Source organism: Muntiacus reevesi, chromosome 1, assembly GCF_963930625.1.
Source record: "Muntiacus reevesi chromosome 1, mMunRee1.1, whole genome shotgun sequence".
Lineage (NCBI taxonomy): Eukaryota > Metazoa > Chordata > Mammalia > Artiodactyla > Cervidae > Muntiacus > Muntiacus reevesi.
The window spans coordinates 27,782,782-27,851,564 of record NC_089249.1 but is presented as its reverse complement, the minus strand read 5'-3'; the positions used below and the strand labels follow the sequence as shown (position 1 = coordinate 27,851,564).

The 68,783-nt window shown below is 40.3% G+C and overlaps 1 protein-coding gene and 1 non-coding gene across 2 annotated transcripts; one reads left to right on the top strand and one right to left on the bottom strand.

Moving 5' to 3' along the window:
• Positions 1–30,028: 30,028 nt before the first annotated feature.
• Positions 30,029–68,029, top strand: SMCO2 (single-pass membrane protein with coiled-coil domains 2). The gene is made up of 9 exons (XM_065931308.1): positions 30,029–30,094; positions 37,377–37,514; positions 39,982–40,096; positions 47,095–47,225; positions 47,885–48,034; positions 55,119–55,209; positions 61,341–61,397; positions 62,360–62,532; positions 67,831–68,029. Exons 2-9 carry the CDS (start codon positions 37,387–37,389, stop codon positions 68,027–68,029), a joined length of 1,044 nt encoding a protein of 347 aa, XP_065787380.1. The 5' UTR covers positions 30,029–30,094; positions 37,377–37,386.
• Positions 41,430–41,532, bottom strand: LOC136156767 (U6 spliceosomal RNA). The gene has a single exon (XR_010661248.1). It is a non-coding gene; the product is annotated as a U6 spliceosomal RNA (small nuclear RNA).
• Positions 68,030–68,783: the final 754 nt, after the last annotated feature.

Below are 68,783 nucleotides of genomic sequence, written 5' to 3'. Positions count from 1 at the left end.
ATATCTCTTCTAGATCCTGCTTTTAATTCTTTTGGTCATATACTCAGAAGTGGAATAGCTGGATCATATGTGGTAGTTCTATGTTTAGTTTTTTGAAGAACTGCTGTGCTGTTTTCTGTAGTGGCTGTATTAATTTACATCCCTACCAGCAATACAAATTCTGATTTCTCCACATCCAAATAACACTCGTTATTTTGTTCTGTTTTTCTTGTAGTACTCATCCTAATGGGTGTGAGATGATAGCTCGTTCTTTTTTTTTTTAATTATTAGAATATAGTTGATGTATCACTCTGGTTTTGATTTGCATTTCCTTAATTATTTGTGTTATTGTGCATCTTTTTATATGCTTGTTGGCCATTTGTAAATTTGCTTTGAAGAAATGTCAAGTCCATTGCTCACTTTTCAATCAGGATATTTTTTGCTATTGAGAGTTGTAGGAATTCTTTATATTTTGGATACTAACCCTTTACCAGATACATGATTTGTAAGTATTTCCTTTCATTCTATAGGTTGCCATGTCACTGTTAATTGTTTCTTTTGAGGCACTGAAGGTTTTAAGTTTATGCAGTTTCCTTTATCTATTTTAACTTTTGCTGTCTATGTTTTTGGTGCCTATTTACATCTCAGTTGCTGAAGGATATATCCAATCTATTTGGGAAAGAAATATATTACAAATTTTAAAGACCATAGGGACACGAACTTCCCTATGAAAGTTTAGGGAATGAAAACTTTAGGAAATTTCTTGAAATAGATAGTAAGGAAATTATAGTTACAAATCATTACCTAGCAAATATGAGGAGCTAACTTACACAATTATATAGGAAGAAATGGGACAAAGAAGAACCATACAGATGGTTTTTGCCTTTTTACTGAGTCAGCCACTTTATGTCTTTTGATTGGAGCATTTAGTCCACTGACATTTAAAGCAGTTATTGATAAATATGTACTTATTGTCATTTGTTACTTTATACTTGTTTTCTGGTTGGATTTGTCATTTTCTGTTCTTTCTGTTTCTTTCTTGTGGCTTAGTAATTTTCTTTAATGATATCCTTTCTTTCTAGTTTTTGATTTGTGATACCATGGGGTTCATAGATATTGAACTATATTCTTACCTGTTTTAAACTGGTAGTCATTTCAGCTCAAACATTCTAAAGGATCTACATTTTTCACTCCCCTCCCCTATGTTTTGTGTTTTTGATGTTGTATTTTACATCTTTCTGTTTATCCCTTCACTGTTTATTGCATTTATAGTTGATTTTACAATTTTTTTCTTTTAATTTTTTTGTCTTTTAATCTTTTTACTAGTTTATTTAAGTGGTTGACCCACAGTTTTTACTACATGTTTGCCTTTACTACTGGGATTTTCCCTTTCCTATAGAGTCTTACTTCTTGTTATAGTTTTTTCTTTTCCACTTAGAGAAGCTCCTTTATCATTCCTTTTGGGGTACATTTAGTACTGATGGACTCTTAGTTTTTGCTTATCTGAGTTTTTTTTTTTAATCTCTTCTTCAATTCTGAAAGACAATCTTGACAGGCAGAGTATCCTAGGCTGTAGATTTCTCCTGTTTAGGACTTTAAATATATCATACAACTCCCTTCTGGCCTGCAAAATTTCTGCAGAAAAGTAAGCTGATAGCCTTATGGGCAGTCCCTTGCATATAACTTTGTTTTTTCTCTTGTTGGTCTTAGTATTCTCTTTAGTTTTACCATTTTAGTTATTATGTGTCTTGGTGTGGGTCTGCTTGTGTTCATCTTATTTGGGATTCTTTGTGCTTTCTGTGCTTCCTATACCTGTATATCTGTTTCCTTCCACAGGTTTAGAAGTTTTCACCCATAATTTCATCAAATACATTTTGACCCCTTTCTCTCTTCTTCTTCTGGGACCCCTATAATGTGAATGTTGGTATCCTTGATGTTCTCACAGAGTTCCCTTAAAATGTTCTTTTTTTTTTTTTAATAGAAAAGGATTTTATTGCAAATACAGTGACTTCATATTACAGTAGTTCATTCTGATAAACCAAATGACCATAATTTATGTATATCTTGGATATAAAACTATACTTTTTTCGTTTCTTTTTTAAACATATAATACACTTTCCAGTGTGATGACATTTCAGTGAGGAAAAGATTGCATTCACAATGGATACCATCCTCCCTGAGTCCACAGCTCTAAAACACCAGCACTGTCTAGACCTCCCTTGTGGTTGAAAAGCGAAAAGCGACTCTTTGCGACCCCGTGAACTGTAGCCCACCAGGCTCCTCCATCCATGGAATTCTCCAGGCAAGAGTACTGGAGTGGGTTGCCATTTCCTTCTCCAGGGGAAATGTTCTGTTTTTATGACCCAATCAAAAAATGGGCCAAAGAACTAAACAGACATCTCTCCAAAGAAGACATGCAGATGGCTAACAAACACATGAAAAGATGCCCAACATCACTCATTATCAGAGAAATGCAAATCAAAACCACATTGAGATACCATCTCTCTCCAGTCAGAATGGCTGCTATCAAAAAGTCTACAAACAATAAATGCTGGAGAGGGTGTGGAGAAAAGGGAACCCTCTTACACTGTTGGTGGGAATGCAAACTAGTACAGCCACTATGGAGAACAGTGTGGAGATTCCTTAAAAAACTGGAAATAGAACTGCCATATGACCCGGTAATCCCACTCCTGGGCATACACACCAAGGAAACCAGAATTGAAAGAGACACATGTACCCCAATGTTCATCGCAGCACTGTTTACAATAGCCAGGACATGGAAGCAACCTAGATGTCCAATAGCAGATGAATGGATAAGAAAGCTGTGGTACATATACACAATGGAATATTACTCAGGTATTAAAAAGAATGCATTTGAATCAGTTCTAATGAGGTGGATGAAACTGGAGCCTATTATACAGAGTGAAGTGAGTCAGAAAGAAAAACACCAATACAGTATATTAACACATATATATATGGAATTTAGAAAGATGGTAATGATGACCTTATATATGAGATAGCAAAAGAGACACAGATGTAAAGAACAGACTTTCGGACTCTGTGGGAGAAGGCGAGGGTGGAATGATTTGAGAGAATAGCTTTGAAACCTATATATCATCATATGTGAATCAGATCGCCAGTCCAGGTTCGATGCATGAGACAGGGTGCTCAGGGCTGGTGCACTGGGATGACCCTGAGGGATGGGATGGGGAGGGAAGTGGGAGGGGGTTTCAGGATGGGGAACACATGTACACCCATGGCTGATTCATGTCAATGTATGACAAAAGCCACTACAATATTGTAAAGTAATTGGCCTCCAATTAAAATAAATAAATTAATTAAAAAAATAAAAATATAACTCAGCCCAAAAAATAAATAAATAAAATTCTTCTATATCAAAAAATAAAACAAAATGTTCTGTTTTTTAAATTTATGGTTTTTTTTTTGCTGTTCCCATTGGGTGATTTCCATTATTCCATCTTCCAGATCACTTGTGTTCTTCTGTATCACCTACTCTGCTTTTAATTCCTTCTAGTGTGTTTTCCATTTCAGTCATTATATTCTTCAGTTTGTTTTTATATATATATATTTTTTCTAGTTCCTCATTAAAATTCACTGTGCTCATCTCTTTTCCCTAGTTCAGTTAGCATTCTTATTACTAATGCTTTAAACTCTGAAATTATTTATATTTTTGATTAATTAATTTCAGTTTTTTTCTTATTCTTTCATCTTACCAATTCCTCTGTCTTCTCATTTTGCTTAGCTTTCTCTTATTCTGTGAAATTAGGAAAAACAGTTACCTATCCTGGTCTCGATGGAGAAGGAAATGGCAACCCACTCCAGTATTCTTGCCTAGAGAATCCCGTGGACAAAGGAGCCTGCTGTCCATGGGGTCGCACAGAGTCAGATACGACTGAAGCGACTTAGAAAAAAAAAATCCTGGTCTTGAAGGGGTATCTTTGTGTGGGAGTGTCTCTATACAGTCTGTGTCAGCCCAGCGACTTTGGTGAAGAGCTGGATCTGAAGTGAGTTTGAGCCATGTCTTCCCCCAGGGTGTGCTGGTAGCAATTACCTTGTATGATGGTGGGGCCGGAGATGAAGGGGCCAGAGCCAGAGTCAGGCATGAGCCAGGGCTTCTTCTCTGATTAGTCACCAATACCATCCTATTAAGGGCAAGATGGGTCCCACGTTTCTGGAGAAGTCCTGAAGATCAAGTCCGAGCTGGCTGTCTTCCCTCTGAGCGTGTGGTCTTTCCTCTCTCAGCACCAGCACTTTTGCCCCAGAGGGGAGCAGCGCTGGAGCAAGGGGGGCTGGAGCGGGCACCCAGTGTGAACCCACCCACACGGGGGTGGTTCTGGCACGCCAGTTCAAAGTTGCTCCTAATCTGCTGCCTCCACATGTGCCAGGATTGGTTGCTTTCACCTGGTTCAGACTCTGCAGGACTGAGCTAGCGTCATCTTGCACAGCTGTGCCCCCTGCTTCGGCCCAGCTGCCTTCACCCTGGTGTTGAGCAGTGCCATGGGGCACAGGGGGGCTAGAATGGGTGCTTGGCTGGGGCTGGGTCGTCACAGGAAACTTCCAATCCGCTTCCTCTGCCTTGTTTTGGGAGTAAGCCAGAGCGTGTGTGCTCTTCACGAATGAACTCTAGGTTTCTTACAGCCTCACTGTCAGTTCTACTGGTTTTCAAACCACCTAAGGAGATGCATCCTCCCAGTGTTGGACCCCAGGGTTGAGTGCCCAATAAAGTGGTTTGAACCGCTTGCTCCCCAGGGAAGATTTCTGAACCTGTGTGATCCTCCTACTCTTTTGTGACCCCTCCTAAGGACACAAGGTCCTAATGTGACCGCTTCTCTTACCTTCCTATTCCACTGCACATCGATGTTTCTCACAGTCTTCATTGTAGAAGGGTCTTTCTGCCAGTTTCCCTTTAGTTTTCAGTGAGACTTGCTCCATATGTAGATGTAGTTTTTGAAGGGTTTGGGGGGGGACAGTGAGCTCTGGTTCCTCCTACTCTGCCATCCCAGAATATTGGAAATAAAAGCAAAAATAAACAAATGGGACCTAATGAAACTTAAAAGCTTTTGCACAACAAAGGAAACTATAAGCAAGGTGAAAAGACAGCCCTCAGATTGGGAGAAAATAATAGCAAACGAAGCAACAGACAAAGGATTAATCTCAAAAATATACAAGCAACTCCTGCAGCTCAATTCCAGAAAAATAAATGACCCAATCAAAAAATGGGCCAAAGAACTAAACACACATTTCTCCAAAGAAGACATACAGATGGCTAACAAACACATGAAAAGATGCTCAACGTCACTCATTATCAGAGAAATGCAAATCAAAACCACAATGAGGTACCATTACACGCTAGTCAGGATGGCTGCTATCCAAAAGTCTACAAGCAATAAATGCTGGAGAGGGTGTGGAGAAAAGGGAACCCTCTTACACTGTTGGTGGGAATCCTATTTAATTTTAATGACCAAGAAACCAAGAATTTTTAAAAAAGAGTATCATATCTCAAACTAGGAATGAAAATTTCAAAAATGGGAGGGGGGAAAACTTAAAATACTGTCCTACTTTTAGTGATTGTCATAAACCAAAATGATGAAGAAGATTGAGTAAATAAATAAAAGGGGTATTATCATTATTAATAAGATATCTACCTGATATTTTATAACAAATGAGAAACATGGCCATTCAAGCCCCTACCTAGAGTCTGACTCTCATTTTAACTCTAGATTTTTGTGTTCACGTAGATACAGTTCCGGAGAAGGCAATGGCACCCCACTCCAGTACTCTTGCCTGGAAAATCCCATGGACGGAGGAGCCCGGTAGGCTGCAGTCCATGGGGTCGCGAAGAGTCCAATATGACTGAGCGACTTCACTTTCACTTTTATACTTTGGAGAAGGAAATGGCAACCCACTCCAGTGTTCTTGCCTGGAGAATCCCAGGGATGGAGTCGCACAGAGTCAGACAAGACTGAAGTGACTTAGCAGCAGATACAGTTCTGGTGATTTTATTAAATTTAGTAAGTTGGACATTATCAAGGATTATAGAAAACAAATTGATCCTTAAAAATCATAGCAGCAGTTGCTGTGAAAATGCAGGTTTGCAAAACATCTTAAGGCTTAATGTTTTTCACTTTCAGATATATCTATGCACAGGATTATCTGTTAAAAGAACTAAATCCAGCCTTTTTCTAACAGAGAAACATACACTCTGTATGCAAAATGTTATAAAGAACTGACTTTTAAAACATAATTTAACATGGAAATAGAATTCATCAAAACAAACGTAAAACTCCACAATGGTTCTAAATATTTGGTACTAGGTAACATCAGCATCACCTGGGAGCTTATCAGAATGCAAACTCAGGGGCCTACCCCAGGCCTGCTAGTTTAGAAACTGATTTAGGAATGTGGCCAGGCAATCTATGCTCTACCAGACTTTCCAGGTGATTCTGATACATGCAAAGAGTCAAGAACTATTACTCTATTTCACATGTGCTATTAGTTTGATCTATCTTACCTAGACTCTTGAGTTTCCCAGGTAGCACCGTGGTAAAGAATCTGCCTGCCAATGTAGGAGACATGGATTCGATCCCTGGCTTGAGAATATCCCCAGGAGAAGAAAATGGCAACTGACTTCAGTATTCTTGCCTGGGAGATCCCACAGACAGGGTTTGGTGGGCTGTAGTCCATGGGCTCATAAAAGAGTCAGACACGACTGAGCAACTGAACAACAACCTAGACTATTTGAGGCACCTCATTCTGTTTGATCTTGATAATCATGGAATTTCCCCACATTTGAGCAAAATATAGAGGCTGTTTTCCAAATATAACATCTAATGAGCAATCAGAAATGATCCACCCTCTGTAGCAAAAGAAAGTATAGAGGTTGTCACTGTATTTTTAGAGGACAAAAAGACTTGCTAGTATTTTCAGGGAAACAAGCTAGATATAAAAGATCCATTCTATTACCCTTAGATTTTGATGATTAGTTTATAAATAACAAATCAAAGGGAAAAATTACAGGATAAGAGTATAGTATAGCTATGAAATTCACTAATTATCTGAGCCAGCCTGAGAAGAAAATAGTGTAGCTATTACCCAGCTATGAAAGCAATCCAAACTTGTATAAATAGAAAGAGGACATTTTAAATAGCGGAGGCTGCCTCCAAGCCTTATAAATAAGAGGGCATCTTTGCTCTAGAGATTAAAGGGACATCCCACCCCCGGGGCAGACTCAGTGGCTGAGCCTCTGTAGGAGGCTCTCTGCTATATAGAGCTTGCATCTGGTACCAGGGCCAGGGTAGGTAGCTTAAAGGCCCTAGTCACAGCCACAACCTTCTGAGGGGTTTCTAAAATCTAACCCCCTTTCATAGACCTTCACATTCACCCTCAAAGTAGTGGGAATGGGACTGAAAAATTGAATTCCATAACCAGGCATTTTAAACAAAATCCTGGATAGTGTTTCCATCTAGGGAGACACTTCATAGTTTGACATTCTCTCTAGGGTAGAGTTTCTGTATCTTATCACTGTTGACATTTTACGGGGGGCTATTTTTTGCTGTGGAAGGGTGTAGGGTGCTCGGTAGCACCTCTGGCCTATACCCACTAGATAACAATAGCAACACCTCTGCGTGAGTTCTAAGTCACTTCAATCATATCCAACTCTTTATGACCCCATGGACTATAGCCTGCCAGACTCCTCTCTCCTTGGGGTTCTCCAGGTAAGAATACTGAAATGGGTTGCCATTTCCTCCTCCAAGGGACCTTCCCAAGCCAGGGATCGAACCCAAGCCTCTTACACCTCCTGCATTGGCAGGAGGGTTCTTTGCTTCTAGTGCCACCTGGGAAGCCCAGCAACCCTTACGGTGATAACCAAAAGATGTCTCTAGACATTGCAAATTGTCCCTTGGAGGAAGGAGCACAAAATCCCTCCTCTTCCTCCCAAGTTGAGGACCACTGCTCTAGAGAGATCATTTCCCCTTTTATGTTAAAAGTGGGTAGGAAAAAAATTACCCTTCCTGTTCTTTATCTTCATTCAAACCACCACTCCTTTGATTCCTCTTCTTCTTTATTTATCCTCACCCCTCATGCATCCTCCGCTCTTCCTCAAAACACACCAAGTGTTTACTTCCTTCCAAATCTGGACTAGTTCTCAACGTTATCATTTCACGTACTCTTAATCAGTGGTCAATGCCCTTGCCCGATGGTCCCCAGCTCTGGATCAGTTCAGCTCTCTGTTGACCCCATGTCTACCCTAGGGCTAACAAATACCACTTAAGAAAATTGTTGGTCTGCGTAAATTCATGGTCTCCCACTCGTGAGCTCAGTGAGGCAGCCTCGGGTTCTTATTTCTCTTCACCCATCTCCATCTACCTCGTCTATCCTCACCTTGAGTGGGAATTTCATACACACATTGGAAAGCTGTTCAAAATGAACAATCACAAAAAGGTTGTTTGGGTTTGGTCTTATTAATACTGCAGATTGAAGAATGGAACATGTTGAGGGGTGGTCAAGGGTGTTGTATTAGGGTAAGGAGTGATCCACTGAATGGAACCACATTCACCCAACACAACAAGCCAGCAACAGTCCTTTCTCAGCCCTGAGCCTGAGGGGCACATTCAGGATGGATCTAACAGGAGAAGAGAGGGATAGGGAAAAAATAAGATAGGGCTAGAGAAAGAAGCCAGAGAGAGAATGAGCTACTGGGTGAGCCTCAGGCTGACTCTGTGAAAGTTTGTGACCAGACAGGCCAAATAAAGTTTTACTCCATCTATTTCACAATGTATACCTAAATCAAAATATCACATTGTATACTTTAAATATATACAGCTTTCATCAATCATATGTCAAGAAAACGAGAAAGAATTATTATAAACACTAAGATAAAAACAAATAGAAAATCACATTTAGAATGCTACATGTATAACAACCATTTTGCTTTAACATAAAAAGTGTGCCTCTATTTGTTAATATCCTGAGTCAGGATCAAGGAATTTTTAATGGGGTTTACCTGAAGTTCTGCAGAAACTATGCCTATGACTTACTATTTGTGTTTTCCAATTTGAATTTGTTTAGGAGAAGTAATCTCAGTGGAAAAATTCGACTGGATTTTTTTTCTTTTCTTTTTTTTTTTTTTTTTTTTGGCCCAAATATTTAAAGTTGCCTTACCCACACCTACTTTAATCAAAAAAAAAAAAAAAAAAAAAAGAGAGAGAGAGAGAGAAAAGAGAAACACATTTTAATATTTTTTCCCAAAGCCTAGCTTTCATAAAAAGAACCATTTTAATCTCCTTCTATCACTTCACATCATCCAGTTCAGTGAGTACAACTGACATGAACAGGTCGCAGAGGCAAGACATCCTTTGGCAGACAGTCTGTGTACAGGGCTTCTGCCACACTCTACATCTTTCCATGGGACCCACCTATTCATGCACATGCATGGCAATCCCTCCCTATCTAAACAGAGAAGGGCTTCTCCTCTTGGTCCAGATGGCCCCTCTCCTGGACTCCACATCTAGTCTCCTAACACCTCAGGAACCTCAGTCTGTCTCCTCTTTTGTTTTTAACATCCTCCTCTTTTCTACCTCTTCCTTTAGGCATTTAAACCTACTCTATTGACTCTTGTTAACAAAACAGTCATCCTTAGGCCCGTGTCATCTGCCCAACTCTCCATGGCTTTCCTGGAGTCCATGCTACCTGCCTTCACTTGCTTACCTCCAAAGTACTTCTTGTCTCACACACCTTGCTGAATTTTTCATCAAGGTGACCAGCAACCTCCTTGCTGTCTCTAGCATTCCTTTCTTTTGTAATATTTGTCACCAAAGACCCTGCCCTCCCCTTTTTGAATCTGCCTTCCTCAGCTTCTGTGACACCTTACTCCTGGTTTCCCTCTCAGCTCTCTGGCCATTCAAACGTTGGAATTCCTTCAAGCTACAGTCATGAAATTAAAAGATGCTTGCTCCTTGGAAGAAAAGCTATGAAACTGAGGAAGGCAGTCACCATCTGCAGTGATTTTGGAGCCCCCCAAAATAAAGCCTCTCACTGTTTCCATTGTTTCCCCATCTATTTACCATGAAGTGATTGGACCAGATGCCATGATCTTAGTTTTCTGAATGTAGAGCTTTAAGTCATTTTTTTCACTCTCCTCTTTCACTTTCATGAAGAGGCTCTTTAGTTCTTCTTCGCTTTCTGCAATAAGGCTAGTGTCATTTGGTAGCTGAGGTTATTGATATTTCGAATCCCAGCAATCTTGATTCCAGCTTGTGCTTCCTCCAGCCCGGCATTTCACATGATGTATTCTGCATAGAAGTTAAATAACAGGGTGACAATATACAGTCTTGATGCAAAGAAGTAGAGGAAAACAATAGAGTGGGAAAGACTAGAAATCTCTTCAAGAAAATTAGAGATACCAAGGGAACATTTCATGGACAAATATGGCATGGACCTAACAGAAGTAGAAGATACTTAGAAGAGGTGACAAGGATACACAGAAGAACTATACAAAAAAGATCCTCATGACCCAGATAACCACAATGGTGTGATCACTCACCTAGAGCCAGACATCCTGGAATGCAAAGTAAGTGAGCCTCAGGAAGCATCACTTTGAACAAAACTAGGAGATGTGATGGAATTCCAGTTGAGTTAGTTCAAATCCTAAAAGATGATGCTGTGAAAGTGCTGCACGCAATATGCCAACAAATTTGGAAAATGCAGCAGTGGCCACAGGACTGGAAAAAGTCAGTTTTCATTCCAACCCCAAAGAAAGGCAATGTCAAAGAATGTTCAAACTACCACACAATTGTATTCATCTCACATGCCAGCAAAGTAATGCTCAAAATTCTCCAAGCCAGTCTTCAACATTATGTGAACCATGACCTTCCAGATGTTTAAACTGGCTTTAGAAAGGCAGAGGAACCAGAGACCAAATTCCAACATCCATTGGGTCATCAAAAAAGTGGGAGAGTTTCAGAAAAACATCTACTTCTGCTTTACTGACTACACCAAAGCCTTTGACTGTGTGGATCACAACAAACTGTGGAAAATTCTTCAAGAGACGGGAATACCAGACCACCTTACCTGCCTCCTGAGAATTCTGTATGCGGGTCAAGAAGCAACAGTTAGAACTGTACATGGAACAACAAACTGGTTCCAACATGGGAAAGGAGTACATCAAGACTGTATATTGTCACCCTGTTATTAACTTCAATGCAGAATGCATCATGTGAAATGCCAGACTGGAGGAAGCACAAGCTGGAATCAAGAGTGCAGGGAGAAATATCAATAACCTCAGATATGCAGATGACACCAGCCTTATGACAGAAAGCAAAGAAGAACTAAAGAGCCTCTTGATGAAAATGAATGAGGAGAGTGAAAAAGTTGGCTTAAAACTCAACATTCAGAAAACAAAAATCATGGCATCTAATTCGATCACTTCATGGCAAATAGATGGGGAAACAATGGAAACAGTGAGAGACTTTATTTTGGGGGGCTCCAAAATCACTGCAGATGGTGACTGCAGCCATGAAATTAAAAGATGCTTGCTCCTTGGAAGAAAAGCTATGACCAACCTAGAGAGCATATTAAAAAGCAGAGACATTACTTTGCCAACGGAGGTCCATCTGGTCAAAGCTATGGTTTTTCCAGTAGTCATGTATGGATGTGAGAGTTGGACTATAAAGACAGCTAAGTGCTGAAGAATTGATGCTATTGAACTGTGGTGTTGGAGAAGACTCTTGAGAGTCCCTTGGACTGCAAGGAGATCCAACCAGTCCATCCTAAAAGAGATCAATCCTGAATATTCATTGGAAGGGCTGATGCTGAAGCTGAAACTCCAATATTTTGGCCACCTGATGTTAAGAACTGACTCACTGGACAAGACCCTGATACTGGGAAAGATTGAAGGTGGGAGGAGAAGGGGATGACAGAGGATGAGATGGTTGAATGGCATCACGGACTCGATGAACATGAGTTTGACCAAGCTCTGGGAATTGGTGATGAACAGGGAAGCCTGGCATGCTGCAGTTCATGGGGTTGCAAAGAGTCAGACATGACTGAGCAGCTGAACTGAACTGATATATTCCAGAAAGACCTCATTAATTCCAACAAGTGCAAAATGTAATTCATCCCTTTGCCCTTCCTCTTCAATCAGCTTTTCCTCCACTGCCCCTTATTTTCCTATAGTCACAAGACTTACCCAGTTTCCAAACAAGACAGCTGAGGGCATCATTGACTCTTTGTGCCCCTCACTTGATACATCTGATCAACCACATCATCTATCTGATAAATATTCATCTATCTATATTAATTCTATACAGGTTAGAGTTTCCAGTTTAGCAAACAAAAATACAGGACATTAATTAAATTTTAATTTTAGACAAGCAATGAATAATATTTTAATATAACCCATATGCTGTTTTGGACATACTTACAGTAAAAAATTATTTGCTGTTTATCTGAAATTCAAATATAATCAAGCATCTTATATTAATCTTAGTTCAATTTCAATGACTTATCAGTTCAGTTCAGTCGCTCAGTCGTGTCCAACTCTTTGCGACCCCATGAATCGCAGCACACCAGGCCTCCCTGTCCATCACCAACTCCTGGAGTTTACTCAAACTCATGTCCATCAAGTCAGTGATACCATCCAGCCATCTGATCCTCTGTCGTCCCCTTCTCCTCCTGCTCCCAATCCCTCCCAGCATCAGGGTCTTTTCCAATGAGTCAACTCTTTGCATGAGGTGGCCAAAAAATTCCTTATTTTAGAATACTAAAAAGTGAAAGAGAAGCCACAATCGCAAAACTGATAACTTGGCAATACAAGCTATCAAGGTTCAATTTGCTACAGCAAAAACTTGTTCAGACCCACATGTTCAGAGATAAGAGCACAAAGTGTTTTAACAGTAACTCTACAGGAACTATAGTGTTCCAACAAGACTGCTTACTGTTCCAAAGTGTCTTAGCACCAGCTGTCATAGCAAGTCTATAAACTAGGTGGCTTGAAAAACAGAAATTTGTTTAATTTACCATTCTGAAGGCTGGGAAATCCAAGGCGGAGGTGCCAACATGGTTTGTTTCTGGTGAGAGCTCCCTTCTGACTTGTAGACAACTGCCTTCTCACTATATCCACATATGTAGTGGGAAAAGAAAGAGAGCACATGAGCTCCCTGGCATCTTTTCTTCAGTTCAGTTCAGTTCAGATGTTCAGGCGTGTCTGACTCTTTGGGACTCCATGGACTGCAGCATGCCAGGCCTCCCTGTCCATCACCAACTCCCAGAGCCTACTCAAACTCATGTCCTTCGAGTCCTTGATATCATCCAGCCTTCTCATCCTCTGGTCATTCCCTTCTCCTCCCACCTTAAATCTTTCCCAGCATCAGGGTCTTTTCCAATGAGTCAGTTCTTCACATCAGGTGGCCAAAGTACTGGAGTTTCAGCTTCAACATCAGACCTACCAATGAACACCCAGGACTGATCTCCTTTAGGATAGACTTGTTGGATCTCCTTGCAGTCCAAGGGACTCTCAAGAGTCTTCTCCAACACCACAGTTCAAAAGCATCAATTCTTCAGCACACAGCTTTATTTATAGTCCAACTCTCACATCTATACATGACTACTGGAAAAACCATAGCCTTAACTAGACAGACCTTTGTTGGCAAAGTAATGTCTTTGCTTCTTAATATGCTTTTCTTACACCTGTGCTAATACTATTATGAGGGACCCACCCTCATGACCTCATCTGAACCTAATTACTTCCCAAAACCCTATCTCCAAATATTATCACATTGGGAGTTGAGGCTTCAACTTTTAGACTTGCGGGGGGAGGGGGGGGGGACAGAATTCAGTCAACAACACAGAAGCTTACCTAGTTTGTAACTTGGACAAATCTGCCCAAATGTCACTTACAAATATCCACCCAGTATCTACCCCATGACTAGCCACCATCCTAACCCCCCTGCCTTAAGACCCTACTGGGACTCTGTCAAGATGATGCTCTCCATTGCTCAACGAGGTTAATAAAACTGATGTGGGGATCAACAGCACCATCATCTCTCTGCTTCCTAATTGGAAAAGGAGATGCCTTCTGTTTCACCCTCCCTTTCCTGCTTTCTTTCCCTACTTTTCTCTCTCTAAACCTGTTGGTTCTCAAACATTAACTGCCTCAGAATCACCTGGGGCAGTGGGTTTGTTAAAGCTCAAACTTCTGGGCCCACCCTCAGAGTTTCTGATTCTGTGAGTCTAGAATGGAGCCTGGGAATCTGCAATTCTGACAGGGTCCTTGGTGCTGCTGCTGCTAGTCCAAGGACCACCCTTTGAGAAGTTCTGCGTAGAGATATCCTTTAATTGTCCAGTGTGAGGACTGAGCAATGGTACTATTCAAAGCTCCCCAGGTGACTCTAATATGCAATTGGGTTGCTAACACTGTTTTTATTTTGATTTTCTGAGAACAGTGCTCTATTGCATCTTCCACACCACAGGCAGTTTACTTTTTGGAAAGCCCAAATCCAAGAAAGAAACTCATCAGTGAAAAACAATGGCATCTCACTGTCCTCAGAATTAGACATGGCTCTTTATGATCTTCCAGGGTTTCCAGTTGACTCCTTTGCTGTCACCTCCAACCTCATGGCAGGCTACTACACACTTGACGCTCACGATCCAGGCTTATTGGATCAACAGCAGTTCCCTGCAGCTGATCTTGTTCTTTTTCTCCCTGAGTCTTTGCACACTCTGCATCTTTACTGGGAAAGTTCTCACCTGGCAAACACTTACCTGCCTTTTAGAACCTTACCACTAAGAAGTGGGATCTATGGACTAGCCACTTCAGACTCTCCTGGGTGCTTCTTAAAAATGCAGAATCTCAGGCCTCACGCCAGTCCTGTTGAGTCAGAATCTATACTTTAACAAGATCCTAGAATGATTTGTATTTACATTCAAATTCGAGAAGCACTTTTTAAAGCTCCTATAGATATATTTTCTCTGGATCGATGCTTCTGAGCCCCAAAGCCAGTCAGGTGCCTCTCCTCCGTGGCCACATGATAATCTTCACCTAACACAGTGCATCTGTGTGCACCAGCTCCCAAGGCCTGTGAGCTCTGTGGGGATAGGATTGTATATTTATTCATTCTTATATTCTCCATGGTACCTGGCACAGTACCTGGTACATGTCAGATGCTCAAGAAATAAACACTTTTGGAAACAAGAAGGGAAAGCATTAGCTTTCCAGTTTAAAGAGATTTAGGCTTAAACTCCTGCTTTGCCACACACTAGAGAAGGACCTTGAGCAAGTCATTTATCTCTCAGAACATGTTCAGTTCAGTTCAGTTCAGTCACTCAGTCATGTCCGACTCTTTGTGACCCCATGAATCGCAGCATGCCAGGCCTCCCTGTCCATCGCCAACTCCTGGAGTTTACTCAAACTCATGCCCATCGAGTTGGTGATGCCATCCAGCCATCTCATCCTCTGTCGTCCCCTTCTCCTCCTGCCCCCAATCTCTCCCAGCATCAGGGTCTTTTCCAACGAGTCAGCTCTTCACATGAGGTGGCCAAATTATTGGAGTTTCAGCTTCAGCATCAGTCCTTCCAATGAATATTCAGGACTAATCGCCTTTAGGATGGACTGGTTGGATCTCCTTGCAATCCAAGGAACTCTCAAGAGTCTTCTCCAACACCATAGTTCAAACATGTTACTCACTGGTAAAATGAGAAAACATCAACTACCCTATAAAGTTGTCAGAATTAATGGTTACATAGATATAAATCAAGAACACAAGGCCCCCTGGGTCTGTTGCACAATGAATAATAAGTTAAGTCTTCTCCCTTTGTTCTCCCAAGTTGGCAGACTCAGTTTAGTAGAATACTACTCCTTGGTATGGAAAGGATGGCCATACTGAACTTCATACCATTTTTCTTTCTGTTTTTCTCTCCATTGTATAAAAGCAAAAACAAATCAGTAAAAACAAGAATTGACCTGAAATCAGTGTTTTTCTCTGCTTTGTGTCAGAATGACAAAACTCAAATGTGGGCCACAAGACAAGTTGGTTTTAAGGACCTAGGCTAGGGTTCTCAGCCAGGCTCTGGGACCCCTGTGATTAAATTGTTTTAATCCTCTCTCCCCATTTTTATTCCCCAAGTCCTAAATTAAAGTAAATAAGGGAACTGTTCATAATGTTTTAATAATTCAAGGTGGGGTAGTGAAGAAATGATCTTTAAGCAGAATAATCTGGAAGCAAAAACTTGCACTGAGAAAGGTCTTTTTGATAATTCACCCTGAGGTCATGCTAACATCCTCCACCCTCCAACCACTGGATGCAAATCCTTTCAATCTCCTCCTCCCTAGCTTCATCTAACAGTTGTGCTAATAAGGAGAGAAGAGTAAAGTTATCAACATCAGATTCAAAGGGTTGAAAGGACTAAGGGGATTTGAAAGAGGAGAGAGAAGCAAGGTGGGGGGATTTTCTGTCTACTGCAGACTTGACTATATGCTGGCTGTAAGGTTATCCCAATCCCGGCCACTCTATGGGTTTTGCATGGGTCAGAAAACTCTATTACTTGACCTAAAGCCACTTTCTCTTGAAGTCTATTTTGAGCCTGGATAACCTGAAGACCATTTTGTTACAGATCACATCACCTCCACCCCCCTTCCATGATCAAGAGCAGAGTATAACGCTTGAGTTACTAGAAATACCACGAATGTCATTTTTTAAAGATTTTTTTTGATGTGGATCATTTTTTAAAGTCTTCATTGAATTTGTTACAACATTGCTTCTGTTTTATGCTTTGGTTTTTTGGCTGCGAAGCATGTGGGATCTTAGCTCCCTCAACAGGGATAGAACCCACACCCTCCCCATTGGAAAGCTTCCCTGGTGGCACAGATGGTAAAGTGTCTGCCTGCAATGTGGAAGACCCAGGTTTGATCCCTGGGTTGGGAAAATCCCCTGGAGAAGGAAACAGCAACCCACTTTAGTACCCTTGCCTGGAAAATCCCATGGACAGAGGAGCCTGGTAGGCTATACAGTCCATGAGGTTGCAAAGAGTCAGACATGATTGAGTGACTTCACTTCTTTCTGCATTGGAAGGCAAAGTTTTAACCACTGGACTGTCAGGGAAGTCCCACCACAAATGTCTTAAAGATGTTTGTTTGAACTACTCTATATAAACCAGATACTTTGCTTTGGTCTTTTGTATAAACAACATTTGGATACACAAACATTTTACGTTTTAGTTATCTGTGTGTTAGGGACAAAATAGTCCATCATCTGGTGTATACTTCTGAGAAAATAATGAACAGAACAAGCTGACAAACTTTTCAATTACAAATAACTCTTCTACAAAAAAATTGAAATTAATTGTGAATAATACAGGTGTAGTGGACAATTTTGTGTGTCATCTGGACCTTGGTGTGTCTGGAAAGGCATTTCCAGCTGAGATTAGTATCTGAATTAGTGGGTTTAATAAAGTAGGTTGTTGTTGTTTAGTCACTAAGTCGTGTCCAACTCTTACAGACCCCAAGGACCAAAGTCCACCGGGCTCCTCTGTCCACGGGGTTTCCCAAGCAAGAATAATGGAGCAGGTTGCCATTTTCTTCTCCAGGTGATCTTTCTGACCCGGGGATTGAACCCATGTCTCTTGCCTCGGCAGGTAGATTCTTTACCACTGAACCACCAGGGGAGCCCAATAAAGTAGGTGGCCCTCCTCAGTGTAACTGAGCATCATCCAGTCTACTGAGGACGTGAACAGAGCAAAAGGCAAGAAGCAGCAGGAATTTGCCCCCTCCCTTTTCCTGACTCATTGGATATATTATCTCTTACCCTTGGACTTAGATTTAAGCCATCGGCTCCCTTAGTTCTCAGGCCTTTGGACTCAGACTGAATTACACCACTGGTTTCCTGGGGCTCTAACTTGCAGCCCAAAATTCATTTTGAGGAATTGACCCTGCAATTATGGATGATAAGAAGCCCCTAAATCTGCCATTTGCAAGCTGGAGCCCCAAGAAAGCCAGTGGTATAACTTAGTACATACAGAATATACACATGTATATACTGTTGCTTCTGTTTCTCTGAAAATCAGGAAGACAACTGGAAATGACTTCCTGGGTTTGGATTAAAAGCCTGACAAAAGGGAATAATGAGGCTCCTCTGCTTGCTTTGCCTTCCTGGACACTTTTTCTGCAGGTTTGGTTTAAACATCTATTGTGCCTTTGATTGAGTTAAATATAACACCGGAGGATTAAAACAGAATTACTTCTCATCTGGTCCTCTGAAAAGGGGGAAAAGTTAAACCCCTGTTATAAACCCACTGAGTAATCCACTGGTAACACATATATGTCTCACTCCCCTCTTTGCACATTGTAATTCCATTTCTCTGGCTACATATTTCTATCTGTTCTACAGTAGAACCACAGCCTCTCAAAAAGGCAGTCTTATCCTCAAAGCAAAAGAAGGGAATGACCCAGCTGGCTTGAAGACTGCCTGGCTATCTGGGTCTCAATCTCTAGTCATTCCTATAGGAGTTTCCAGACCAGAGCCGCCGGCTCCACCTTCTGCCCTTCTGTTTCCCACGCTGTCTTTCTATGTATCTGCCAGATTTAGCTCCTGGCTCCTATTCCAGCCTTGTCAGGTAATCTCATCGGCTCCAGCAGGAAGGAATTCCATGGACCACATGCAGGGACGCAGTGCTTCCAGGACTCAGCGCCATCCTTTCAGGAGAGAAACCGTGCAGGTCATGTCTCCCCATAGCCTCAGCCAGTTCTGTCCTGAAGGTCACACCTGGTCACCTAAGCATATTTCCCTCAAGGCTGCTGATCCTCTCTCCACTCCTGATTCAGGCCTTCTTATCCCTTCCTTGAGTGCAAGACAAGCACCTCATTCTCAGCGTCGGTCACCCCCATGCTTTCCCCGCCCCCCAGCCCCCGATCCCTGCAGATGGGGCTGCGTGTCTGACAAGTGCTGCTTGACCCAACCTCGTTTCTTCAGTTGCCCAGTTTTCACTGAACCACTTGTGGACTCATCATAAGCAGATGTTATCTGCTAGCTGAGGCTTCTTTTTCCCTTTAAGATAAGTTTGTTAGAATCTGACACCGCTAAGTCTAGGACTGTCACTTCTGTATAAAGTGTGTGATGGATATGGGTGTCATTTTGCATTGATCCACCCCTCCCCCACCCAGGGGTCTCGTGGGAGTTCACATTTCAGGATTTCCAAGAATCGTGATAAATCATTAATAGCATCTAGAATCCTCATAGAGAGGATGGCACTTTAAACCTGTTTCTAAAGCTGCAGCAGAGAATTCCTTAATTACAGAAATGTTAGAAATAATGAGAGATCATTGCTATAGGTATTCAGAAATGGCATTCCAGGCAAACTAGCCTGCCTTATTAAATAATAATGAAAATTATATGCAAATATTAAAGTAAAATGCTCTGAATCTTTCTAGGTAGAGGCTTCTTAACCTTTTTTTACTGCTGGCTTGGCACAGTGAATACCACAAGGGTGCATCAGAGAATGAAGTTATTCCTTCAAGGGAGAATTTCTGTACCGGGTGACTCCTTGCAGGAAGTGAAAGAATTTTGGGATCCTTATGATGCTCAGATGGTAAAGAATCCACCTGCAATGCGGGAGACCTGGATTCGATCCCTGGATTGGGAAGATCCCCTGGAGGAGGGCATGGCAACCCACTCCAGTATTCTTGCCTGGAGAATCCCCATGGATAGAGGAGCCTGGCGGGTTACAATCCATGGGGTTGCAAAGAGTCAGACAGGACTGAGTGTCTAAGCACATGAGACATTGTATAGTCCAAGGAATTCCAGGCTTTAATAAACTTTTCAAACTGCCATACTGAGGTTCTCATTCCTCTTTTCTCAAGAGAAAAGCAGAAAGATATAAACATGTGTCATTTATTTTATTGCTACAGACAGTTATTTATTAGATGACATTTTTTCTTCTTCCAAAATTTCAGATTCCAGGCAGTTCTTGTTTACTGTAGTTACATTCTGTGGAGTTGCTGTGAACACTCTGAATTAGTAAATAGTGAACAGCTGCTCCAAGAGCAAGTGCAGGGCTAGACTTCTTCAAGCCTCTGGTCACAAGTTTGTCATTGACTGACAATACATGACCTCATTTTATGTGTGTTTCTGTTTAAAGACACCATATTTAATATATATTAAGATTCATTAATATTGAGACGCTGACCAGTAGCACTGTAACTCATGTCTGACTGAGGCTTATCTAATGTGGTTTTTTTCTTTTTTCCTGTAGGGTACAACACAGCCTTCTTGTGCAAAGGAACACCAGACAAAGCTATAGTATTCTGCTTAGGGGCTGTTTTAAACAGTGAAATCAACAAAAAACACCAAAATGTGAAAACTACGGTTTCCCAAAGGATGTTGCTTAAGGTATCAGAGCTGAATCAGGAAGGCAGTGCGTCACCTTGTCAGCTGGGAACGTGTGGTCAGGACTCAAAATCTGTATTGCTCTTTATGAGTCCACAGATGACAGCAAGTGAGACAAGAGTGTTGATTTTGAAATTTACAAATAAACTTTAGCAAGTAGGTCAGTTTGTAAATACGGCATCTTGAATAAGGGGGACCGACAGTACATATTCTTGGTTCCCCAGCCACCTCTCCCACAAGTACCTTCATTCACTCTTGGTCTTCTCTTCTAGAACCCCTCTGGACCTTCTTTCCTAAGGCAAAGTCCTTAATAGAATCCCTTCCTTCCCTACCCTTAATGTCAGCTAACATCTATTACTCTTTGCAGGGAATGTACGTGAACTGACTGGAACTGGATACAATAATTCCATTACATTTGAAGAGGTCATAGTTGATATGATGGGTTTCTCAGGTGGCTCTAGTGATAAAGAAACATCCTGCCAATGCAGGAGACATAAGAGATGGGAGTTTGATCCCTCTATCGGGAAGATCCCCTGGAGAAGGGCATGGCAACCCACTCCAATATTCTTGCCTGGAGAATCCCATGAGCAGAGGAGCCTGTCCGGCTACAGTCCATGTGGTTGCAAAGAGTCGGACATGACTGAAGCGACTTAGCATGCATGCATGCAGTTGATACGATATATTAATACCTGTTTCAGAGATATTTATGCTGTTGTAAATTCAGTTCTTTCATTAAATAGAATAAAACAAAAGGATTACAGAGTGGGAGGATGGATACTAAAGGAAATGAGGATAAAGAAGGCACATTTCTGACATCATATCATGTAAGGGACTATCTACTCTTGAAACTGAAATTTTCTTCCTAGGCCCAAGGTTGTAAAATATGTCTTATGAAGTCCATGGTCCTAGAGTTCTGTTTTTTTTTTTTAAGGTGATTTTTTAAAAAACCACGTATTTTTTTGGCTGTGTCAATGTTAGTTGCAACGTGTGGGCTTCTATTTGGTTGTGCTGTCGTGGGCTCAGTAGTTGTAGCGTGCAGACTTAGTTGCCCCGAGGCAAGTGGGGTCTTAGTTCCCCAAACAAGGATAGAAACTGAGTCCCCCACATTGGAAGGTGGATTCTTAACCACTGGATCACCAGGGAAGTCCTTGGAGTTCTGTTTGATGCCAGCAATCTCAAGAGGATTAGAGCCTGCAGACCAGTCTTCATGAATTCTCCATGGGTATGTCAAACTTTCACCTCAACGTCCAAGGAGAAGTGTACCTGTTGATTGGCCCCAAGTTTGCAATCAGATGGGATTCTGGAGTTGAGTATCCATCATACCATAGGGTATTGTTGGCCTCGGAGTACCTCCAACAACAGCTGGCTGGCTGAGAAACATGTGCCATGACAGCCTTTCAAATGTGGGCCAGATTCTTAAAGGTGATTTGAGTCTGCCATCTCTTGTTTAAAGGTTTGTCATTATGAAAAGACTCTTCTAACCAGAGCCTACTGAGATAAAAGTGGCTGCCCCATCCTGTGTTGGGGAATATGAGTGTTATTTCAGTGGCTGTGTACCCAGCTCTGTAAATCTATACCTTGGATTAAAGCCCAGCTAGAGAATGAACATTTGCTTGTACGTATTCCCTGAAAAGCAGTCACGTATGCTCAGACATGAAAGAACAGCAAGGCTGCCCCTGCAGCTCCCCTCCATTGCAGAATTTCAGAAATGCCTGTGCTCAACAAAATGAGCTGCCTGAACCAAGAGTAGGAAAAGTGAAAGGAGCCTGGATGTTTGCTGGTTTCTTGCCCTCTCTGCCCCTCCCCCACCAGCTTCCCTCCTTACAGATGTTTTCGCTGAACTTCTGTCAGCCTTCTTGGCTTACTCTTTGGCTCACTCCCTAGGGAGCTGTTTCCCAGCAAGTACAGCAAATGTATGAATCAAGAGAAAAGATTACCTTTTCCAAGCTAAGTAACTTTAGTTTCAGTTTGCTTTTAAAATGCTATTTTTTTTCCTAATTCTCAAAGTTGTCAGGCTCATGGCAAAAGTGTTGAAAAATGCAGATAAGCAACAAACAAAATCACAAAAATCAAGTATAATCAAATCATTTGGATATAATCATTGCTGACATTTTTTGTTTCCTTTTAGACTTTTTCTGTGATTCAGTATGAATAAACATTGGATTGGCCAAGGAGTTTACTTAGGTTTTCCCATAAGATGTTACAGAAAGACTCAAATGAACTTTTTGGCCAACACAAAATGTTTCTAACGGGATTATATTGGGTATACTGTATTGTTTTTCTTGGGCTCCAAAATCACTGCAGACAGTGACTGCAGCCATGAAATTAAAAGACACTTGCTCCTTGGAAAAAAACCTATGACAAACCGAGGCAGCATATTTAAAGAAGAGATATCACTTTGCCAACAAAGGTCCGCATAGTCAAAGCTATGGTTTTTCCAGTAGTTATGTACAGACTCAAGAGTTGGACCATAAAGAAGACTGAGCCCCAAAGAACTGATGCTTTTGAACTGTGATGTTGGAGAAGACTCCTGAAAGTCCCTTGGGCAGCAAGGCGATCAAACCAGTCAATCCTAAAGGAAATAAACCCTGAATATTCATCGGAAGGACTGATGGTGAAGCTGAAGCTCCAATACTTTGACTACCTGATGCAAAGAGCCGACTCATTGGGAAAGACCTTGAGCCTGGGAAAGATTGAGGGCAGGAGGAGTAGGGGGTGACAGAAGATGAGATGATTAGATGGCATCACTGACTCAATGGACAAGAGTTTGAGCAAACTCCAGGAGATAGTGAAGGATGGGGAAGCCTAGCATGCTGCAATCCATGGGGTCTCAAAGAGTTGAACACGACTTAGCAACTGAACAATAACAATACTGTTTTGTATACTGTTTCTTTCCCCACTTGGTAGTATATTCAAAATATTTTACAATGGTATCATGTATCTTCAGACTTTCATTTTTTAATAATAGACTTTATTTTTAGAGTCAGAGAAAAATTGAGTGGAAGGTACAGAGATTTCCCATATACCCCTTGCCCCGACGCATGTGTATCTTCCCCCATTTTCAGCATCCCTTAAACCACCATCAGTTCAGTTCAGTTGCTCAGTTGTGTCTGACTCTTCACCACCCCATGAATCGCAGCACACCAGGCCTCCCTGTCCATCACCAACTCACGGAGTCTACTCAAAGTCATCTCCATTGATGCCATCCAACCATCTCATCCTCTGTCATCCCCTTCTCCTGCCTTCAATCTTTCCCAGCATCAGGGTCTTTTCCAATGAGTCAGCTCTTCGCATCAGGTGGCCAAAGTATTGGACTTTCAGCTTCAGCATCAGTCCTTCCAATGAACACCCAGGACTGATCTCCTTTAGGATGGACTGGTTCGATCTCCTTGCAGTCCAAGGGACTCTCAAGAGTCTTCTCCAACACCACAGTTCAAAAGCATCAATTCTTCAGCACTCGGTTTTCTTTATAGTCCAACTCTCACATTCATACATGACCACTGGAAAAACCATAGCCTTGACTAGACGGACACTTATTGGCAAAGTAATGTCTCTGCTTTTTAATATGCTATCTAAGTTGGTCATAACTTTTCTTACCAGGAACAAGCGTCTTTTAATTTCATGGCTGCAGTCACCATCTGCAGTGATTTTGGAGCCCCCCAAAATAAAGTCAGCCACTGTTTCCATTGTTTCCGCATCTATTTGCCATGAAGTGATGGTACTGGATGCCAGGATTTTAGTTTTCTGATTGTTGAGCTTTAAGCCAAGTTTTTCACTCTCATCTTTCACTTTCATCAAGAGGCTCTTTAGTTCTTCTTCACTTTCTGCCATAAGGGTAGTGTCATCTGCATATCTGAGGTTATTGATATTTCTCCTGGCAATCTTGATTCCAGCTTGTGCTTCATCCCTAAACCACCATAATCTACCAGTATTATAATTCTCTTGGCGAATCCCTATTGTTGAACTGTCACAGTATTTCCAAGGGTTATATGCAATATACATAGAAGGCATTTCACAGCCAGCAGGCATGGACTGACCAGTCAAAATGAACAGCCAGTTCTGGAGACTTCAGACTGCCAGGCATGAATTTGAGTTTAGTGTTGAAATAGATGGGATCTTGAGGAGGAGAAATCAAGAGGCAGGTAGTGCAGGGGGACTTAGTGGAGATGGGGTGCAGTGCTGCAAACAGCGTATCTTTACCAATCACAACAGAAGATTTTTAGAATTTTAACAACACATATGGTTATATTGGGACTTCTCTGGTGGCTTGGATGATAACAAATATGCCTGCAATGCCAGAGACCCAAGTCCAGTCCCTGAGTCAGGAAGATCCCCTGGAGAAGGGAATGGCTACTCATTCTATTCTCCTTGCCTGGAGAATTCCAGGGACAAGGAACCTGGCAGGCAACAGTCCATGTAGTCGCAAAGAATTGGTTGTGGCTGAGTGCCCAACACTTTTCACTTTTACGGTTATTGTAAGGCTTCCTAGCTGGTGCTCAGGGAGGAAAAGCTTCAGCGTCAGTATTAGTTGCTCAGTCATGTCCAACTCTTTGCGACCCCATGGTCTGTGCATGGGATTCTCCAGGCAAGAATACTGGAGTGGGTTGCCATTCCCTTTTCCAGGGGATCTTCCTGACTCAGGGATCAAACCCTGGTGTCCTGCATTGCAGGCAGATTCTTTACTGTCTGAGCTACCAGGGAAGTCCCAGTATAACCATCTGGGTGGTGCTGGTGGTAAAGAATCCACCTGCCAGTGAAGGAGACATAAGACACACAGGTTAGATCCCTGGGTCCAGTATTCTTGCCTGGAGAATCCCATGGACAGAGGAGCCTGGGGCTATAGTCCCTGGGGTCTAAAAGAGTCAGACATGACTGAAGCAACTTAGCATGCGTGCACACATGGTTATGTTGGTGTCAATTTTCTGAATATCAGAATATTTATCAATATTGTAACTAGAACAGCAATGAACATCTTTATGGAGATATCTTTGCACAGATCTCTGATTATTCCCAGTTGCACATTTGCTGAGATAAAAGATATGATAGTCGTACGGCTTTTAGTATATATTCCACACTATTTTTCCAAAGTTAACCCAGTGTATACTTTTACTAAGCTTATTATCTCACCACATTTACCATTAAAACCTATGTACCATGGGATAAATGTTTTTGCATCTTAGATACTCTCAATCCAGCAAGTTCTCTTAAAGATTACGTATCCAAGAAAAATACTCATCTGTACAAAAAGAGGCATAGATGCGGGCATTCATTGTAATGTTGTTTATTATAAAAACAGCAATCCTCAAAATTGAAAATAAATTAAATATTAGAGAATAGAGGGATGGATGGTTTGAAAACTTCATAGTATAAAATATTAAACAGCATCAATTTTAAAAAATGAAGATAATATATAAGACTGACATGGAAAGTTCTGAGGTGCTGAGGAATAAAAACAAGTTATAGGACAGAATACACAGTATCAGGACAGAAATGTTACATAAAACATATTTGAATATGTAATATATAAAAGAATAGATAAGTATCTGGGAGGGATACAGATCAAAATACTGATATGCCTCTCTGAGATGAGAAATGGGATTATACGGCAAGTGCAAGTTAGTCTTCATATTTTTATAGTATTTTAACTTTTGTAATGTTAAACTTTTCTCATTGTGTGATTTTTAACAATACTCTTTAAAGTATAAAGTAAAAGGATTGAAGGCAGTTTTTCTTTTGTCTTTTGTTGTCACCATTACTTTTTCTAGCAGAAAAATCCTTTCCCTTCCTAACTTTTAAGTGAAATTCCAACAAGTGGGAAACCTAAAATCAGTGCTGGCTTAATTATAAACCAACTTCAAGGGCCTGAGGTCACCATGTAACACTATCCACACTAGATTTAGTGTTCTCCTGTTGCTGTCTTGAAATTCTTAGTAGTTTTTAATAAAAGGCCCCATATTTTCCCTGTCACTGGGCCCCACAAATTTCACAGTGGGTCATGACAGTAGATTGTACACTCTTTGAGTTCCAAAAGTCTTTCGTGTGCTTTTACAATATCAGTTTAGTTCAGTCACTCAATCGTGTCCAACTCTTTGCGACCCCATGGACTGCAACGTGCCAGGCTTCTCTGTCCATCATCAACTCCCAGAACTTGCTCAAACCCATGTCTATTGAGTCGGTGATGCCATCCAACCATCTCATCCTCTGTTGTCCCCTTCTCCCCGTGGCTTCACAGTGTCAGAACCACTCAATAGCCAACCAAAGTTAGGAAGTTGGGGGATTAAGGGAGTGAAGGGGAGGGTAGGTGTGGGTAGAGGGGATGAAGCCTTGGAAGTCAGCCTCCTCAGTCAGAGTTCTGAGCCACCCTCAGGACCCAAGTCCTGAAATCATGGCTTTAATTGACTGGGGTTTCCAGGCAAAACAATATATGGGCTCAAGTCTTGGCAGTTAAAAGCATGTCACTGCCAAATATGTCTATACCACTTTGTTTCCAAATCCCTTCCTGATTTCTATAGGAACTCCCTGAGAGGATGAATCTGCATATGACCTCAGAAATGAAAACTTCTTAACCAGAACTTTTGGTTAAAATGTAATATATTCTTGTTACCTCACCCTGGAGAAGGGAAGGTATCTGATGTTTCAGATAGAGGAAAAGTATGAGAAAACCTGTGTTCTGTCTCCTTTTTCTTTTGCATTAGCAGAAAATCACATAGGTTTCCACAATGATTCCATTTTTTTTCTCCTCTTATGTCAATTGTATTGTTAAGTACTCGAGAAAAGATTTTGGTGTGCAAGAAAGACTAATTGCATCTCCGTTCTACAAAAGGAAGTGAAATGAGCTTCACAGGGCTTGCCTTGGAAAGCCCATCCCAGTGCCCCAAAACCACCGCTTCCTTTTCTATCAGCCTGATTAGAAGCCACATATTCCTTTCTAAAACCTTGTCTAAAATGGTTGTGTTCCTACAGCGTGACTATTTCATGTCACGTCCTTTCATGGGAATCCCCACTAATTCCCAATGCCAGCAGTCTTGTCTGCCTTCCTGCCTTCCTTCCTTTCCTTTATCTTTTCTGAAATCTGTACTGTACAGAAAAATCACAAAAATGTCTACCACTCCAAAATAGACTCTTTTAATTTTTGGACGAACATCCTGCAAAATATCTATGTAAAGATATAGACATGGCCATAAATAAATATTGACATAAATGCCTTTCATCATTGCCTTCTTTTCTATTTAATACATTAGGACAAAAATTAAATTATGATTAAATAAAATACAATTAAGTTTATCAGAAAAATTACGTGCTCATCAAATCCTATTTAAATTCGAACTCTTTATGTTGGCATTTAAGACAGTTCTCACTCCCTGGAAGACTTCCTTCCCTACCTTCATTTCCTTGAATTCAAGTCCTATTCACTGTGTGAAACTCTTTAAAAGTATTAGAGCAGCTGTCCTACCCCCATGTAAGCATCCATCCAATAATCCCTTTGCTTCACAATCCTATATTTGCCATTCAACATATACTGACTGTTGTTATTTATCTTTTTCCAAACTGAAGGTGAAGACTGTCTTGCACATCCTTTTATCCCCTGCCTTATTTAGCACAGTGTCCTAGATTCAATAAGCAGCTGCTGAATATTTGATAAGAGGGATGAGGATGCTGTTACCACCAAGAAGGGGACATCACATAGATATTGAGTCCTAAATATCTATGGATGTGTAGACACTACTTTCCCTAATCTTGCTCTTTCTACAGGCTCTTTAGCAATTTCTTTAGTTTCAACTCTGACATCACTCTTTTATTTACTTGTTTATTTTTGGCTGTTCTGGGTCTTCATTGCTGCATGCAGGCTTTCTCTAGTTACAGAGAATAGGGGATTCTCTTGTTGCAGAACATGGGCTTTTGGTTCTTGGGCTTATTAGTCATGACTTGTGGGCTCAATAGTTGTGGCTCTCTAGAGAGCAGGCTCAGTAGTTGTGGTTGCCACAAGGCACGTGGTTTCTTCTTGGACCAGGGATCAAACCCGTGTCCCTTGCATTGGTAGGTGGATTCTCAACTGCTGGACCACGAGGGAAGGCCAGACATCACTCTTGTTCAAGGTCTAATGGGGGGGGGGGGCGTGGTTTGGGCTTCACGGGTGGCTCAGACTGGAAAAAATCTGGATGCAATGCAGGAGACCCGGGTTTGATCCCTGACTCAGGAAGACCCTCTGAAGGAGGAAATGGCAACCCACTCCAGTATTCTTGCCTGGAGAATCCCACAGACAGAGAAACCTGACGGGCTATAGCTATAGGGCTATAGACCCTGATGGGGTCGCAAAGAGTCGGACAGGACTGAAGGGACTTAGCACGCATGCATTGGGGAGTTTTGATTTCCAAGTCCTTTCCTTAACATCATAGGACATAACACAAATTTCCTCCCACTCTCTCTTATGTGTTTTTCTCTTTCAGCACAATATCCTTCGAAAAAACAGTGACTTTACCATTCTATTGAGGGGCTGGAAGCCAGGACATCCCAGACGCAGAATGAATAATGTTCTCCTATTCCAGCAGTCAAGACTTTCACATGAGGTTTTATGTGTTCAAGTCCTTCAGGCCATCGCTTCTCTTCTCTTGTGTGCCCACTGTGTTCCAGGGATGTACCAGGCACTTTATGCGCAGCACATCACTTCCTACTCAAAATAAGCCTGCAAGGTCGAAGTTCCTCCATTTTGCTGATGAAGAAAGGGAAGCTCAGAGATTTTAATAACTTGTAGATATCTCTCTGCCCTGGCAAAGTTTAAGAAGAGGCACATTCAAAGCAGACTCGCTGAACTAACTACTGGCTTCACAACAATGTTTGTAAATTAAAATATTGCAGAACCCTCTGGGGAAAGGTGCTCACTAGAAGTTCCTATTCCTTTGAGAGCATACACATATTTACTCCTTTCTAGGTTTAATTCCTGAAATCTCTGGGCCCTCACTTTTGCCAACATAGCCAGGCTTAGGGTTTTAACAGAATCCAAAGTCCTTCTTGATACTAAGGCCATCTCTCAGAACTTACTGGACTGGATCAGGCCAGGTGACAGGCAGTGAGGATAAACTGGGACCACAACTCACTGGGTGGGACAGATACTGGGGGTAGAGCATGCGAGAAAGCCTACTTCTGAACACCTAGACATTATGACAGTGGACGAGAAAAAGTCCTTCGAGAAAAAGTCCTTCAAAAAACTGCCAAGGTTGTGAAATCTAAGATGTGACAATGAGGATGCCCTGTGATTGTGGTCGCTGCTATTTACAAGACCTGCTTGTGCACATGGAGCTTCATTCACAGCATCCATCGTCTAAAAAAAGGGCTTCCCAAAAGGTGGTCTGTGAAACACACTGCCGCGAGCTTAGGTGGAACTCTGGTGGAGTCAAATGACTGTGAGAAACAAAGTGACTCACCAAAGAAATTGTTATTAAGGCTCTATAAATAGAAAAATAAGCACCAAACAAAAACCTTGTAATGAAGAAGCCATACTGAAAGCATTTAGAATACATACTGGTTGGGGGTTTCCCTGGTGGCTCAATCCGTCTGCAAGGCAGGAAACCCCTATTTGATCCCTGGGTCAGGAAGATTCCCTGGAGAAGGAAATGACAACCCATTCCAGCATTCTTGCCTGGAGAGTCCCATGGACAGAGGAGCCTGGTGGTCTACAGTCCATAGGATCTCAAGAGTTCGACATGACTTAGTGACTAAAGGTAAGCACCAGCATGAGATGAGCAACTCATAGTCTCTGAAATTTTGAGAAATGTTAAAAGAACAGAAAGAAAAAATGATGGTAGTTCAAATACACAGGATGAAGGATATTTTTCTACAAGTGGAGAAATAGGACCTGGTTTGCAAAGTGAGGGTACAGAGGCAGAGCTTGAAGATGTAAGACGTATACTGGCAAGCCTTCTCCCTCTAAGAAAGTGTGCACTCCTTCATGGGAAGCCTGAAGTGAATCTGGAAAAGAGTTTTTGAAATTGCAAGAAAATTGATAACTGATGATAGAGGATCCCGCCCTCCCCCATCCCTGCCACCCACAAAAAAATCAAAGGTCTTCAAGGGAGCCTGAAGAAAGGAGAGTGGGAAAGGACTTTCTCTGAGCTCAGAAGGGCAGAGGGAGAGGATGAGGGATATGTGGCGTGTTCTGAATGGAGACGTGCTACACGAGGCGCTGTGTGGTGAGTGGTGGGAAGATTCATGTCAGGCGGTCTCCATCTATGCAGTAATGCGGCGGCTGGGTCACTGCTCACAGAGGGATCCAGTGGGCAGAGTGGTAAAGGAACCGAGCAAGACAGGAAACAGCTGCTGGGGCCCACATGTTTGGGAGGCAACAAGAGATGCATAAAGCTGTGCTGAGGAACAGTGAGAACCCAATGGGAAGAACTGTCCTATATAACAGTTCTTAAGGACACGGTCCCAGGAGCCAGACTAGGCAGTTGAATCCCAGATCCCTCTGTATTTGGAAAGTAGTAAGAGTTAAATTATGTCGTATATGCGACACTTAGAAGAGTGCCTGGCACATTAGTAAACATTCAGTAAGTGTAAGATACTATTATTTCCGGTGTTATTGTTGTTAAGAGCCTCCCAGGGGTCGCTAGTGGTAAAGAACCTGCCTGCCAATACAGGAGACGTATGAGATGCAGCTTTGATCCCTGGATTGGGAAGATCCCCTGGAGCAGGGCATGGCAACCCGCTCCAGTATTCTGGCCTGGGAAATCCCATGGACAGAAGAGCCTGGCAGGTACAGTCCATGGGGTCACAAAGAACTGGACATGACTGAGTGACTTAGCCTGCCTGCATGCATTGCTGTTAAGTTGCAGTGGAACCACTCACAACAGTCTTCCAAAGAAACATGAAGTCACCTAGGACAACCAAAGCTAGGAGCCTAGTAGCTCCTAGCTCTTAATATCAAACAGGAACCCAAGGCTGAAGCTGGGCCACCCAGGCACTGTGAGAGATCGCAACGCAAGGTAATCTGGGTTCCCAGGTAGGAAGGGAGCTTAGGGAAGTCCAGGAGGGACGTGAGACATCTTAGATTAAGTTTCCAGCTGAGGAAACACTCAGAGTGCTGACAATACCTAAAATGTTGCCATAAAAACCATGGCCACCATATATGCATTCATCCCATTTCTTTGACACAATTTCACTGAGTACCTATTACGTACCAGCCCCCTTCTGGTGCTGGGGATGCAGCAGTCAACACACAGAAACATCCCATCTTCAAGGAGCCCACATTCTAGTGGGAGCACTAACAACTGTCCACCCGACCCCAAACTCCTTCCTCACATGATTGCCTCCATATTCCCAGCAAACCAATTAGGCAGGTAGTTTCAGCCCCATTTTTCAGACAAAAGTTTAAATTTTGCTGCAAATCAAATAGCTAATAAATGGCAAGCCCAGATCTCCATCAACAATCTAATTCTAATGTTCATGCTTATAAAGAAAAGTTCTGTGTTTGGTCTTAATGCTGCTGAATAATTTTGGTAGGTGAAGGGGAAAGCCTTACAAGTTGAGGGGATGAGGACCTATAAAGTCAGAATGTTACGTGCTGAATTCCCCAAGAATGATGGGAGAAGATGAGATGTGGGGGGAAATGTAAATTGGCATTGAATTCCTAGAGGAAGTGAAAGTGAGTTGTGGAGGGCAGTAAGAGGAAATGTGGACCTCAAAGGCAAATAGGTGACCGAGCCATAGAGTAGGAGCAGCCCTGGTTTGCAAGTTGATCAACTGCTTCCTCATTCCTGCTGAAGTGGGGAAGGAGTATGTGAAGTTCTGTTCTCCACTGTAGAAGGTCTTGGATGCCTTGTTTAGGCAAGGAGATGAAAGAGCAGACGTGGGAGAAGCTGAAGTTGGAAGATCACCCCAGAGCCTCCTGTCAGACCCCAGTGGATGGATGGTCAGAGGGTTGAGGCCAGGGCAGGATTTCATTTCCAAAGAGTTGGCAAGAGAAGCAAGGAAGCTTGGAGACAGGTTGGAGACACAGGTAAAAGAAAAGCAGGAGAGCACCATGTACCTGGAACCTGGGGAGAGGGGGTTGAAGGGTCACATGTGCTGCATTCTAAGCGGAATGTCAGGGAGGGCAAGTCCAACTGCAAACTCACCTGCCTAGGCGTGCACCCTCATCAATGGCCTCCTCTCTACCTTTGTTGCTGGGGAAAGGAGGACCCAACATCACCAGAACTCTCCAGGGAAACTTGACTGTTTCCAGCCTATCCCACTGAACTTAGAGGTATCTGTGATCACCAGATTGGACGCAGCAAGGATATCACCAGGTATATACAATTTCACAGCCATACCTGCTCATTATAACCATGCCAGGGCCAAGATGACACCAAATTCCTGATTCTTAGTATCATGCTATAGAATTTTTGAGATCCCAAATTGATCAGCTAGCAGGTAGGTAGGCCTGGAGAAAATGTCCAAAAAAATGTAAATTATGGATTTCACCAGCTGTTTTTTGAAACAGTTGTTCTGCTCCTTTTGACTAACACTTCTCCAAATTTGTAACTTTAAAGGTTTTGATGAAGTGTAGAGGGGGAAGGAGGAGGGATTCACTCAGTTGTACCCAAATTCCTAGAGGCCCATAGTGTAAACATATAGGAATGAAGAGCCAAAGTGGAGGAGGGAGAAGGCAGATTCTAGCTGATGAGGCCTAGAGTGCAGGCACTTTCAAACTTGAACAGGGTTAGGAATCCCCTGGGATCTTGTGAAAATGCAGAAGCTGATTCAGTGAGTCTAGGGTGGGATCTGAGATTCAAGCTCGCATTTAATACTGATGCTGCTGATCTACAGACCATACTTTGAGTAGCAAGGACCCACACTACATAACTATTTATAAGATGCTTCAAAAGATGCTTTTATTTTGAGGTAAGAAGGCTGCTAACTGACCCATGAAAACATTGTTTTGCTGTTTAGTCGCTAAGTCGTGTCTGACTCTTTTGCAACCCCATGGACTGTAGCCCGCTAGACTCCTCTCTCCATGGGATTTTCCAGGTAAGGATACAGGAATGGGTTACCATTTCCTTCTTCAGGGGATCCAGAGACACAGGGATTGAACCCTATCTCTTGCATTGCAGGTGAATTCTTTAGCATGAAAACAGAGTGGCATCAAATTTACATTTAATAATAGGATGATTGCAAAACTTGTAGCCAGAATTTACAGATTAAAATTCTGTTTCTACCATTTTCTAGCAATAAAATTTTGGATAAATCATGGATCATTTCTGTCAGTTTCTACTTCTAAAAAAGTAATAAAATCTGCCTTGGTTGACTGACTACACAGGTTGAGATGAAGATTAAAGAAATAACTTAGTGAAAGTGCCTTATAAACTGAAGGTGCTGCACGTGTGTAAGCATATTATTGTTGTTATAATTATTGTAATAGTTGAGGCCAAAGATACCTTACAATAGCTCCCATTTCTATTTTAATTACAAATAGAAAGAAACCATCGCCAAGTGTTTGCATCTATCTGACACTGTTAAGCCCCATTCTACAGATAAGGAAAGGAAGACCTAGAACCTTAAGATTATGCCCAGCTACTATGTATTGATGTTGTGATATGAATTCAGCCTGACTTTCTAAAATCCAAAATCTTTTCTTTTTATTTATGTAGTTGATTGACTTTATTTTTGGCTGTGCTGAGTCTGTTGCTGCACGCAGGCTTTCTCTAGTTGTGGCAAGCAGGGGCTACACTCTAGTTGCAGTGTGTGGGCTTCTCATTGCAGTGACTTCACTTGTTGCAGAGCATGGCCTCAAGAACCAAGCTCAGCGGTCATGGTGCATGGGCTTAGTTGCTCTGAGGCATGTGGAATCTTCCTGGGCCAGTGATCAGACCTGTCCCCTGCATTGGCAGTTGGATTCTTAACCACTGGTCACCAGGGAGGTCATGAAGCTGTTATTCACTGCAATCGGTTGATTCATTGTAGGAAACACCCACTATCATAGAAAAAGATGGTCTAGAACAGGAATTGGCAATTTTTTTTTCCACAAGGGGCCAGAAAGTGAATATTTTAGGCTCTACATGCCAAATTTAGGTCCCTCTTGCAACCATTCCACTCTGTCATAGCAGCACCAAAGCACTCACAGACATGAAGGAGTGGGTGTGGCTGTGTTAAAAAAAAAATTGTTATTTACAGAAACAGAAAGCAGGATGAATTTGGCCTGCAAATGATAGTTTGTGGATCCCTGGTCCAGAAAATTCTGAGTTTTCCAATATGGTAGCCCCTTGCTCCATATGACTATTTAAATTGAAGTGTGTTTGAGTTAAATTAAAATTTCATTTCTCAATTGCATTAGCCACATCTCAATTGCTCATAGGTAGACATAGGTAGCTGGTACTATTGAACTGAACAGTGTAGATAACATGTCTACCATCACAGAAAGTTTTATTGGAGAGCTTGGTCTAGATTATCTTTGGTGTGAGGGAGAAATCCCTTACGAGTAGCTATGAGGACATGCACATTCTGGGTCCTGGCTTTGCTATATGAGTCTAAGTACATTACACCACCTCCCAGAGTCACAGAAAGCAGGGTTAATCCCTTTGAATCCTCCCGCCAATGCAGGAGCTGAAGGAGACATGAGCTTGATTCCTGGGTTTTGAAAGAACCCCTGAAGGATGAAATGGCAACCCACTCCAGTATTCTTGCCTGGGAAATCCCACAGACAGAGGTGCTCAGCCGGCTACAGTCCATGGGGTCGCAAAAGAGTTGGACATGACTTAGTGACTGAACAACAATGAAATCTTCTTCAGTGTGCTGTTGTGGGAACTGGATAAGAAGGGCTTCCCTGGAGGCTCAGACTATAAAGAATCCACCTGCAATGCAGGAGACCCAGGTTCGATCCCTGGGTCAGAAAGATCCCTTGGAGATAGGAATGGTTACCCACTCCAGAATTCTTGCCTGGAGAATCCCATGAACAGAGGAGGCTGGTGGGCTACAGTCCATGGGATGACAAAGGGCCAAACACAACTAAATGACTAAGCATGCACACAGATAAAGAAATGTGTGAGAGGCACTTTGTGATTTATTAGGAGCTGCATGAACATAAGCCATCATTAGGACTCTGTTGTTTGAAATGTGAGAAAATGTTTGGGGGCAGAATTTGTGAAGCTACTTGATTTGAGAGGAAGAGATTTTCCTTTAAATCAACCAAATGGAAGCCATTAGGATGCCAAAGAGTTACCAAAATAAGGAAATCTTATTATTTGTAGCATATTCTAATTTTTGGACTTGAAAGAGACACAAAACTCAGCAGAACTCAGTGATCACTCAGCTTACAGAGTTTGGAATTGCCTTGGTAATGCTTACCATCTTTAGAACATAGACAAACTGTCCGGATGGAAGCTATATGAGATTCGGCAGATCACAGTGTCCTTCCTGAAAGAGATCAAAGATTTATTCTTTTTTGTCACACTCTAGGTTCTGGCATCTTCCTGTAGCTTCTCCTTCACAGGAGTCCCCTTTGCCCCACATCCACTGTGGGTCCCCCATAGGTCAAAGATGAAGCTCAGGACTTCCCTGGTGGTCCAGTAGTTAATTATTTGCCTGCCAATGCAGGGAACATGGGCTTGATCCCTGGTCCAGGAAGATGTCACATGCCGCGGAGCAACTAAGGCCATGCACCACAACTACTGGAGCCTGTGTGCCTAAAGTCTGTGCTCTGCAACAAGAGAAACCACTGCAATGAGAAGCCCACACACTGCAAGGAATAGTAGCAACTAGAGAAAGCCTGTGTGCAGCAATGAAGACAAACATTTTTTTAAAAAAGATAAAGCTCAGTTTTGCCACAGACTGATTGGCCAGCGCTTGGTTGCCCAGATGATTCCAGTGTCTCTCCCTCCATCCGTTCCTAATCATAGCCATAAATCACTCTTCTAGGAAGATGCTTGCCAATCACTTCCTGTTTTGTCAGTCTACAGTCCCCTCTGTCCCTTAGGAATTCTGTCTCTCAAGGTCCTGAGGTCCAGACCTCCCTCTGTGACAATTTACTATGGTCACCCATTTGAGTGCCCAGAGGAGAAGATTTCTTGCTGTTTAAGGCTGGGTACAATCCTCTGATCCCTGCTTGTTCTGGTGGCTCAGATGGTAAAGAATATGCTTGCAATGCAGGAGACCCAGGTTTGATCCCTAGGCTGGGAAGAAGAGAATGACAGAAGAAAAGAGAATGGCAACCCAACCCCACTCCAGAATTCTTGCCTGGAGATTCACCATGAACAGAGGAGGCTGGTGGGCTGCAGTCCATGGGGTCACAAAGAGTCAGATACGACGGAAGGACTAACACACAACCCTCTGATCTCTGCTCATTACTACCAGTTACATTTCACTTAAATACTTTCTTGTGGCTTTTCATTTGAGCTTTCCAGAATCTGTCTCACCCTTTCTACCTTCTTTCCTATTTCCTTTCACTATGATTTTTCTCACTACTTACATACTCTTAACAGTTCAGTTCTTTGCTGAAGGCAAAGGCAGGAAGTTTCTTGTTCTCATACACAGTTACTGGGTATATACTATATAGTGGTTGAAACTTTAAGAAAGAAATTTGGGAATATTTTTCTAAATCCTTAAAAAATCAGTATATCATATTACCAGGAGTTCCACTTCTAAGTATTCTAAGTAAGTAATAAAGATGCACTGAAAATTCCCAAACAGGGATATTCATTACTATATTGATTGTGTGTTATTTGCTCAGTCATGTCCGACTCTTTGCAACCCCATGAACTGGAACCTGCCAGGCTCCTCTGGCCATGGAATGTCCCAGGCAAAAATACTGGAGTAGATTGCCATTTCCTTCTCCAGGGGATCTTTCCAACCCAGGGATTGAACCTGGGTCTCCTACATCACAGGTAGATGCTTTACTGTCTGAGCCACCAGAGAAGCCCACGATATTGTTTATAGTAGTGAAAAACGAGAAAGAACTTACTTGTCCACAGTATGAAAAGAGTAAAACAAACATCAGCTTTACAAATACAAAGAAATATACTATCGTCCCTGCAGTGCTGAAGAGATGGCGCTCATGAAGCTAGGTGATGAGATGCCTCTGCAGATGAAGCCAGTTGGGAAGGAGCAAGAGTTGACAGAGAAAAACAATGGCTTTCTTCAAAACATCGATGTGGCTGAAGGCACAACTCAGAAGTAAGTCAGGGCTGAGCTCCCAGGGGTCCTTTGTGCAGTCTTGTCTGGAGACTTCCTCAGGCTGGTAGGACCAAAGGATGAGATTTCCAAGTTCAGGGTTTGGGTTGACAACCTTCTCTACAATTCTTCTAGTTCTGACCTAATGAGTATCTAGTGTTGTAGTTCCAATGAGACAGAAAGGGACCTACGGTCAGAAACTAGGCAGATAGCTGTCAATAGGAATTGTCAAGATTCTAGTTTCCATTTGTGTAAAAATGTTGATGTATTGTACTTTCATTATCTTCTCCTGCTAAAGACATCAACCATTTAAAATGGTTTCTAGAGTAGAGGAAGTACAAATATTCATATAAATACATATATGCATTTGTCAACATATGATAACATTGTATATTATAAAAATGGTTTACAACCTTTTTAAGTCAAAAGAAATTTTTTAAAGGAAAAGGTTTCTCAGAACCTCTCATATGTCAAAAAAGCTGCTACATCAAAGATGTTTTAAAATTCATTTATAACTTATTAATAACAGTAGCATATACATTTGGAAACATTCAGCAGTATTTTTTAAATCTATAGAAATGTACATTGATTCCAGGACCACTTTCTCTGGAGGATGAGAGAGCCCCCCACCTCAAGTTTCAAGACCTATAGATAAGAAACTACTGTCATAAGCCTTCATCACTTGTATATTATGATTCATTCAAAAGTATATGTGAGTATGTGTGTGTGTGTGTGTACACATCTATACACATACATGCAGTCCAGCAAAATAACAATAGTCTAATAGATAACGGGCAAGGGATTATCAACACAATTACCACAACAAAGGAAATGCAAATGAGTTTTATACACACAGGCAAAGATGTTCAACCTCTGATAAAAAGAGATTAAAACTACCATGATAAGCCAGTTTAAGTTTACCAGATTGACCAAGATCAAAAACTTTTCTAATACATGATTTTAGAAAAGAATGGGAAAACAGGAACACTCATCATTTTTTTCTGGAATTTTAAATGGATTTAGCAACCTTAAAGCATAATTTGGTAAACTCTATCAAAATTTTGGGCTTCCCAGGTGGCATAGTAGTAACGAATTTACCTGCCAAAGCAGGAGACACCAGAGATTCAGGTTTGATCCCTGGGTTGGGAAAATTCCCTAGAAGTGGAAATGGCAACCCACTCCCATATTCTTGCCTAGAAAATTTCCTGGACAGAGGAGCCTGGCAGACTATAGTCCATGAGGTAGCAAAGAGTAGACATGACTGAGCTACTGAGCACACACACACACATTTTAAACGTGTATGTGTCTATTAAGTCAGCAATTCTATTGTAGAGTTTATTCAATAGATATTCTTGCATATATACACATAGATGTGTAGGAATATTCCTTGCAGCATTGTTTGTAGTGGTAATTGATTAGAAACAATGCATATAAACATTAATAGAGAACTGATTAGCAAATTATGATATAGCCTCAGGAGGGAATACCATATAACGATGTTTAAAATGAGGCAGCTCTATAAGTACTAATATGAAATGGACTCCAAAAGAAGTAATTAAAAAAGAAATGTAAAGTACAGTGTATGTGTATCAGTCACTCAGTCATGTCTAACTCTTTGCCACTCCATGGACTGTAGCCCTCCAGGCTCCTCTGTCCATAGAATTCTCCAGGCAAGAATACTGGAGTGGGTGACCATCTCCTTCTTCAGGGGATTTTTCTGACCCAGAGATTGAACCCTGGTCTCCTGCATTGCAGGTGGGTGCTTTACTGTCTGAACTTCTACAGAAGCCCTATAAAGTACAGTAAGTGTATGTAAAATCCTCTAATTTGTATTTTTAAATGCATATATATATTTACATAAACATAGCTGCTTATTTATGCATAGAATCTCTGTGGAAGAATAAATAAACTACTGAATGTTGGGAGGAGGACATCTCAGGGCCTAGACATCATGATGGTAGCATAGACTTCCTCCTTTCCTGTGAACCATAGGACACTCTTCTTTGGAAGGGGGTGCCATGCTGCATGGCTTATGGGGTCTTAGTTCCCCAAGCAGGGGTCAAACCCAGGCCTTCAGCAGTGAAATTGTGGAGTTCTAACTGCTGAACTACCAGGGTTTTACCATATGATACTTTTTAACTCTACTTTTAAAAGAAGAATATTTATTATTTGTTTATTTTACACATACATTTGCACACACACAGTATGTTTGTGCAGTGGCTTTAGAATTCAGAATCTCACTGTTAAATTATTTATTAAGTCAGTCAACAAATATTTATCCAGCCTCTATTTCTATCTCAAGTAATACACTGCACTAGACTTTATTCACACAGAATAAAATCAGTACAATAGTAGAAGGTGCTTTTAGGGGCCAGAAAGATCCAGGTGTTCTTCCTCTAGAAATGTCTGGGGCAGGCTTAAACTGTAGACTAAAGACATAATAACAACATCTCCATCATGTGACTTACAGTTTGCTAAGGGAAATTACCAGAATGGACCACAACTTGGACAGAACAGATGAGGAAGACATTTTCTCTGAAAACTGTCAAACTGACTTCCTTCAAGATTTGGAGACTAAAAAATGGGTAAGGGACAGACTTAAACATCATTATCTTTGGTGTGGGGGAGAAATCCCTTACGAGGAGCTGTGAGGACATGGACGTTTGTCTTTTTGTGTTTCTTTTTCTTGGGGATGGTTTGGGTCACTGCCTCCTATACAATGTCATGAACCTCCGTCCATAATTCATCAGGCACTCTTGTCCATCAGATTGAATCCCTTGAATGTATTTGTCACTTCCACAGTATAATTGCAAGGGATTTGATTTAGGTCATCGTAAAGGATTTGATTTCTCCAGATATGTGCCCAAAAGTGGGACTGCAGGCTCATATGGTAACTTCATTTTTAGCTTTTTAAGGAACATCCATGGACTTTCCAGTTAGCTCAAACGATAAAAGAATCTGCCTGCATTGCAGGAGACCTGGGTTTGATCCCTGGGTCAGGAAGATCCCCTGGAAAAGGGCATGGCAACCCACTCCAGTATTCTTACCTGGAGAATTCCATGGACAGAGGAGCCTGGGAGGCTATGGTCCATGGGGTCTCAAACAATATACAGTGCCACCAACACTGTAGGAGGGTTCCTTTTCCTCCCCACCCTCTCCAGCGTTGGTTACTTGCAGACATTTTGATGATGGACATTCTGATTGGTGTGAGGTGATACCACTTTTCTGTTTAATTATGTCCCATTTGTTTATTTTTGCTTTTATTTTATTTTTCACCTTAGGCAGATCGCAAAAAAAAATATTGCTGCAATTTATGTCAAAGTGTGTTCTGCCTATGTTCTCTTCTAACAATTTACCATGTTGAGTTTATTTTTGTATATGGCATAAGGAAATGTTCTAATCTCATTGTTTTACATGTGACTCTCCAGGTTTTCCAGCACCACTTATTGAAGGGACTGTCTTTTCTCCATTGTATATTCTTCTCTTCTTAGTTAAAGACTAATTAACCATAGATGTGTGGGTTTATTTCTGGGCTCTCTATTCTGTTCCATTGATCTAGTACCATGCTGTTTCAATTATTGTAGTCTTGTTGTGTAGTCTAAAGTCTGGAAGGGTGATACCTTCAGCTTTGTTCTTTTTCTCAGGATTGTTCTGGTAATTTAGGGTCTTTTTTGTGGTTCCATATAAATTTTAGTATTATTTGTTTTAGTTCTATGAAAAATGTCCTGGGTAAATAATATTAATTCTTCCAACCCAAGATCACAGAATATCATTCCATTTCTTGTATCATCTTCAATTTCCTTCATTATTTTTTTAATATTTTTCAGAGTATAGGTCTTTATTCTCTTTGGTTATTTATTCCTAGGTGTTTTATTCCTTTTGAAGCAATTTTAAATAAGTTTTTTTTTAACTTTCTCAAAAAATGTGGAACATTTCATGAATTTGTATGTCATCCTGTTCAGGGGCCATGTTAATCTCTGTATCATTCAAATATTAGTATATATACTGCTGAAATGAGCACTAATTGACTCTTAATTCAGTCTGAACCTCTCTCAGTCTTTGAAATTCAGTCATCTAGCTGACACGAATGGAGAAACTTGGCGCTGGAATTTGTCATGGAAAGAGTTTATGTTTTCATTTAGTTCAAAGCAAATGCATGACTAAGATTCCTTTTATTATTGATGTGCAAATCTCCCCTATAGATTCCCCCAGGTTATTGGCCATAGAGGAAGGTGGTTTCCAATCTGTGGAGTGGGTATTTCCTATTCTGAGGCTTATTCAACCCTCAAAGGAAGTCCAGGATTAATCTTTTTGTCTACTTCTCTTTTGAATACATTTTGGTCTTGGGGATAGCCAGCCGACTCTACAATCCTTATAAGGAAGAGTCCTCAAAGAACATCCCAAGCTGGACTTTACTTTCAAGGATTCTGCAGTAAGGGGGAAGAAAAGAATCAAAAGAAATAGAAGTGGGACTTCCCTGGTGGTCCAGTGGCTAAGACTCTGAGCTCACAATGCAGGACGTTCGATCCCTGGTCAGGGAACTAGATCCCACATGCTACAACTAACAGTCCGCATGCTGCAACTGAAAGATGCCACATGCTGCAACAACAGAAGATCCTGAGTACTGTAACTAAATCTGGTACAGCCAAATAAATAAATAAAAATAAATACAGAGAAAAAAAATAGAAGAAGATAGAAGATGTGAAGGGATAGAGTTAGATGTGTGGAGTATAGATAATAATGAGATAGACAAAAGGTGGAAAGAGACAGATACCCATTACAAAAAATAATAATAATAATAATAGGAACTGAATTAGAAGAGGAGTTTTAAAGTGGGGAAAGAAATAGGGAAAATGAGATGTGGGAGCCGTGAACTTAGTGAACACATAAACTGAAGGTAAAACTCTATAAATACTGTTATCTGTTTCTTTGTGGAGTCCTTGTCACTGGACTCCAGGGAAATGTTCCTATCATTAGTCAGTGAACAATGATACTATCACTTGTTGGCCTAGGATAGAATAAGTCTAGTTAGATAATAAAATTATTCACTCTGTAAGATTTATCAAATAGTCTACACTGGCAGGGTATATGAAGGGTATAATGCCTTCATTATTATAGACTATTTCTTACAAACTTCAGGTCAGGGCATTAAGATTTAAGAAAATATTTTTTAAAATTTATGCTTGTATTTCTTTATGTTCGTATATTTATATGGGAAATCCTTTAATTACAGAAAAATAAATCACATGCAGTCACATAATTAACAAATAATTATTAATAAATTTAGCTCTCTGCTGAAAAAAAAGGACAAATAAATGACTTCTTAAGGAAGAAATCTTTTCCTTTTATTCTCTGAAAGCAAACCAGAAGGTCTCTACTTTGCATAATCTTACATTTGTCTTTTATAAGAGAAAGATTTAAAGGACAATTTCAGAAAATGGACAAACAGTTAAGAGGAGCAAAAAAAGATCAATTGTTGGTTTAATTAACAAAATAGCCTTTTTAGTTAGACTGCCAAAACTGCCGTGTCTAACCGTCAAAGCCCCCTAAAACACTTAGAAATGAAGATTTTGCTCTGGTTTCCCATTTTAAGTCCCTGGCACTGCTATCAGTTCAGTTCAGTTCAGTTGCTCAGTCATGTTGGACTCTTTGCGACCCCATGAATCGCAACACACCAGGCCTCCCTGTCCATCACCAACTCCTGGAGTTCACCCAAACCCATGTCCATCAAGTCGGTGATGCCATTCAACCATCTCATCCTCTGTCATCCCCTTCTCCTCCTGCCCTCAATCTTTCCCAGCATCAGGGTCTTTTCAAATGAGTCAGCTCTCCGCATCAGGTGGCTAAAGTATTGGAGTTTCAGCTTCAGCATCAGACCTACCAATGAACACCCAGGACTGATTTCCTTTAGGATGGACTTGTTGGATCTCCTTGTAGTCCAAGGGACTCTCAAGAGTCTTCTCCAACACCACACTTTGAAAGCATCAATTCTTTGGTGCTCAACTTTCTTTATAGTCCAACTCTCACATCCATACATGACCACTGGAAAAACCATAGCCTTGACTAGATGGACCTTTTTTGGCAAAGTAATGTCTCTGCTTTTCACTATGCTGTCTAGGTTGGTCATAACTTTCCTTCCAAGGAATAAGTGTCTTTTAATTTCATGGCTGCAATCACCTTCTGCAGTGATTTTGGACCCCAGAAAAAAAAAGTCAGCCATTGTTTCCACTGTTTCCCCATCTACTTGCCATGAAGTGATGGGACCGGATGCCATGATCTTAGTTTTCTGAATGTTGAACTTTAAGCCAACTTTTTCACTTTCCTCTGCTATATATGGTGCCAATTTCAGATGCCAGGTCAGTGAGCAGGCTTTCCTATTTCCTGCTTTTGTTTGCATCTCTCACAAACATAATGTATTTATATAACCACTTATTGCGGATCCACTATGTGCTAGGAGAAGGGGACGACAGAGGATGAGATGGTTGGATGGCATCATCCACTCAATGGACATGAGTTTGAGCAAGCTCCAGGAGATGATGGACAGGGAAGCCTGGCGTCCTGCAGTCCATGGGCTCGCAAAGAGTCAGAGAAGACTGAGCGACTGAACAACAACAAATGTGCTAGGATATATATATATGTGTGTGTGTGTATATATGTGTATGTATGTATATATATATAATATAAATTATATAAATATTATATATATATATAATATAAATTATATAAATATAATTCTTTCCCTTCAGTGAGCTCACACACTAGGAGGGGCTCAGGCAAGAACAAGCGTGTGTATGAAAAAATCCTCCCTAGAAGTAGCAGATGTGCTAATGAAGTACACAGGAGGGAGGGCTTAAGACTGGGGATATGACAACTGAGTTTTGAAGGATGATCTAGGTAGAAGAAAAGCATTTCAGAAAGAAGGCACAGCACATGCAAAGATAAAGGAGTCAAAGAGAAACAGTGTTGTGAGAGAGGAAGGCTGCAGGAAAAGGCATGACAGGCAAGCAGGCAGGCAGGATGCTGAGGTCGGGATAGAGCAGGATGCAGGCGGGAAGTCAGGACACCAATAGGAGTCAGGAACTGATGAGGACTTGAGATAGGGCCCCGACTGGGATGCCATGAACAGAGATGCAGGGAGGATGGGGGAAAAGGACACTGACTGAAAAGATAAGTATTAGTGGATACTGTACTAAGTGGATATGAAATGGTAATGAGGAGGGAAAAGAATGTCTCCCATGACAATTCAAGGACTTCTTCCAGTCTTCAGAAAGAGACATCTGGATGAATGGGGGGCCATATGCAAGGGTGGGGAACTGGACAAGCTGAAGGGAAATATGATGAGTTTCTTTTTTTACTTTCTGAGGAACATGAGTTCTTCCAAAAGCTGCACATAAATGGAAAGTAATGCCTTTAGCTTCCCTTGTGGCTCAGCTGGTAAAGAATTCGCCTGCAACATGGGAGACCTGGGTTTGATCCCCGGGTTGGGAAAATCCCCTGGAGAAGGGAAAATACCCACTCCAATATTCTGGCCTGGAGAATTCCATGGACTGTATAGTCCTCGGGGTCACAAAGAGTTGAACATAACTGAGCAACTTTCACTTTCACTTTCAATGCCCGTGGTTTAGTCGCTAAGTCGTGTCCGACTCTTGTGACCCCATGAACTGTAGCCCGCCAGGTTCCTCTCTCCATGGGATTTTCCAGGCAAGAATCCTGGGGTGGATTGCCATTTCCTTTTCCAGGGGATCTTCCCGACCCAGGAGTCAAACCTGGATTTCCTGCACTGCAGGCAGATTCTCTACTGACTGACCTATGAGGGAAGCCCTTAGACTGTGTATTTTATGCAACATTAGTCTGTTATTTTAAAAACATACACATTTCTTTATGTGTTTAGTCCTGTAGGTTTTATTTAGTCCTATAGATTTTATTTACTTATTTTTAAAGTCCTTACTGAATTTGTTACAATATTGCTCCCGTTTTATGCTTTGGGTTTTTTTTGGCCACAAGGCCTGTGGGATCCTGACTCCCTGACCAGGGACTGAACTCATACTCTACATTAGAAGGGAAAGTCCTAACCACAGGACCATCAGGGAAGTCCTAGTCTCATAGATTTTTTTTTTTTAAACTCTTTTTATTTCTATTTCTTGCCTTTTGACTCTTTTGTGATATGTTAACTACTACAGTAAAATGACTGATGAAGATGAAATGTTAGAGATTATTGGACATAGACCTCTAGAGATGGCCTGGCCCAGTTTTCTTACTAGGCCAGGAAGCTGAGCTGTATGGTGGTTAAATGACTTGTTCAACACTCACAGCAGTAGAACCAGACTTAGACCTCCAGTTCTCTGCTTCCCAATGTGGTTGTCTTTCTCTACATCACAGTATTTCTGCTGCTTTTGAATATCCTGGCCAAAGATTTAGTGGAAAGAAATTCAAATTGTGGATGCCTTTTATTTACAAAGAGATATAGTGGAGATATAAAAAATAGTGGAAATAGTGGAGTCACATCATACTTGGAAAATCCAGCCTTGGTTTCTTCACCTGTAAATGTGGTAATAATCCTTCATCTCTGGTGAGGCACCAGTGGGTTGTGAAAGCCCCAGAGATAGGAACTAGGTATTCCTTAATCTGAACCCAAGTCCTAGATACAATGAAAAGAGCCATGGTTTGAGAATCAGAAAACCTAGTTCAAGTTCTAGTCCATATACTTACCAGCCATATGGGTTGGTTTCTTGTGGTAGCTATAACAAGTTAGACTTGGTGGTTTAAAGCCACAAAAAAATGTATTCTGTCATAGTTCTGGAGGCCAACAATCCAAAATCAAGGGGTCAGCGAGACCACACTTCCTAGGAAGGCTTTTGGGGAGAATTTTTCCATTTCTCTTCCAGGTTTTGGTGACTCCAGGCATTCCTTAGTTTGTGGCTGCATAAACTTCAATGTGCGTCCATCTCCACATGAATTTCTCTCTCTATGTCTTCTCCTCTTCTGTTTCTCATTAGGACACTCATCATAGGATTTAGGACCCACCCAGGTAATCCAAGGTAATCTCATCTCAAAATCATTATTAACGTCATTGCATCTGCAAAGACCCTTTTTTCCAAACAAGGTCACATTCGCAGGGGGATTAGTATTAGGATATAGACATATCTTTTGGGGGGGTCATCACTTAAGTCGCTGCACCATGTGATCTTGGCCAAATCACTAAATATGAATGAATGGCCTAGGGAATTTCATTACCTGCATTTATCCATGTCAGGGCTGTCATTTAAAGGATGATGTGCTCAAAAGCAATTTGTAGAGGTAGGTGAATGCTGCTCCTATTGACTTGGCCAATAATCTGTACAGGTGTATCAATAAGAGGTTGATCTGTTCTCCCTACTCTCTACATTTCCGCCCCAGCCTTCCTCTGTCACAGAGCAGGGGGAATGTCAGCCTACCTCACAAATGCATCAGAGGACTCCAGCCTCAGAAAGGGTAGTGTGCTTGCCCCCAGAGGCTAGGGCATGGGTACCATAGATGGACCACCACCTCTTGTGATAACCCTTCTGTTCTGCTTTGCTCCCTTTATAATCTTTATCAGGATAAGTTGGAGCTGAAGGCTGGGCATGGCCAGGACCTGCAGAGTGAACAGGATGAGCAAGAAAGCGATCACGTTCAACATGAAGATCCCCAAACATCTACATCTTTGCAGTTTTCAGAGGAGAACATCCTTGAAGAGTAAGCCTTGGTGAATGCAAGAGGGAACACTGAATGGTGTATTGTGGAGGGGAGCATGAAACTTAGCAAAGAGCTTATGGAACGCTTAGAAGATTTAAAATCAGTATGTGTCTTGAACCACAAGACAATCACATACACAAGTAACTACCTACCTATTCCAGCAAGAAAGATGAAGAGGGATGTAGGGAGACCATGGGGTTCTCTTTGCATGCTTTTCTTTGGACCCTGGACTTATTACACATCTCATCACTCTTAGATAATTTTCTAGAGATGAAAAATATTGTAATTATTATTAAAAATGTATGGTTAAATCCTTATGGACCCTTTCCCTATGTATTAATATAACTTCTTTTCCTTCATCCAGATGTAACCACCATCCTGAAATCAACACTTAACATTCATTCCATGCAGAGAAATTAAAAATATATCTACATTGTTTACTGAATGGAAAACATACTTTATTTTCTCCAGCCTTAAAAAAGTCTGTTAAAACGGGTATTAAATAAATGTCCAAACTCCTTTCTTAAAGCCTAAATGCCTACCTGGCCTATTTTGGCGAATAAGCAGACTTATTTGCCACCTACAGAAAGAGGGTTTCAGGCTTTTTAAGGTGTTTCCCATTTTCTACCTTAAAACTGATCATAATTATATCTCTGTAGGAGTCAGGAAAACATGTTCTTCCAGCTTAACCACTGGAATACACGGATGGGTCTACAAGTGAAAGAACTTGGAGCTGAGCATATAGGCTGGATGGAGAAGATTAAAAATATTATACAAAACATAAGCCTAACAGAAAACACAGTGAAGAGGTAATTGTAGGGTGTTGGGGTGGGTCAGAAAATAATGAAAAGTTTCATAGCTTCAGAAATTTACAAAACTACAGGTTTAACGTGGTAACGTCTTTAGGATAAGAAGTATATGTGCTAAGTCACTTCAGTCATGTCTGACTCTTTGCGACCCTATGGACTGTAGCCCACCAGGCTCCTCTGTCCACGGGATTCTCCAGGCAAGAATCCTGGAGTGGGTTGCCCTTTCCTTCTCCAGGGGATCTTCCCAACCCTGGGACTGAACCTGTGCCTCTTGTCTCCTGCATTGACAGGTGCATTCTTTACCACTAGCACCATCTGGGAAGACCTGGGAAGCAAAAGGCCTTAGAATTAAAAGTCATGTCACAGAATCTCGAAGCCTACATCAAAGTTATCTGCATTTTTGCTCTCTCTTCTCTCAAGGGAAGGACTGCCCTCAGAGATTCTCTCCTTGAAGCCACATGAACAGTTATCAAAAGGACATATTGAGGTTTCCAGTGATCCTTGAGTTTTATCCAGTATTGTCCAAAGGAATCCAACCAGTATGACATGAAAAAACTGTTAAAATGTGCTTGAAAATGCATATTTGAATTCAAGTTACAAGTTTCAAGATGAAACAGAAATGACAAAGTTGTTATTTATGCAGTCACTGGCATAGGGACTGGACTTTGGAGTCAGAGGGACCCAGGTTTGAATCTTGATATTGACCTTTTTGGATAGGTTAATCAACTTTTTTTTTTTAAGACTTGACTCTCCTCATCTATAAAGAAGTAATGATAGCCACCTCATTGGCTTATTGCAGGTACTAAACAAAATGCCATGTGTGAAGCATTTAATACAGTCAGTACCTGATATATAATAGCAATTAATAAATGGAAGCTATTTTAAGAAATAATTCCTCTGGCCATCTGAATCTTCCTACCACATTCCAAACTCTTTCCTACTGCAGAGCTACTCTTCTAGATGTTTCTTTGCCTTTCAGTTAAGCATCTTCTTTATATTCAGTTAAGCATCACCATACCTTTAGCTAAACATCTCTATATCAGCTTTCTAACTATCCTATTCAAGGTACTCCCCTCCTTTTTCTTCCAGAGCATGAATAATAGTTGGATTTTAAAAGATTCTGTGTTTTTATTAATTCAAACTCGGCACATTAAAGTTTCTTTCCATGGGAATTCCCTGCTGGTCCAGTGGTTAAGACTCCACTCTTTCACTGCAGAGGGCATGGGTTCAATCCCTAGTTAGAAAACGAAAGATCTCACAAACTGTGTGGTATGGCCAAAAACTTTTTTTTCCCATTTTAAAACTAAGTTATAATTTACCTACTGTAAAGTTATATCTTTTATTGTACAGTTCTGCAAGTTTTGAAAAATGCATACTATTGTTTAGCCACCACGGTGAAGATAAAGAACACTTTCATCACTCCCCACATCCCTCATACTCCTTTATAGTTAACACCTCTCCCCAGGGTGCTAGTGACCACTTATCTATTCTCTGTCTGAACAGTTCTGCCTATTCTAGAATAGTGGAATTACATAAGTGGAATTACACAGCATATAGCCTTTTGAGTCTACCATCTTTCCTTAGCATAAAGAATGTAATTTGAGGTTCATCCATGTTCTACACAATAATAATTTGTTCATTTTTGTTGTTGCTGAACAGTATTCCCTTATATAATTATGCTGCAATTTATTCTTTCACTAACTGAGGCATATTTAGGTTTTTTTTTTAAGCAATAATTAATAAAGACACTGTAAACATTCACTTGAGTCTACCCTGGAGGCTCAGTAGTGAAGAATCTGCCTGCCAACGCAGGAGATGTGGTTTCAATCTCTGGGTAGGGAGATTCCCCTTTATATGGAACTGGCAACCCACTCCAGAAGCTTGCCTGGGTAATCCCAGGGACAGAGGAGCCTGTCTTCTAGTAGGCTACAGTTTATGGGATCTCAGAAGAGTTGGACATGACTTAGCAACTAATACAGTAAAATACCACCACACTACCATGATTACTGTAGCTTTATATGAAGTCTTTAAATCAGGTAGTGAGTGCTATTCAGTTTTGTTCTAATTTTTTTCTAAGTCAAATACTAATTTTTATTACCTGGTTTTATTCCTTTTCTTTTTTAAATTAAAATTTTATTTTATGCTGGAGTATAATTGATTAACAACGTGTTAGTTTCAGCTCAGTTCACTTCAGTCACTCAGTCATGTCCGACTCTTCATGACTGCATGGACTACAGCACGCCAGGCTTCCCTGTTCATCACCAACTCCCAGAGCTTGCTCAAACTTATGTCCATCAAGTCACTGATGCCATCCAACAATCTTATCATCTGTTATCCCCTTCTCCTCCTGCCTTCAGTCTTTCCCAGCATCGGGGTCTTTACCAGGAGTCAGTTCTTCCCATCAGGTGGCCAAAGTATTGGACATTCAGCTTCAGCATCAGTCCTACCAATGATTCAGGACTGATTATCTTTAGGATTGACTGGTTTGATCTCCTTGCAGTCCAAGGGACTCTCAAGAGTCTTCTCCAACACCACAGTTCAAAAGCATCAATCCTTCAGTGCTCAGATTTCTTTAGAGTCCAATTCTCACATCCATACATGACTACAGGGAAAACCGTAGCTTTGACTAGACAGACCTTTGTCAGCAAGGTAATGTCTCTGCTTTTTAATATGCTGTCTAGGTTGGTCATACATTTTCTTCCAAGGAGCAAGCGTCTTTTAATTTCATGCATACAGTCACCACCTTCAGTGACTGTGAGTCCAAGAAAATAAAGTCTGTCACTGTTTCCATTGTTTCCTCATGTATTTGCCAGGAAATGATGGGACCAGATGCCATGATCTTCGTTTTTTGAATGCTGAGTTTTAAGCCAGTTTTTTCACTCTCCTCTTTCACTTTCATCAAGAAGTTCTTTAGTTCCTCTTCACTTTCTGCCATAAGAGTGGTATCAACTGAATATCTGAGGTTATTGATATTTCTCCTGGCAATTTTGATTCCAGTTTGTGCTTCATCCAGTCTGGCATTTTGCATGATGTACTCTGCTTTTAAGTTAAATAAGCAAGGTGGCAATATACAGCCTTGAACTACTCCTTTCTCGATTTGGAACTAGTTCATTGCCCTTGGTCCGGTTCTAACTGTTGCTTCTTGACCTGTATACAGGTTTCTCAAGAGGCAGGTAAAGTGGTCTGGTATTCCCATCTCTTTAAGAATTTTCCACAGTTCGTTGTGATCCACACAGTCAAAGGCTTTGGCGTAGTCAGTAAAGCAGAAGTATATGTTTTTCTGGAACTCTCTTGCTTTTTTGATGATCCAATGGATGTTGGCAATTTGATCTCTGGTTGCTCTGCCTTATCTAAATCCAGCTTGAACATCTGGAAGGTCACAGTCACATACTGTTGAAGCCTGGCTTGACAACTTTTAAGTATAACTTTGCTAGTGTCTGAGATGAGTGCAATTGTGTGATAGTTTGAATATTCTTTGACATTGCCTTTCTTTGGGGTTGGAATGAAACTGACCTTTTCCAGTCCTGTGGCCACTGCTGAGTTTTCCAAATTTGCTGACATATTGAGTGCAGCACTTTCACAGCAGCATCTTTTAGAATTTGAACTAGCTCAACTGGAATTCCATCACTTCCACTAGCTTTGTTCATAGTAATGCTCCCTAAGGCCCACTTCACTTCACATTTCAGGATGTCTGGCTCTAGGTGAGTGATCACACCATTGTGGTTATCTGAGTCATGAAGATCTTTTTTTTGTATTGTTCTTCTGTGTATTCTTGCCACTTCTTAACATCTTCTGCTTCTGTTAGGTCTATACCATTTATTTCCTTATTGTACCCATCTTTGCATGAAATGTTCCCTTGGTATCTCTAGTTTTCTTGAAGATATCTTTACCCTTTCCCATTCTATTGTTTTCCTCTGTCTTTTGCATTGACCACTGAGGAAGGCTTTCTTATCTCTCCTTGCCTTTATTTGGAACTAGGCATTCAGATAAGCATTATCTTTGCTTTCTGCTTCTCTTCTTTTCTCAGCTATTTGGAAGGCCTTGTCAGACAACCATTTTCCTTTGGCATTTCCATTTCTTGGATATGGTCTTGATCACTGCCTCCTGTACAATGTCACGAACCTCTATCCATAGTTCTTCAGGCACTCTGTCTATCAGATCTAATCCCTTGAATCTATTTGTCACTTCCACTGTATAATCATCAGAAATTTGATTTAGGTCATGCCTGAATGGTGTAGTGGTTTTCCCTACTTTCTTCAATTTAAGTCTAAATTTGGCAATAAGGAGTTCAAGATCTGACCCACAGATCTTGTTTGCTGACTGTATAGAGCTTCTCCATCTTTGGCTGCAAAGAATATAATCAATCTGATTTCGGTATTGACCATCTGGTGATGTCCATGTGTAGAGTCTCCTCTTCTGTTGTTGCTAGGACCAGTGCGTTTTCTTGGCAAAACTCTGTTAGCCTTTGCCCTACTTCATTTTGGACTGCAAGGCCAAACTTGCCTGTTACTCCAAATATTTCTTGACTTCCTACATTTGCATTTCAGTCCCCTATGATGAACAGGACATCTTTCTTGAGTGTTAGTTGTAGATCTTGTAGGTCTTCATAGAGCTGTTCAACTTCAGCTTCTTCGGCATTAGTGGTTGGGGCATAGACTTGGATTATTGTGATATTGAATGGTTTGCCTTGGAAACAAACAGATCATTCTGTTGTTTTTGAGATTGCACCCAAGTACTGCATTTTGGACTCTTTTGTTGACTATGAGGGCTACTCCATTTCTTCTAAGGAAATGGAGTATTAGTTAGTTATTAACTATTAGTTGTTAGTTAATAACTAATCATTGGCTAATTATTATGAGTTAGGAGTATTAGTGTGCGTTAGTTTCAGGTGTGAAGCAAAATGATTTAGTTATACATATACGTGTATCTAGGGGGCTACCTCAGTGGCTCCGTGGTAAAGAATCCACCTGCAAAGCAGGAGGCATGGATTCGAGCCCTGGGTTGGGAAGATCCCCTGGAGGAAGAAATGGCAACCCACTCCAGTGCTCTTGCCTGAAGAATCCCATGGACAGAGGAACCTGGCCAGCTACAGCCCATAGGGTCACAAATTGGACAGGACTGAAACGACTTAGCATGCAGACACACATACATGTATCTATTCTTTTTCAAATTCTTTCCCCATTTAGGTTATTACAGAATATTGAGCAGAGTTCCCTGTTACAGTAGGTCATTAATTTTTGTTCTAATTTTTCAAAATTGTTTTAGCTATTCTACTTTTTCTTCTCTGATTTTCCACATAGATTTTACAATCAACCTGTCAATCTTGCTGTGATTTTGATTGGAACTACCATTAATTGATAGATACATTTTGGAATAATTAATATTTTAGCAATATCAACTCTTCTGATTCATGAATACAGTATTTCTCTCTACTTAAGTCTTTGATTTCTTCCATCAGGGTTGTGTAGTGTTCAGTGCACAGATATTTCACATTTTTTTAGATTTATATCTATTTCATATTTTTGGTTCTGTTATAAATGGTAGTTAAAAATTTTCAGTTTCTTATTATTAATAGCTAGTATATAGAAATACAGCTAACATTTTGCATTTGACTTTCCATTGTGACCTTGCTAAACTCATCTATTAGTTTTAATAGTCTTTACAGATTATTTGGAATTTTTCACATAGATAATTATGTCATCAACAAATAGAGACAGCTTTCTATCTTCCTTCCCAATCTGTATTCCTTTTACTTTCTTTTGTTGCCTTATTACATTGGCTAGAATTTCTAGTGTGATGTTGAGTAGGAGGAGTGGCAGCAGATAGCAGACATACTTACTTAGTTCTCAGTCTTACAGGAAGAGTGAGAGCATTAAGTGTGATATTATCTGGGCTTTTGTTTGTTTTTAAACTGCTCTTTCTCAGACTGAGAAGATTTCTTCTATTCCTAGTTTACTGAGTTGTTTTTAAAATCAGGAATGATGCTGAATTTTTTCAATAGCTTTTGCTGCAGCTGTGAATGATCATGTTTTTTGTTCATTTATAAATCTCTTGATATGGTGAATTGTAATGATTGGTTTTTGAGTGCTGAACCAGCCTTGAATTCCCAGAATAAATACCACCTGGTCATATCATCCTTTTTATATGTTGTTAGATTCAGCTTACTAAAATGGATCTTTAACGTGTATGTTAATGAGAGATATTGACCTGTGTTTTGCTTTCTTGTAATGTCTAGTGTTAGTATCAGAATTATGTTTGGTATCAAAAAAACTTATATTTAGTATCAAAGAAAAAATTGGGATGTTTTTGCACAGCTCTCTATTTTCTGGATGAGTTTGTGTAAAACTGACATAATTTCTTTCTTAACTGTTTGGTTGAATTCACCAGTGAAGCCACATTGTCTGGAGATTTCACTATGGCGGGATTTTAACTACAAATTTAATTTTTTTTAATGATATAGTATAGGATCACAGGGCTGCACAGGCTACCTAACTCTTGAGTATATTTCAGTAGTAGATTGTATCTTTTAAGGAGCTTGCCCTTTTCATCTAAATTATCTAACTTATTGGCTTAAAATTGTTAATATGTTCTTATTATATTTTTTATTTTGAAATAATTGCAAATTCACAGGAATTTTCAAAGAAATATATGGCATAACCCCATGCACCCTTCCCTCAACCTTCCAAATGGTAGCATCTTGTCCAACTCAAAACCAATGAGTTGGTACTTTACCAATGATACCAATGGTATCATTAAAACCAAGAAATAGATATTTGTATTAATATTAATGACAGAGCTCATTCAGACCTTACCAGTTATAAGTGCATTTTACATTTCTGCTTCTATATCCAGTTAGGACTACACTTCTTTACAATTATCTAGATAACTTAGAATGTTTTTCACTTTCTTGAATTGCATTTATAACTTCCCATTCCAACACAATTACCATCCAGGAATGGTAATTATACAGGAATAGGATTTCATTTTTGAAAAGTCAGAAACATCTTTCAAGATCAAAAAAGATTATCCATTGGGGATTTTTCTTAAGCCATAGGACTAAGTCCCTCTCTTGGTCTGTTTGCAGCTTATTAAGTGAGGTTATAGCCCTGGAGGGCCAAATTGAAAAGCTGGGATCACACCAGGACCTTGACTCTGATCAGGGGGTAAGCATGGAGGTAAGCTGAAGGCTTGGGAAAAAATCAGGGAGGTTGTGGGGACTCTGTAACCTCTTCCCACCCCATCTGTTGTTTAACATGTCATAACAAGAATTAAAGGGATTCCCCTGGCAGTCTGATTGTTAAGACCCCAAGCCTCCACTGTAGTGGACACAGGTTTGATCCCTGATGTGCTGGATCTGGTGGTTAGTTCTGAGCACATTTTGCCTGGGTACCACCACTCCTATTCTCTAACAACACACTAAAAGCTAGACTTTTCTGTTCTACCTAGAAACTCAGTCAAATTTGGCAGGTTTTCATCCTGATGCCACTTGAAATAATGAAGAGTTCCTTAAGAGAAAAGTTCTCATCTTAATATCTGTATCCCAATACCTACCAGTACAGAAAAAAATATGCAAGAAATACGTATTTGTGAAGAACTGCATCCCTAGAACATAAGAGATAGATTTGTGTTTGTCTTTGATGCCTTCATGAAGAGTTCTTATGTTGGTTTTCACAGTATCCAAAGCTTTCTTATTGTTTATGTCTCCTTGCATTTCTTAGAGATTCTTTTCTGAGAAAGGTTTACTTTTCCCTTTTTAAGAGTCATAGAATATTAGAAAAGTAGGGACCAACTTCGGATAAGAATTAATTTTCAGAGCCCTGGCTGGTAGTTTTTCTTCTCTAATAAACTTCAGGCATTTGAAAAACAGTCTCTAAAAATGGAAAAAGTCTGTGTCTAACTACGTTTTTTGTTTTTTTTTTTTTACTGAAATTGCCAGCTTCTGCTTTAGTTCAAGCCAAATTTAAATTAAGTAGGATTTCGAAAGAAGGAGAAGAAAATGCCTCTTTTATAGTGGGAAGTAATATTTATTTCGACCTCTCACATATTAAAAGCCATGTACAGATTTTTCACTGAGGGAAAAAACTGCTTTAACTATGACTTAGTGCAACATTTTGACGTAGCAACCTCACTTTGTGCTAGCTGGAAAGTCAGCTTTTTTTCCCACTATCTAGGGCTTTGGAAATTGAAAACTATGAAGAAAGGGAAGAGGACAGAGGCCAAGAAACATTTTTCCCCTTAAAAAATTTCCTCCAGAAGTCAGAAAATACAGAAATGTGGGTTCACCGGAGGAAAGGACAGGGAGGGATGGATATCAAAAGAATGAAGAGAGAAAAAAGAGCACAGAGATAAATGACAGTGAGATTAAAAAAACAAATCAACATGGGCTTGGGATAATATGAAAAGGAAAAAGAATCCAAAAGGAATGGATATGTGTGTAACTGAATCATTTTACTATATACCTGAAACTAACAAAACATTGTAAGTCAACTATACTCTAGTATAAATTTAAAAAAAAATAACTTAGAAATATAAATAAATAAAATTAAACAGACATATTTTGAAAATGCAAACAAAATATGAAAAAGGAAGGCATCATGAGGATTCTCTATCCTGGAAATATACGGCTTTGCCTACACTCTAAAAAAATGGGGACAGACTTGAAAACTAGAAACAGCCCAAATATGCACCAACTGGTGATAAACTGTGGTATGTACTAAATGATGGAATGTTATTCAGAGATTAAAAAGAGACTTCTTAATCATCCAACAACTTATCTAAATCTCAAGTGCATGATGCTAAGTGAAAGAAGCCAGACTTGAAAGATTACATACTTCATGATCCCATTTCTGCACCATTCTGAAAAAGGCAAAACCATAGGAATGAAAAATAGACTAGTGGTCACTGGCCGCAGTGGGGAAAGGCCAGAGAAAGGAACACAAAGAAGTTTGGGGTGTGATGGAAATATTCCATATCTTGCTGTAGTGGTGATTGCGTACCAGGGACAGGATGCGTATATCAAAATTTGTAGCACGGTGCACTTTTAAAAGATAAGTTTTACGCTATGCAAATTGTGCCTCAATAAATATGACTTTAAAAATTGACACAACTCTGTCCTAAGACTAAAGACTGATGGAAAAGGCTGTGTAAAAACAAATACAGTAATATAACAAGTAAGGAACTTTAAATACAATTGTTACAGAAGCAAAGTCCTAAGAATGGCTTTAGGTTTACTCTGGTGGAGGGAAAAGTGAAAGTGAAGTGAAAGTCGCTCAGTTGTGTCCAACTCTTTGGGACCCATGGAATTCTCCAAGTCAGAATACTGGAGTGGGTAGCCTTTCTATTCTCCAGGGGATCTTCCCAACACAGAGATCAAACCCAGGTCTCCCACATTGAAGGCAGATTCTTTATCAGCTAGGCCACAAGGGAAGCCGAAGCATACTGGAGTGGGTAGCCTATCCCTTCTCCAGGGGATCTTCCCAACCCAGGAATTGAACTGGGGTCTTCTGCACTGCAGGCAGATTCTTTACCAAGTGAGCTATTGTTAGAAATAACTATCACAAAAGCAATGTGTGGGAAAGTTCAAGGAGAAGTAAATTAATAATATCACACATATTGAATTTCCCTGTTACTCAAGTGGTAAAGAATCTGCCTGTGATGCAGGAGACCAAGGTTCAATCCCTGGGTTGGGAAGATCCTCTGGAGAAGGGAATGGCAATCCACTCCAGTATTCTTGCCTGGAGAATTCCATAGACAGAGAAGCCTGGCTCCAGTATTCTTGCCTGGAGAATTCCATGGGCAGAGAAACCTGGTGGGCTACAGTTCACGGGATTGCAAAGAGTCAGACACGACTGAGTGACTAACACACACACATCACACGTATTGGCTCATTTATTTCTCATGAGTAAATGGAATGACCCAAAGCATGAAAGGGGGAGGAGGGGGAAATTGGTGAAAGTATTTAAACACACACACATCAGAAACAAATTTATGAGAACTTTAAGCTGAAGAAAGGACTTTTAAGTAGCCTGATATTGAGGCCACAAAGCTTTCTGAAATATCTGTATGAAAATAACTTTCATCCTGAGACTGACTCCTATTTCAGTTACCTTTGGTACAATTATCTTTGATAATTACTGTGTAAAGATATTTTGGAGAATACAATGGCACCCCACTCCAGTACTCTTGCCTGGAAAATCCCATGGGTGGAGGAGCCTGGTAGGCTGCGGTCCATGGGGTTGCTAAGAGTCGGACACAACTGAGTGACTTCACTTACACTTTTCACTTTCATGCAATGGAGAAGGAAATGGCAACCCACTCCGATGTTCTTGTCTGGAGAATCCCAGGGATGGGGGAGCCTGGTGGGCCGCCGTCTATGGGATCACACAGAGTCAGACGCGACTGAAGTGACTTAGCAGCAGCAGCAGCAGTGTAAAGATATTTATTAGGGCACTGCGTAAAATGTGATTATTATCTCACAGCTCCTTTTTAAATAATTAAATCACACAACTCAGGGGTTGGTGATGAATGAACTTGGAAAAAAAAAAAAGAGGGTGTAGCTTATACGTTTTCTATAGGCAGTTTGAGGATAAATACTCTTATTGCTTGTATCCAACAAACACAATGCCTAACTCCATGGCCACTTACATAGGATGTGGCCAATGACATATTTTTTATTTGATTTAATGTTGATTTTGCAGATCAGCATCCAGAACAGGATGCAAGAAAACCCAGCTTCTATTAAATCTCAGACTACTTGATCATGAATGAGCATTCTTCTAAAAAATTGTCATTTGTTCTTTTTCAGTTTCACACATCATTCATTACATCTTTTGTTCTATACTCTTTTGTTTTAAAGGAGAAGATCATGGAAATTAAAAAGCAAATAGGAGAAATGGATAACAATTTTGTCAAGGTAATGATACAATGTCTTTAAAGAAGAAAAATAGTTCTGCAAAGAAATCTCAAATTTTAGTGAATGGAATCCAAAATTCAACAAAACAAGACTCAGAATTTGAGACCTAGATGGGAACTTACTATTATTTATGTCCATATTTCCACATGAAAAGAGTCTTGTGCTTGCGGTCTAATTAAAAAACATTACAGTACCGATGAACTTATTTTCAGGGCAGGAATAGAGACACAGCCATAGAAAACAACAGACTTTTGGACACAGCAGGGGAAGAAGAAGGAGCGAAGAACTGAGAGTAGCACTGAAATATACACATTACCATGTGTTAATAGATGCTAGTAGGAAGTTGCTGTAACATAGAGGGAGCTCAACTCCTCTGTGGTCTGTGACAGCTTGGTGGGTGGGATAATGGGGTGGGAGGGAGGTTCAAGAGGGAGGGGATATATGTATACTTATGGCTGATTCACATTGCTGTACTACAGAGACCAATACAACATTGTAAAGTAATTGTCCTCTAATTAAACGTAAATCCAAAAGAGAATATACAAAATATTTTTTCTTCTAACAAGAGTAATGCATGCTTATTTTAATAATTAAAAAATTACAAAAGTATTGCATATAAAAAGAAAAATAAAACCACTCTCAAAAATAAACACAGTGAACATTTTAGTATATTTATATTCTCTAATATTATTATTTTAATGAGTTAACATTACATATATTGTTTTGCAACTTGCTTTTTCATTTAGCATTTTTCTTCAACAACTTTCTATGCCATTAGATGTCCTTTTACTTTTTCAGTTTATATGAGGCAGGATTTGATTTTTGGATTTATTAAACTTATTTTGTTAGATATTTGTGGTTTTATAATCAATTACAAACTATACTTCAAAAATCCATAACTTTTCTTGCTTTTGCAAGTAATTTTTAAGGATTAGTTTCCAGAAATGGCACCTCCTTGAATCACAGGACACTCTTTTTTCTGTTAAGTCTTGGCTTTTCAACATATCCTGCAAGTCTATTATGGGATGATTAATTAAAAACCTTTCTAAGCATTATTTACTCAGGACATATGTGCAACTGGCATTTGCATCTCAGAAGAGGATGATTTGCTTTCAGCCTGTACCTTGATCTTACTGAGATATATGGGAAGAAAAGAGGAACAAGACACTATTTGTGTGTGGATAGCACTTTTACTAAACTCTAAGGCTGAAAGTGAGAGGAACTAAAAAGCCTCTTGATGAAAGTGAAAGAGGAGAGTGAAAAAGTTGGCTTAAAGCTCAACATTCAGAAAACTAAGATCATGGCATCTGGTCCCATCACTTCATGGGAAATAAATGGGGAAACAGTGGAAGCAGTGTCAGACTTTATTTTTTGGGGCTCCAAAATCACTGCAGATGTTGATTGCAGCCATGAAATTAAAAGATGCTTACTCCTTGGGAGGAAAGTTATGACCAACCTAGATAGCATAGTGAAAAGCAGAGACATTACTTTGCCAAAAAAGGTCCATCTAGTCAAGGCTATGGTTTTTCCAGTGGTCATGTATGGATGTGAGAGTTGGACTGTGAAGAAAGCTGTGTGCCGAAAAATTGATGCTTTTGAGCTGTGTTGTTGGAGAAGACTCTTGAGAGTCCCTTGGACTGCAAGGAGTTCAAACCAGTCCATCCTAAAGGAAATCAGTCCTGGGTGTTCATTGGAAGAACTGACACTGAAGCTGAAACTCCAATACTTTGACCACCTCATGCGAAGAGTTGACTCATTGGAAAAGACCCTGATGCTGGGAGGGATTGGGGGCAGGAGGAGAAGGGGACGACAGAGGATGAGATGGCTGGATGGCATCACCGACTCGATGGGCATGGGTTTGGGTAGACTCCGGGAGTTGGTGATGGATAGGGAGGCCTGGTGTGCTGCAATTCATGGGGTCGCAAAGAGTCATACATGACTGAGAGACTGAACTGAACTTAACTGAATGCCCAAATATTCAAACATAATGAAGACTCACATTTATACATTGTAAATTTTAAAATATTTAGAAAAAATATAGTTTTATTTTTTTCTCAGAAACATACTATGTTTCTCCAACTAGTGTCCTGGTAAAAGTTTAAGAAGCAAGGGGAAAGTAGTGGATAGAGAAAAAAATTATTTGTAACATGCTGCTATTGTGAAATTTTATATCTTTGAAGTATTGAAAATAATTTACTGATCTTGTGGTGATACCTTCTGCAATTTATTGTGATTGCACAATGAATTTTTTCTAAGAGGAAGGGTTTTACTGAATAAAAGTAAGTTTCAGTGAAACCTCCCCACAACTTAGTGGTATCAGAATGAGTATTGTTTCATTGTATAAACCAGAAAATGTAACTTCTATTTTACCCAAAATTGTGGGTGTCTTTTCAGGAAGATGTTTGTGATGAAGCTCATAAATTAAAGGAAAAACTCATTGCAAGAATAGAGGTAAGATTTCACAGTTACACAAGTTCAAATAATGATAAAATGAAATTATTTAAATCTACACACAGAGGTTATTCTTTCCCTGGAAGTTGAGTGTATACCACACACTGGTCTCTTTCTACCTCTTTCTCCCCTCCTGAACTTCTGCTTTGGACTGACAGAACGCCTCACAGATGTGGTGTACTTCCAAGCCTTCATACCCTGGGGCTACTCCTACAGCTCCTCTATCTGCAGCTTATCCTCCATGTCTACATATTATCCACTCTTCAAAGCTCAACTCAAATGTCCTCTCATCTCCCAGACCTCCCCTAACCTCCCCTAGCCAGAAAGATGACTCCATCTGAACTCCTCACACAAGAGTTTATACACTGAGGCAAATGTGAATGCATGAGTGAAACAATGAATTAATGAATGAATGAACCTGTCACCCATTCAGAGGTGCTTAATCATCCCACCTATCCTAGAGGAGATGTCCCCAAACCAAACCTCAGCTACTGTGTCCTCACATTTTTTACTTTCTCTTTAGCATGTATCTTAGTCTATAGTTATCTAATGAATATATGCATTTAGTTGTTTATTGCTTACCACCCAACCCTTATAAACACACATAGAATTCTTTGTCCCTTTTGTTAAAAAACACATGCATAACGCCCATGTCTTATCTATTTTGTTACCTACCACATCCTAGAATAGTGCCTGGTGGATTCAGTCAAATAAATATGTTTTGCATGGATGAAAAAATTGAATAGATGAATTCAATAAAAGAATAGTTATCTTTCTATCTGAATACTCTGTGAATGTGTAAGTTTCTTTCTTTAGGTGAGTACACAGTTAGTACACATGACTCACGTGTGATTTGCAACACCCTTTACGTGTTCTGGAGGAAAGATACTTGGCATCATCTCCAGTGAGAAGGGCAGACAATGAGAATCATTTTTTTAAATGATCGCTCTGTTTGTTCCCAGAACTTTTGCAAGGACATGGCTCTGCTGGATACGAAATTGGGGATGTACCAAATGCAAGGTAATCCAGACTCTCAGAGTCCTGAAGAAACGGGCATGTATGAAAGGGAGCCCCTGCATCTTCAGGCTTCATCCCCATCCTTGGAGGAGAGCTCCCCTCCCCATGTAACAACATGGTGAGTTAGAGACAGGGATCTCTGGAGACTGACAGAGTCCCCCAAATAAATGGACTATAGTAAGATTGAATTTTGCCAAGGAATTTATTTTTTTATAAATTATTTATTATTCTTCTTTAAAACTTTAAGTTTTAATATTTTTCCTCTTAATATTTTTTAAATTTTTGATCAGTATTTTCTTTCATTTACTGGCCACGTTGCATGGCTGGTGGGAACTTAGTTCCCCTACCAGGGATTAAACCCTGGCTATAGTAGTTAAAGCACCAAATCCTAACCACTGGCCCACCAGGGAATTCCCAAGACATATACCTATTGCAATAGATATAAATATAGACATAGATATAGATATAGATATTTCTTTCTTAGTGTTTTAGATAACTACATATATATGTATTCTTGCTTAGTCACCAAGTCATGTCCGACTCTCGGCAACTCAATGGACTATAGCCTGTCAGTCTCCTCTGTCCATGGAATTTTCCAGGCAAGAATACTGGAGTGGGTTGCCATTTCCTTCTCCAGGGGATCTTCCCAATCCAGGGACTGAAACTGCATCTCAAGCACTGGCAGGTGGATTCTTTACCACTGAGAAACCTGGGAAGCCCCAGAAAACTACATATACATAAATTTTAAAGCATGGTGTCTGCCAGCTATAATGCAGCCACCTCTACTGAAAGAACATACCTGCTAAGCAGATTTGAAAACCTTTGTTTGCTAGACAGTGTGGCTCTCCCTTGTATGATATTGAAGACACACATACTGGCAAATTCTGACTCTGGATCTCTTATTCTGGAGATGCCATACCATCATATATGCCTTGAGAAGTACTTTCCTCTAAGAAAGATATTTTTTAATCTTTTTTTATTTTGTTTTATTCTTTTGTTAGAGAGGATGTGAAAATTAAGTAGACTCTGGCTATGTTTTCACACACAAACACATATGTGCACAAATACTGTTAACTCAATTTTATAAAAATATAATGAAAATGGTATAAAAACCATTTTATCTCTTTTGCTTAAGAAAACTCTTTTGATTCTTTATCCCCAAGCACTAACCCAAGTAGAATCTTCAGCTCTCTCTTTTGTGTGTGCACATTGTACTTAGCTCATAATCCTGACATAGTGCCCAAAGCATACTATTGCAGTTAAATTATTTCCAATCTGTCTTATCTTAATAACCCATGGGCTACTTGAAGGCAGGAGTCCTGATCATTTGTGGATATTAAATATAAAATATGTCCATCATGCTCAACAGATATTTAACTTATTTATTAATTAAAGTAACAGGTGAAGAGTGATGTTGATGGTGAAGTAAGGACCATCAAAGAAAACTTCCTCCTCTATAAAAAATCAATGAGAGAGCTGGAAAAAATGGTCAGAATCAACTTTTTCATAATTCTGTAAAGTAAATATTTAGTATTCAGAAAAGATAAAGAACTCTTGAAACTCAACAGCAAAAGACAAACAGCCTAATTTTTAATATAAGCAAAAAACTCGAATAGACATTTCTTCAAAGAAGATATATAAATGGCCAAAAATCACTTGAAAATATTTTCAGTGAAAAAGCACAATGAGAGCATTATTAATCTTTGTGGAAATGCAAGTTGAAATCATAAGATACTGGGAATTCCCTAGCGATCCAGTGATTAGGACTTGGTGTTTTCATTGTCAAGGCCCAGTTCTGATCCCTGGTCAGGGAACTAAGATCCCATAAGCCAAAATAAATAAACAAATAAATAATGAGATAACACTTTACACCTCTAGTTCAGTTCAGTTCAGTTCAGTTGCTCAGTCATGTCCGACTCTTTGCGACCCCATGGACTGCAGCACGCCAGGCCTCCCTGTCCACCACCGACTCCCAAAGTTTACTTTACACCACTAAGGTAACTATAATTAAAAAGACAGATGATGACAAGCATTGGAAAGGATGTGGAGAAATTAGAATCCTCAGACAGTGTTAGTGGGATTGTAAAATGGTGCAAGCACTTTGGAAAACAGTTTGACAGTTCCTGAAAATGTTAAGCTACCATATGATCCACTTATAAGTATGCACCCAGAGAACTGAAAATATATGTTCACATAACAATCTGTATATGAGTATTCACAGTAGCTAAAAAGTGGAAATATTACAAATACTCATCAACGGATTAAATAGGTGAACAAAATATCCATGCAATGGAATATTATTCTGCCATAAAAAACAGTAAAGTACTTATACATGCTACAACATGAATGACTCTTGAAAACATTATGCTAAGTGAAAGAAGTCAGACCCAAAAGGCCACATAATATATCACTTTATTCATATAAATTATTAAAAATAGGAAAATCCAGGTATGCAGAAGCTAAATTAGTGGCTGCCAGGGCCTAGGGATAGTGAAAAATAGGGATTGACTGTTTTGGGGGAGAGGGGGGTTTCGATGAAAATTTTCTGGAATTAGTGGTGATGGTTGTACAATCTTGTGAATAAACTGAAAGCCACTGAATTGTATACTTTAAAGAGTAAGTTTTATGGCAAGTGAATTATATCTCAAAAACAGACAAATAAGTGAGTAAGTGAATGTCATTTGGTGATCACTTAATTGTGTTATGGGCTTCCTTGATAGCTTAGTTGGTAAAGAATCTGCCTGCAATGAGGAGACTTGGATTCAATCCCTGGGTTGGGAAGATTCCCTGAAGAAGGGAAAGGCTACCCACTCCAGTATTCTTGGGCTTCCCTTATGGCTCAGATGGTAAAGAATCCGCCTGCAATGAGGAGACCTGGATTTGATCCCTTGGTTGGGAAGATCCCCTGGAGAAGGGAAAGGCTACCCACTCCAGTATTCTGGCTTCAAAAATTCCATGGACAGTCCATGGGGTCGCAAAGTGTCTGACATAACTGAGTGACTTTCACTTTCACTTAATTGTGTTATACAGGCAGATAATCCAGGTTAGTTGGTCATCTTTCATCACATAATTGGCTTCAGAGATGACTCAAGTGGTAAAGAATCTGCCTGCCAATACATGAGGCCCAGGAGACATGGATTCAATCCCTGGGTCAGAAAGGTCCTCTGGAAGAGGAAATGGCAACCCATTCCAGTATTCTTGCCTGTAGAATCCAATAGACAGATTTGCCTTGTGGGTTACAGTCTGTGGGGTCACAAAGCATCAGGCACAACCCTGCAGGCACACACATCACAGAATTACATCCTAGTAAATACTGTCTAAGACTTTTATGAGTCTCCTGTCAGAGAACTGGAAACATTCTGATTCCACTAAAGCATATTTATACATTATCTCTTTTCAGGAGGTTTATCTTCCAAAGTCAATTACTCTGTACCAATTTTGCTGTTTTTAGCTTCAGAGGGTGGCTTCTTCCTGGTATTATCCCCAATCCCTCAGTTCTCTTATAGTTTTCTTCTATTTATTGACCACATATAATGTGAACATTTGGAAAAGATTAAAGATTTTATGCAAGGAAAGTTCTTTTTTTTTTTAAATTGATGTTGGGGCTTCCTTGGTGGCTCCGACAGTGAAGATATCTGCTTGCAATGCAGGAGAAACTGGTTCAATTCCTGGGTCAGGAAGATCCCCTGGAGGAGAAAACCCACTCCAGTATTCTTGCCTAGAGAATTCCATGAACATAGGAGCCGGGTGGTGATGTGAAGAGTCATACATGACTAGAAACTAGGCAGCAATAACTGATTATATTAAAATTATAGGATTATAGTTTTTCATTTCTCTCTTTTCCAAGTTATCTGTAATTTAGGGAAAAAACTATTTTCTCTTTAAAAATTAATGTTAAAATGTGGTGTTGTTTTGGAAAATGTTCCAGCTTAGTATTTCCAAATATGATTAATTTTGGAACTTAGGAAGATAGTGTTTATTTACTAGGTATGTGTTGGTAGTGAGTCATTTTTCTTTGCATAAGAAGGAACATATCTAGATTTAGTGCTCCTGGTGGACAGGATATTTCTGCTTCACCTCGCTAGCCATCAAAGCCTCTTTCAAACAGAGTATTTTAAGATCATTGGCTCTTTAATAAATATGTGAAGTAGAAGCAATTATTTGTGTACCTGCCAAGAGATAGCCAGTGGCAATAAAGCCAAGAAACTTGGCTCAGGTTCATGGAATCCAAAGAGCTGGGTCACAAAATATATGCATAACTAGCTTTAACTGTGCCCTAGACTTTCTTTTCTGAAATGTATTATAGAAGGTAATTATCTCCAGGTAACTGGATTATCTGTGACATTTCTTTTAGTTCTTTCTGTCTTTCTGGATTTTCCAGATCTTCTACCCTAATCATGTATTGCATTTCTAATTAGATAATAATGCTAGAACTTCAAAGCAAATAAATACAACGCAAAAAGGGCACGTCTGGTGGTGGGATAAAACCGGTGTTACAGAGAGCTGAATTGACTTGTCACATGGTATTCTGTACCCTGAGGAAAATCTCGCTAGTTGACTGCCCTTATTTCTCCCCAAACAGACTTCCTGTACCTCACAAGTGAAGTAAGGGTGGCAGTAACCACTGGAGTGTGAGACCAGCATTTCAAAGCAAAGAGCTCCACAGTATCAGGGTTTTATTGTCTCACGGCTATAGAATCTTAGAATTCCAATGCCAGCCCTAGGACTTAGGTCTAACTACTCCAAGTTCCTTCTTTTGCAGACATCAACAGCAGTTAGGAGAAGTTCGATCATTTACTTGAAGTTGTAGAGCTACACAGATGGAGGAACCAGGAGTCACATGAGTGTGATTTTCTTCAGAATGTTCTTTTGTTTGTTTATTTACTTATCTACCTATTGATTAATTGGTTGATGTATAGCTGATTTATAATATCATATTGGTTTCAGGTAAAGGGGCTTCCAAGGTGACTCAGTGGTAAAGAATCTGCTTGCAATTGCAGGAGATGCGGGTTCAATCCCTGGGTCGGGAAGATTCCCTGAAGGAGGAATTGGCAACCCACTCCAGTATTCTTGCCTGGGAAATCCCATGAACAGAGGTGCCTGGTGGACTGCAGTCTATGGGGTTGCAGAAAAGCCAGACATGATTAAACACTCTTGGACAGATTTATACAACATAGTGATTTAATATTTTTATAGATTATACTGCATTTAAATTTATTATGAAATAATAGCTATACTTCCCTGTACTATACAATATATCCTTGTTGCTTATTCATTTTGTACATAATAGCTTGTGTCTCTTGATTTCTAGTCCTATCTTGCCCCTCCCCTCTGCCCTCTCCCCACTGGTGACCACTAGTTTGTTCTCTACATCCTTCAGATGTTCTTAACCACAAATGTGTTTCTTTCCTTCCAGGAAACGTACACTGAGGATTTTCATCATGTTTTATGTCCTCACCTTGACTGGACTTTCATGTTACATACTGTTTTTTGATGCTACGTTTATTTTTGAAAAGGTGCTCCCTACAATTCTTGGGCGCCGCAGGATGTGGGAACTGCGGGAGATTCTTGCACCTTTCTTGAATTTGGAAGTGGAAGACTTGCTACCCTCTTAAAGATACAGAAGTTACTGTTACCCTACTGACTTTCTTCCCAATAAAATGCTGGCTGTTCTTGTATTATGATGGTTAACTTATTTTTTAAAAAACACTATAGAGTGGAATATTACTCAGCTATGAAAAAGAATGCATTTGAGTCAGTTCTACTGAGGCGGATGAAGCTAGAGCCTATTATACAAAGTGAAGTAAATCAGAAAGAGAAAGATATCATATACTGACACATATACATGGAATCTAGAAAGATGGTACTGACGGTCTGTTTTCGAGGCAGTTTCAAAGGAGATGCAGATGTAAGCAGCAGACTTATAGTCACAGCGGAGCAGGCAGAAAGTAGGATGACTTGAGAGAGTAGTGTTGAAACATGTACATTACCATATGTAAAGTATATAGTGGGAATTTGCTGTTTGATGCAGGGAACCCAAAGCTGGTGCTGCATGATAACCTAAAGGAGTGGGACGGGGAGGAGATAGGATGGAGGTTTAAGAGAGAGGGGACATATGTATCCCCATGGCTGATTCATGCTGATGCATGACAGAAACCATCACAATGTTGTAGAGAAATTATCTTCCAATTAAAAGTAAAATTAAGAAACAAAACCCTAGAGCGTGTTTTGTGAAGGACATTATAGTTATGCAGAAATTGGCTGATAAAAGACAGAAAAAATGAAAGCAGTTATCTTTACCCTCATGACTCACAATGAATCTTTGCACACATTTTTAAAAACATTTCTTTCAAACCACTAACCTGTCTT

What these genes read in the sequence shown, in the direction of transcription:
- SMCO2 (XM_065931308.1), top strand. Translation starts at nt 37,387, where the DNA reads ATGGCGCTCATGAAGCTAGGTGATGAGATGCCTCTGCAGATGAAGCCA. An exon ending in ATCAGGGGGTAAGCATGGAG is followed by an intron (nt 55,210 to 61,340) that starts GTAAGCTGAAGG and finishes GTGTCTTTTCAG; the next exon opens with GAAGATGTTTGTGATGAAGC. An exon ending in CCTCCCCATGTAACAACATG is followed by an intron (nt 62,533 to 67,830) that starts GTGAGTTAGAGA and finishes CTTTCCTTCCAG; the next exon opens with GAAACGTACACTGAGGATTT.